This window comes from Nomascus leucogenys, chromosome 23, assembly GCF_006542625.1.
Source record: "Nomascus leucogenys isolate Asia chromosome 23, Asia_NLE_v1, whole genome shotgun sequence".
Classification (NCBI taxonomy): Eukaryota; Metazoa; Chordata; class Mammalia; order Primates; family Hylobatidae; genus Nomascus; species Nomascus leucogenys.
Genome location: NC_044403.1, coordinates 29,359,969 through 29,429,801, shown reverse-complemented (window position 1 = coordinate 29,429,801; position 69,833 = coordinate 29,359,969). Strand labels below are relative to the sequence as shown.

Here is a 69,833-nt window from a genome sequence, read left to right as displayed (position 1 = left end):
CCTCTTATCGCCGCAGAAGGCAACAGAACAGCAGGTGCAGAATGAGAGAGGCAGGGGAAGAATGAAGGGAAGCGGGGCAGTCCCAAGTTCCCTAACTCTGTGACCTTGGGCCAGGCGCTGCCCCTTTTTGGGCCTCAGAATTTCCTGTCAGTTCACTTGGGCCCTAGGATACCTCTAGGCAGAAAAATTTCTGGTCCTGCTGCCCCAACTGCAGACATCAAAACATGCTCTGAGATGGGGAGTCAGCGAAGACAGCACTCCAAGCTGGACCTGGCCCTAGCCCGGGCAGTCCTGGCATCAGCCCCACGTCACTAACGGAGAGATGCCATCGGCAAAGACTGAGAGGGAGCTAGTCAGATCCAGGCATCCCCAGCCTGACCATCCCATGCCCCATGCCCAGCCCACCCTAAAGAGGTCAACCTCAAGGAGCAGAGGACTGAGCCAGCAGGGGCGGGGTGGGTGGAAATTCACATGGATTGGCCAGCCCCCATGCCAGGGCAACAGATGTTCACTTTGGAGCCTGGATGGGGTTCGCTCCAGGTTGTGGGCGGGCGGCGCCTTCAGATGATCTCCCGGCTCGGGTTACTTGTTGGCTCTGGGCAGGGCCTTTCACTTTGGGGGCTGTCTGGCCTCCAGGATTCCTCCCACCTCTGCCTTTTCACGCCGCTGTCGCGTGCATGCCCAGCCAGCAGAGCTGGCCACCTTGCCCCTGAACGCTCTGAGCTCCCTGTGCCTGGGCCTGGCTCTCAGTGGGGCTGTCTCAGGCCAGGGCAGCGTCTCCCCTCTCCCTGGAAGCACCTTGCGTATCCTGATTGCAGCAGTACAGTTATCTGTGCCCTTGGAGGGATTGAGAGTCTGTAGGGTCTCACCACGGGCCTCTTTCAGAGGTCCCCTTCAGTCTGGTTAGGAACTGCAGTCCTGATTTTTTCTTTTTGGCATGATTCTTGTGGGCCTGTGGATGGCAAACTTTGGAATTTAAGTGGGCATAGAATTTCCGGCTACCGAGGTGCCCTTATGACCAAGTACCCCGTTCCTCCTACCTATATGGTAAATCCTGAGAAATGTGTGTAGTTTTCTCTTAAAAATATCTCCTCTCCTGATCTCTGGCTTTCTGTTATGGTTTTTTTTTTTTCCCCACAGTGAGGTATGTTTATTTTTAAGAAATGCTTCAATAACCAGAGGATATGAAAGCAAGTTTAATTTTTTTACCCCACTAAGAGATAAGAAAGAGGAGTCAGAGGGAGTGGTAATGGATACAGCAAGAAGGATTTGGGTGGGATCATCAGGGTGACTAGGGACCAAAAGCCCATCCCCTGCCCTGATGCTTTCTCTCTCCTGCCTTCTGCTCCTGCAATTGGTCCCGTGGAATCTTGAACTAAAAGAAAACTTGGAGGGCGTTAAAATTGGGTGGTTTTGAGGCCAGCTTTGCATCGGAATCACCTGGGAAGGTTGCAGAACTATAGACTTACAGTTCCCACCTCTAGCCGACTGAGTTTGTTGGTCAGGAGTGGAGACTGGGATGTTTGTTTAACAAGGTCCCCCAGTGATGCTGGCACATCCAGCCCTCCCTGTCCTTGGAGTGGGATTTGGTGCATGGGTCTAGTGCAGCCCTGGCTCTCCCTTCCTCAGACACAGGAAGCCCAGCTCCAGCCACTCTTGGGCACCTGCAGGTGTACGTTCCCTGCCTCCAGAGGCTGCTCACTCCATTTGGGGAAGTTTTAGCCATAGGACGTTTTCTTGCTGGGCCTGGATCTGTTTTTCAGAACCACACAGAAAGATTTTCCTTTCCCTGCTTGGGGTCTGGCCTTCTCACAGGAGGACAGCTATCCCACGTGTCCAGTCTTGTCACCTCTGTCTACACACTCTCTATTCCTTCTCAGGCTTTTTAGGTGCCTTTGGCTGATCACAGGTGTGGGGAGGAAAGCCACTCAGGAATGAGGACGGAGAACTTGAGACTTTGCTGGCTAGGTCAAGCCGATTTTTTCTCTCCAGGGCTACCTGTCATCTCATTCCTTTCTTCTCTTTTGGTAGCTTCAGCTTGAAGCTACCAAAGCTTGAATTCTCAAGCTTCCAGGATTATGTAAATCAGTAAGGCTACAAGCACGTAAAATTATTAAGTAGTATTTGATAAATACAAAAGAATACATGTAAGTTACAAAGTTGTAAGAAACACTGTGGAATCCACCCACCTAGCTGAATGTGGATTGTCACAACACATCACCTCTAGCCCTGCTCCATCCCTGTCCCATCCCCTGGCAGAGGGCACCCTTCTCCTGAGGGCATTTTTATTCAGCCTTTTGCCTTTTTTTATGTAATGTTGCCCCTCAGATGTTTCCCTAAACGACGCATTCTATAGTTGCATGTGCTTTTTGAGCTGTGTAAAATGGTATTGTGCTACAGATAGCTTTCTGTAGCTCTCATTGCTTCTACTAAAATATTGTGTTTCTAAGATTCATCCGTGTAATGTTTGTACTTGTAGTTCATTCATTTTCCCTGCTTTTTAATATTTCATCGTATGTTCATTGTTATCAGTTTTTTGCTGTCACGAGCAAAGCTGCTGTGAGCATCTTTGACCGTGTACATTTCTTTCATGCGCATGAATAATAGTTCCTCTACGGCATACACTGGTGAAATTGCTGCATCACGGGGCAAGGAGTTTTCCTCTTTTGAGAAATGCATCAGATCTCAAAGAAAAAGCCGTCCTGTTGGCAGGGGTTGTGGGCTACAGAAGTGTGTCTGTCCTAGCCTGAGTAGCAGCCAGGTCTCTGCAGGGAATATTTTCCCAAGCTGAGTAGCAAGAGCCAGGTTCCTTCCAGCACTCCCATCTTGGAGCCCCCACAGGCTGCAGAGAATAGCAGAGTTACTTTACACAGAGTGGGGATGAATGGAGCTTGTGTAAACGTGGGTGTGTAGGGCTGAGACGTCCTCGAAGATCTAATTTACTGCCCTGCTTTCCCATCCTGGAACCTCTGCCAAGTGCCTATAAAAAAGATGAAATATTTAGCCAAGATTGGGGAAGGAGGAATCAAGGCAGACTTTCACATTGGCCGTGGTGTTGAGAAGGTGGTTTGGGCAGTTTTCTTCTATACCATCCCAGATTTAAATCCTGGCCATCCTTTGATTGTCTGGTTGAAATTCCATGGTCTGAATGAAATCTTTTGGTCCCCACATGCAGGCATCTTACCTTCCTCTGAATTTCTCAGCTGCGCTTAACAGCTATGTTGTAGTTGAGACTGTGGCCTTGAGGGCAGGGTCTTTGTTTCTTACTCTTTTGTGACCCCCTCCCTCTGCTCCGCCCACCCTGCAGCACTGAGATAGTGGTAGGTACTTATTAAATGCAAGCATTAATTGACCAGCCTGCAAACTGGGTGACAGGCTACTTTATCATCTTTCCCATTCCTTACCTCCAAAAGTAACTTCCCAAGAGCTATATTTCTGGGAGGCTGAGACACCTGTTTTTGAAAAAGGCTTTTAAGTGCATTGTGCAGTGAGGGGCACATTCTAGGCCAGGCCTGCAGTCAGAGCAGAAGCGTGGAGTGGTCTGTGCTGCTCTCAGCACTCATTCCAGGATCAGCTGCTGATGGCAGGGCTTGGAAAGGGCTGAATCCTAGCAACTCTACAGGAAAGAAGAAAAGTATCATCTCAGTATCCCAGGTTTTCTCAGGCAGCAGAAGGCAGTAGTAAACAACCCAGAGGGTCCTGAGTTGTCGCCGTTTAGGAAAAAAATATAGGTAAGTGAGGCCGGGCGTGGTGGCTTACGCCTGTAATCCCAGCACTTTGGGGAGGTGGGTGGATCACGAGGTCAGGAGATCGAGACCATCCTGGCTAACACGGTGAAACCCTATCTCTACTAAAAAAAATAGAAAAAAAAAAAAAAAAAATTAGCCGGGCCATGGTGGCGGGCGCCTGTGGTCCAGCTCCTCGGGAGGCTGAGGCAGGAGAATGGCTTGAGCCCCACAGACGGAGCTTGCAGTGAGCTGAGCTTGTGCCACTGCACTCCAGCCTGGGCGACAGAGTGAGACTCCATCTCAAAAAAAAAAAAAAAAAATATATATATATATATATATATATATATATATATATATATGTAAGTGAATGAAGGAATGAGTGGAGTGAAGCAGCAATGAGTGACGAGAGCACAGACCAGCAGCGTGCTCTAGTGGCAAGAAGCCTGGCCGGGAGCCTGGAGCCACGGGGTTCACACGCTAGCATTTTCCTTACTTTTTGGGTGACATTGGAAAAACTGCCCAATGTCTTCTCAGCTTCCTTATCTGTAAAATGGGGCAAAAGTACATATGCCCCAGGGTGGTTGAGAAGATCAGAGGAGATCATGTTTGTGAAAGTTCCCACTTCCCTTGAGTCCTTGTCTAATGTCACCAGGGGCGGCGTGGATCGACAAGACTGCGTGTGGTGAATGCGCGTGTGATTCCCTCACGGAGTAGGTCTGAATTTCGAAGGTGTCGACTGCATCCTCTCTCCCACCCTCTGATGATGGCTGGTTATTTCAGATGGGGAAGGCGGTGCCTCTGTGAACTGGGCTTGTCCTGCAGCCAGAGTTTTGTGCTTTTCCTGTGAGCTGCACTGTGTGAGGGCTGATGGCTGGCTCCAGTCAATGGCACCTTCCCAGTTTGCCTGTGTGGGGGGATAGCAGGTGCCAATATGATTAGCTCTGGGGGCGCTTTGGCCTAGCTTGCCTGCAACAGCACTTAATTTGGGGGAGTCCAGCCAATCTTCTCAAATGAGGACTTGCTGAAGCCATGCCTCATGTTCCAGGATTCCCCAGGACCTGCTGCAGCTGGGGAGGCATGAGGGATCCTGATTCAGGGTTCCACAGCTCTGTCCCTGTGACTTGAGGCTGCAAACTTCCCCAGGGCTAGGGGCAGGCTGTGCTGTTGTCTCTGTTCCTTTAGCATCCTCTGCAAGCCTGTGGTGTTGGGAGAACAGTGCACCTGAAGTCAGAAGGCCTTGGTTTGACCCCCCTGCTCTGCCTCCTGAGCAGCAGCTCTGTGACTCGGAGCCGGTTGCTTAATGTCTCTGAGTGGAGAGGACAATAATATCTACCTTGAGGGATTGGTGCAATAATTTAATGTTAATTACCATTTATCCAGTACTTTCTGAGAGTGACAAACACTTGGTAAACACTTTACAGGCATGATTTCCACAGCAAACCTGAGAGGAAGGTGTTATGCCCTTTTAAAGATGAGGCAGCCGGAGCTCAGAGAGGGGTTAGGTAACTTGCCCTGGGCTGCACAGCTGGTAGGTTGCAGAGCCCGTTCACTTCAGCTGCCTGCCTCTGAGGCCTGTGCCCTTCGCTGCCACCAGGATGCTTCCTCCAGTAGATAAGATGATATGTAAAGAACGCCCAGCTTGCTGTAGGCCGGATCTGAGTCTTACCCAGCCCATGGAATTTGCTGAGAGACTGGGGCTTTCTGGGGGACTGGAAAAAATGGAGGCGGGGGTGTAGAGAAGAGACTAGTAAGCCTGGGTCTGTGCGTCCCAGCCGCTGTAGGGGAATCATCCGAGAGTCCAGGCTGTGGGGTATTTTTGGTAGCAGGCTCATGACTCTTCTCCAGGTTCAGCAGGAGGGAGAGGGCGGGTAGTGACGTACAGGGACATAGCTCATTCCGCAAGTTCATGAAAAGCTCTGCAGGCTCAGATCCTGTCATCACTGGGCACCCTCTGGGTTCCTAGTACCGTAGGGCACATTTGAGCAATGTCATACAGATGCGGCCCTGCGCTTAGGGAGCACCTGGTTGTCAGATAGAAACGGGCACAGGTGTGAAATGATTGTGAGCAGCAGCTAAGGCAGTGAGCAATGCGGTGTGAGGATTTGTGGGAGGGGCCATTGCTTTGAATGACTCATCAGGGAGGGCCTCCTGGAGTAGGTGGGGTGGCAGCTGAAGCATGGGTAGAATGTGGCCAGGAGAGAGGAGGGGCTGTGAGATACATCAAAAGAGAAGGCTCATCCCAAATTTGGGCCACGGGGTCATTGTATTATCCTGATCAATGTCATCCCCTTTGTCACATTTTTAAAGTCTCCTGTGTCAGCCGCTCTATAGGAAGCCCATCACACAGATATTCCTGGGCTTGCCTCCTGATGACTTACGATCAAAGACAGGCTGGTGCCCACCTACGTGAAATGTGACCTGCAAAGCATTCTGTGAGGCCGTTCTGGTCCCTGTATTTCCCACCCATTCTCCTTATACCAAGGCTACCTGCTGGCCACAGAACAGAGTGTCCCCTCTGGCTGGGAGAGACCTCAAGTTGGCTTTGCCACATTCCTTCCCTCCTCCCTCACCAAGGACACTCCAGTGGACAGCCAGAGCCTCTGCAGCCCTGTCCCACCCAAGGCAGGCTGCTGTGGAAGGGGCAGTGCTCTTAGCCCACTCTTCTTTCTCTGAGCTTGGCCTGCCCTCCTGGTTGGGCTGGAATTGAAAACCTGATTGATCTCCCCGGAACAAATGACAGTTTTATGATGTAGGGTTTCAGCTTTCTGCAAGTCTCCCCCTCCCCAGGCACAGAGAGGGCAGGGTCAGCTTGCCCCTTCCCTTCCGAAGCCAGAGGTGGTCATTAGCTCCCTCCAGCTGTCCCTGAGTCCACACAGCCAGCTGCTGCCTGCTGCGAAAGGGCATTGCCGCCACCATCTGCAGCTCATTTCCCTGGTAGGAATTTTGCAAACAACCTTTTTAATCATGTTTATGAACTCAGCGTACGTTTGCTGCAGGTTGAGTTTCCTGTGATGATGAAAAGCTTGGTTATAAAGCCAGCAGGTTGGGTTTCAAAATCCAGCCTCATTGTAGATCCTTCTCTACCTTCCTCTCCTCTTCCTTCCCTCCTTTTCCCTCCCCAGTCATCCTCAAGAGAAGGACTAGAATATTCCCTCATTTTCCCATGCTGTTTACAAAGCACTTCTATCTCTCTCGTAGAGAAGATGCATTATCCCCATTCTACAGGTAACAGTACCCAGGGTCAGAGAGACCATGTGATCTGCCCAAGGCTCATGGTTGACAGCCGCTGAGCCGAGCCTTGAACCCTGGTTCTGCATCTGTGTCCTCTGCTGTTCCCACTCTGCTGAGCAACTTTGACCTGGCTGGCATGACAGACGCCCTCTCTGTGTATTTCTCAGTCTTCTCCTGCCCCACCCTGGGGACATGTGGCCTGAGCACAGTCCGCAGCTGCCAGGGGCCAGCTTTGTGCTGAATTGTGGTTTGTGGCTTTTATTTATTCCCACGGTGCCCTTTGTGAATGTCATTGAGTTTATTAGGTCCGGCTCCTTGTCCTTTGCTAGCTAGAATACCAAACCCTAAGTGTGCTGTTACCCTGAAAACATTGCCGACCCTTCCGTGTCTCACGGGGACGGCCCTGGCCGAGAGTTGGGGCTTGTGGGTTTAGATTCCAAAGCCAGCTATCCTTTATTCCCTGTTCGAGGAGAAAGTCTCATGCCTTCATTTCTCCACTCAAAAAACGGGGTAAAGATTCTCTCTTTAAACCCCGGTCCCTACTGGGGCAGCAGGAAGGTGCACTGGGAAAGTCAGCAGAGGCCATCTGACAGCAGCAGCAGATGCACCGTTTAGTGCTTGGCGTCTGTTGAACTGGGGCCACCAAAGGCCTTTCGCCCATGGGCGTGCAGCAAGTGTAGGTGGGTGGTGGGGCCACCCTTTGCGTGTGTAACACCTTCATTCCCAAGCTGTTTCCTTGCTTCATGTTCTCTCTGGTTTCCCTGAGAACATGCAGGCCCTCCCCAAAGGAGGGTCGAGTGGCCGCCATCTCAGCCCAGGGAGAGGTAGGTGAGTTCCCGCTGGCATCCAGCGTGGCGTTAGACCTGAGGGTGCCCCGATTCATCCCCTGATCATGCCTTCTGTTTTCCAGGCCTGACTTCATCATCCTGGGAGGGAAGAGAGCGAGCGTACATTCTCCCTTGTGAAAAAGAGGGAGAGAGGCAAGGCATAGAGGGGTGCCTGGTGGGTAGTGAGTGGTGGGGCTCTGTTGTCACATCCTTGCTGGGAACGCTGGGCAGGAGTCTGCTTAGCTGGGACTTGGCCCCTCTCTGAGCCAGGCCTGCCCGTGAATGCTGCCTCCCTGACCCAAGCCTGTCATCTGAAAAGCACACACTGGCACACCCACATAGAGGGCAGCACCTTCTTTCCCCTCTTGGTCTTAACTTTTACCCTCATTAACATGATCATGATGGCGCCTGTATTCCCGTTTCTGCAAGCCCTCTGTGGGCGAGCAGTGTCTGCCAGGCAGCCGCCACCTTCCCCGCTCCACTGCCCGAGTTGGATCCCAGCAAACGGGGTCAGAGAGAAAGGAGCTCATTTTTTGCCTTTTAGAAGTAGAAAGTCTCTTTGCCAGGTCTGCTGAGCTTTCATTTGGTCTGAACTGGGTAGAGGTTACTTGCATAGGTCAGCGCAGACAGTGGCATTGCTGGGGCGGAAACCCAGGAGTCCTGGTTCCTGGTCTGCCCTCCTGGACTTACCCTTCTGGGAGGGTCATCGGAGCTTCCGACAGGCTCCTGATGGGGAGGGGTGGAAAAGGGATTCCTTGATGGAGAATAAGGGAGGAAAACAGCTGGGGATATGGAAATTTTGAAAGGGAATAAAGCCAAGAAAACACTGACTATATGGGGGGGACGTGGCATCGCCAGGACCAGAGGTACAGAGGAGAGGCTTGACAAAAAAGGGCCAGGTGTAATCAATGACCTTATTTAGTCCTCCTGTCCCTATTACTCCCTTTTTTTTCCTTTTAGCTTTTTATTGTGGAAAATTTTAAACATTCACAAAAATAGAGCACATAATGTAGAGAACCCTTGCGTAACCCTCACCCGGCCTCCACAACCTACCGTTCCTTTATTTCATCTACTTTCACCCCCTTTTTTCCTCCTGGAGTATCTTAAAGCAGATCCCAGACATCCTGTCATTTTACCCACAGCTACTTTTCCAACTCTTTGAGGGGTGTGTTTGGAGTCCAAAGGCCCCACTGCAGGCTATGGGGAGAGAGTCCGTTGTGTGGACGAGGTGGGAGATTGTGGGGCCAGGTCGGGGAGCAGCCCGGGAGCATCACGGATGGTCCTTGAGGCGTGCTCAGCCAAGGGGTCCAGCAGTAACTCTCGCTGATTGAGTGCTTGCGACGGGCGGGACATTGCTCTGGGCGCTTCACACACTTCAGGTACTCATTCCTCAGCACAGTTAAGAATAGTGGGCTCAGAAGGGTCTGGTAACGTGCTCGAGCTCACGCAGCTGGGCAGTGAGGAGGCCAGGATTTGAATCCAGGTCTCAGGACTCCAAAGCCCTGGTGTTGTCTGTTGCTACGCCACCTCTGGGGGTGTTAAGACACAGCTGGCACTTGAGGGCGTAGGTGTTTGAACCCAGGGCTGTCTGGCTTCAAATCTGTGATCCTTACACTATGCCAGCCTGTCTCCCCTGCACTGTGGCGTTAAATATGAGCATAATATTAACTCCCGTGATCTAATGTAGATTTTATATATGACAACAGTAGCACTGAGATGGCATGGACGTTGGAGAGTTGTGGCTTGCTGGCCGTTGCTGTAATTAGGTCTGTATAAAAAGAAATAGTAGCGATCAGTAAACATGACAGAATGGGGAATATCACTAGTAATCAAAGAAATCCAAATTATGCCAACAGTAGTATGCTATTTTCTTGCCTTTCACATGTGCATGGATTTTTAAGCCGATAATTGCTAATATGATGGAGCTTTCTACTACAGCACTGGTGGAGTGTAATGTGTTAAAACCTTAGAGGAAAATCACTTTGCAGAGGGTTCCAAGAGCCTTGAAAACAGGTTTATCCTCTGACCCGTAACTGCACCTCTAAGACTCCATTCTAAGAAAATAATCAGACATGCTGTCAAAGATTTTGTGTGTTAGGGTGCTCATTAAGTAAGAATTTATAATAAAGGACAATTAAAAGCAATTTAGGTGTCCTACATTAGGGAGAACGGCTAAATAAAGTATGATATGTGTGTGGATAAATGAGTTGGGGGAACGATTAAATGATGTGGGGAAAGTGTTCACACTGTGTTGTGGCGTTTACGTACTATGTATTATAGATGTATAATTACGTATTATAAACATACATACTATAAAGTTTGCCCTTTTTGGTGTACAGTTGAGTTTTGAAAAACACAGTCATAAGTCATATATGTGTCAATATAATTTTAGGTGAGGAAAAATGGTATATGGTATGTTCCTAAGTTTTAAAAACATGTGTGTCTACAAATACAACTTCATATGACCAGAAGGACATCAGTAAAGGGTGATGAAACTGAGTGTCCCTGGAGAAACAGCCTGCATAATTTTAAACAAGCACTTTCCTTCTTGGGCCCGTTTCTTCCCCGACATTCCGTGAGTGCCCTTATCCCAGTCATGGTCAGCGTGGTGGGTGTGGGCTCTGAGCCGTGACAGGCGCTGACCTTGGGTGGAGGCCCCGGCCTTGCCAGTGTGCCCAGCGGGGCTGGGGAGGCGGCTGGGCACGGCGAGTCTGGGCTCCGGTGTGTGTCACTCGGCTCAGTATAGAATGGAATGCTGCTCGCCGGGGCCGTGTCCTGGCCGAAGATCAGTGGAGGGCAAAGTCCTCTCCCCTGCCCCCTCCTCACCGTCTCTGCCATGCAGCTGCTTCGGAGTTGGGGCTCCAGCATGCAGGGGGCCACTGGCCCTAGAGACGGAGAATTCCGCCAGTTCCCCCAAAGACCTAGAATTCCTCCTTTTCCTCTGAGTGGGGTCAGCAAATCAGGGGAGAGAACATTCTTGCTCCCCACCCACCCTGCCACCTCTGATGTTCCTGAGGCCAGCATCAGGGGCCTCCCGGTTAGGGCTTCCTTGGACCCCTGGGGGTGACATTATTCTTAACTTTGTTCCCGGCAGGGAGAAGCCTGTGTGTGTAGTTGGTCCAAGCATCTAGAAGCTGCTCTTTCAAAGTCATGAGCTGGGTTGGGATGGGGTTGAGCTGCTTCAGGGCGAGGGGGCCCTTGCCAGCAGCCTGGGAGTGGCTCTGCCACCTGCCCTGCTCTAGGCTGGTGTGGGTGTGGCCCAGGCCCTGGACATGCCTTCTGCCCGATGCCTGGAGCCCTGGGATGCCACCCAGCCAGCCCCACCTCCCACCTCTAGCCAACAGCAAGCACAGCTCCATTCTGTAGATGAAGAGCCATAGCCTCGACATGTGACACGGCCAGTCCAGGCTCCCACAGTGAGTTCTGAACAGAGCCCAGAGTAGAAACTGGGTCCCCTGGTGGCCAGGTGTTCCTTTCCCCTTTGCCTGCTAGCTCCCCAAGGATGGGGACTGTCCCTGCCCTCCTCTGTGGAGCCCAGCTGACAGCTCAGGGCTGCGTGTGGAGGATGTAATGGACGAGCAAGGGGCTCCAGCAGTCACCGGGCTTGACTCAGGCCTCAGCTGGAGGGGCAGCTGCCACAGTGGGGAGCCCCAGCTCTGCCCTGAACGTATTGTGGAGCCTTGGGTGCATTGCCCCCTCTCGGGGCCTAGGCACCTGCTGATCTCTCAAGGACTCGTGTCCATTCTGGTTTCTTTCCTCCCACGATTTCGAGTCGTGCTGACTGCCAGGCATCGTGTTTCCCTCTGGTGGCTGCACCACACCTCACACGTGTTCCCTGCTGTGCAGAAGTGATATGTGGGCCTGTCATAGAGGGACCCTGTGACAGGGCATCCAGACGGGAGCTCTGTGGGAGAACTGGGTCTCCAGGTCTCCTAACCAGTCTCTGAATCAGCCTGAGAAAGTTGGGTGTGGATGGTACCTTTGGAGGGATGAAGGAGCAGGGAAGATGTCATCAATGGACCCTAAAATCCAATGTAGGAAACATAACCCAATAGAGTGATCCCTGCAAGCATCACAGGATTCCTGTGAGCTTTGGTTTCCTGTGAGCTTTTCTGCCGCCTTCCCTGTACCCGAGTTACTGTCCATGGTTGAGTTCCCCATCTCGTTGTCTGCTGGACTCACTCATCATCTTTCCGCCATCACCATCACAGCCACTGTGTGTGGAGTGTTTCTCGTGGGCCGGGCACGGAGCTGGGTGCTTTACCACCTCGTTGAATTCCTGCTGCAGCCCCAGGAGGCAGGGGCTCCTGTTGTACCTTATGTTTTGCACATAAGGCGGCTCAGAGAAGTTAAGTAATTTGTTCTGGTTTCACAGCAGTTTGTGGTGCACCAGCTCTGTCTGACTCAAGCCCCTCACTCTTCCCATAGGGCTGCACCGATCCCCTCATCCCCACAGGGCTGAGCCCTGAGCCCACAAGATAGGGCTGTTGGCTAAGCAGCTTAGGGCACAGCCAGGTCATGGCACAGGAAGCTTCAGTCATGGGGACCGGTGAGGTGGAGAAGCAGCCAGGCATCGGCCCCTCTGCTGTCACCCTCCGTGGCTTCCTCTTCAGGGAGGGTGACAGCGTGTAGGGGTTGACACCCATGGTCTGGTCTTGCCCAGGTTGGCTGAGGAGGGCCATGAAGGCCCCACTGATTTTCTGTCTCCTCTGATATGGGCTGTCAGGCAGGTGGAGAGCCCAGCCCAGCTGCTCTAGGCAGCAGGGGAGCGAGAGGTGACTGACCTCAAGGCCACCACCTGTGAGAAGACTTCTCTCCTGTCCTCTCTGCCTGGCCTCCTTGCAGTATATCGGAAGAATCGGAGCCACCAAAACAGTCAGAAGAGAGGGTGGTGGAGGCATTTGGCTGCATCTCCCAACCCCCAACACCCTTTGCTCACAGCACCCGGGCGTGATGGGCAGACCAGCCCATGGCACGGAGCCATCGTCAGCATGGATTCCGTATCTTATCTGTGCATTTTTGGTAACTGGTGGAGGTCTCTAATTCCTTGCACTGCAGAGTCTTTGCTGGGCAGATTTGGGCATTCTCCTGCCCAGTCCACCTTGCCTTCTGACTGTGGGGCAGAGAGCAAGGTGGGGTGGGCAAGAGAATGCCCAAATCTGCCCAGCAAAGATTCTTCAGTATCTCCCTCTGTATTAGGCTATTCTTGCATTGCTATAAAGAAATAACCTGAGACTGGGTGATTTATAAAGAAAAGAGGTTTAACTGGCTCATGATTCCGTAGGCTGTACAGGAAGCATGGTGCTGGCATCTGCTCGGCTTCTGCTGAGGCCTCAGAGAGCTTTCAGTCATGGTGGAAGATGAAGGGGAAACAGGCACTTCACATGACAAAAGCAGGGGCAGGTGAGATTGGGGTGGGGGAGTGCTACACACTTTCAAACAACCCAATCTTGTGAGAACTCACGATTGTGAGGACAGCATCAAGGGGATGGTGCTAAACCACTCATGAGAAATTCGTCCCCATGATCTAGTCACTTCCCCACTTCCAGCATTGAGGGTTACAATTCAGTAGGAATTGGTGGGGACCAATATCCAAACTCTGTCACCCTCTTCCCCACCTTTTCCCAGCTCCGGCTCTCCACCCCACTCTTTGAGAGCTCTGCAGCCTTCGCTGAGGTCAGGAGAACTTTGGCTGCCTTGGCAGAAGTCCTTGAACACTGTTTCCTTACTGAGGATGTGCCCTGTGCTGGGCAGGGAAAGAGGCAGATGGACATCTGGCAAAATTTCCCACTTGAGAAGTTTGGGATTCCGAGTCCATTCCCCTCTCAGTGCCAGGGAACAGTAGCCCAATTGTACCAAACCCGTGATCTCTGGGTCAGTGTGCCTACATCCCTCCTGACCATGACACTCCCATTCCTGGGCCTAATAATAGCCCCTTTTGGGGTAGGGCAGAGCAAAACTTGAGTTTGTGGCTGTTCAGATCCATCTGGTATCTTCCCCAGCTCCCCTCTCTGAATACCGCCCCACCATCCCGCCAGCCTGCCATCCAGGTGGCTCACAGGAACTGCCCTAGGACCGGGGGGAAGACATCTCTGCTTTGTAGCCTCACTTGCTTCCCGGGGCAGAGGGAACAAGACCAGGACTGTTCAGGGGACAGTGGCGTCCTGGGTGAAGTGGGGCAGGTTCCAGGATAGATTTTCTGCAGTGTGCTTTTGGCCACTGGGAGAATGGGTGGAAGGGAGGGTGCGCGTTTTTCAGGGCAGAGAAGAGGAGCAACGTACTGTGCACACATGGAAGGCACCCAGGGAACGTTCAGTGTGTCCAGCATCGTCGGGTTTATTAAGAAGGTGTCTTGGGAATGACTGTGAGCATGTCCTAGGCCTGGCCCTGAGCAGTTAAGGTTATAGCAGAAAGGTCTTGACAAAGGCCCATGAAACTTACTAAAGGCAGAGTCAGAGAGAGGAGCTGCGGTGACAGCTGCTTGTGGCTGATGAGCATTACTGGCCGGCCCCCCTACCCGCGTCTCCAAGTAGAGTGAGTGCCAGTCGCCAGATGGTTGGAGTGTAAGCCAGCTTGGGGCAGGAGATGGGACCTAAACACGTCTGGGGGTCCTTTCTGCCTTTGACTCTAAGTCTTCAGGACAGGAGGAACCACAGGAGTGCCAAGAGAGCGTCAGCCAGAAAGACTTGCCGGGTCTCACATCCTCTTCGGAGACAGACATGGGCGAGGGAAGAGACCTTCAGAGAAATGGAGTTTTCCAGTCTACAAAGCACCCGTGGGGGTACCCACTGAGTAGATGTGACCTTGCCTGTGAGCCAGTCTAACTTCATCTCCATTGTCATCTCCTTTTGACGTTGGCCATCTGGTTTTGAGAATAGGCTGGGCGGTTCAAATCTCGGTCAGCCTCCTCCATGCTGGTGTCTAGCCCAGCCTCCTCTCCATGGATCTGTTGGTGCCAGTTCGCTGCACAGGCTGTGCTTGTGGCTTCCCTGTCAACATTCCCCTGGGCTATTTGTTTCCCACTGCTGGGCTCCCAGACTCACTGTTGAGAGGAGGAGCTACCCCACCATCCTGACCCTTTGCCTGTCGCTTCTGTTGCTAGAACAGGGCAGCATGTACCTTCTGTGTGTGCATGCCAGTGGGGAAGCGCAGCAGGACATGGAGGGTGATGGATTAGAAGACTGCATCTTAATCAAATGACAGACTGACTGTCTGCTTGCCCCTTTCCCAGAGATGTGCTCAACCTCTCCGGATTAGAGCAACAGCCACTTCATTTTAATCAGGGAGCTAATGGCTCCCTGAATGCCTCTTTCCTGGCGATGTCTGTCCCCTGGGGATTTTGATGAGATTGCCCTCACATGACACTCATACTCCCTAGGTACTTTCCAGACTTCCTTCAAGGTGCAGTGGCCCCCCTAGGCACACTCCCTACTTATTTAGCTTTGAAATTGTCCTGCCTTTTCTGAACAGATCGGAGGTGTCATTCCTTGTGGGACAGACGTGGGATAGAGTTTGTGAGGGCTGCAGAGGACCACTGGGGTGTAACCCTTTCTTGGGGCTGCTGCTGTTTCTTTATGAAAATATGTGCTCTCCTAGTTTCCTTCTGCCTTCTTGCCCTGGACTTAATGTTCCCGAACGTTACGCTCCTGATCTCCTGCCCTTTCTTGCTCCTCTCTCTCTCCTTGACAAACCTGCCCAGCCTCTTGGTTTCAGCCATGGATTCTGATAATAACTTCTTACATTTATAAAGTGCCTTTGTAGTTTACAGAGCATTTTTACATCCATTACACTCATTCCTGCAGTGAGCCCGGGAGGTGGAATAGATCATATTTTTTTTTTGGAGGATAAAATTGAGGCACAGAATGATTAAAACCACAGTTTGGTTATGCCCCCTGCTCCCCAAAAGAATTTGACTCTGAGGTCATACAGTGTGTGGCTGAGCCCGGTAGACCCTCCCTCACCACGTTTCCAGCTACATCCGGTGTCTCCATAAACATCTTCCACTGGTCTTTCAAACTTGTTTCAACTTCTTGCTTCGAAAGTGCTCCTTGGTCCTCTGGTTCGGTAATGGATCCCACCACCTGCCCAGCTCCCAGGCTGGAAACCTCTGTCTGCCCCCTTCGCACTCATGCCGCCTCCCTGAGGCCCCTCCTGTCCATCCCACCTGTTCTTGTGCATTTTTACTGCCATGCCCCTAGGTCAGGCCTCACTTTGCCCAGTCACTACGTTGTTCCCTGATCTCCCTGTCCCTAGTTCCTCTTAGTTCATTTGATACAGGCCTGCTAGAGTCTGCTTCCCAGGGCCTTAGCCATGTTAACAGCCCTCTCTCTGCTTCTGCACAAGGCCTCACCACAGAAGCCGGTGGAATTCATGCTCCTCCCTCTTGTCACCTGGACCCTCCAGCTGCGACTCTTTCTCGATGACTCCAGGCACCCTGTGGGCGGTCAGACCTCACTGCTCTCTGTTCCAACCAGTCACGCATGGAGCCTCCCAGGAAGTGCTGCAATGTCACTTCCTGTCCCACTTCCTGTCCGCATGGCGCCTGCTTTCCTTCCTGCCCACCATTCTCTCCAGATCAATTACCCGTGCTCATTACCAGCCCACCCACTTTTCCTTAAAGTTTCTGTCTCAAACGTTGCTTCTTCCATGAAAACTTTGCTCTCTCCTCAAGGCAGAACCTCTGAATTCCTCTTGGCTTTGCCTCCCTCCTACATCCTTCGTGCGTTTCACTCGTACCTTGGTCGTCTGTGCCCACGCCCGACGTTCCTGAGGACCGAGCCCATGTCAGACTTGTCCACAAGGTCGGAATGGACTGTGGTTAGGGCTGCTTGCTGAGCACGTCCACATAGCAGGTGCTGTCTTAGGGCTTCACATATGTTTGGTTTCATCCCTCCAGGGCAGACAGCTTTACCTTTGTTTTATGAATGAGGAAACAGGCCCAGAGAGATTATGTAATTTATTCAAAGCCTCTGCGTGAGTGATGGAACCAGGATTTGAACTCTGGATGTCAGACTCCAGATCCTGCATGTTTTCCTCCTGCAATGCTGCATCTTGTTGATGAGTGGGGTTGATTGCCCCTTGTTCTCTCACCATGTACAAGGGCAGTACTGGCTTAAAGGATTTCATTTTAAATCCCTTAAAATTAAAGGATTTTATTTCAAAGAAATTAAACTTTCCTCAATTTCTTTGAAGAAATTAGGACTACCCATGCTGGGTCAGCAGCCCACCCAGCGGGCATGGATGGGGGGTGAGGTGGGATGTTTCCTCCAGGGCTGTCTTTGAAGGTCAGAAGTGTCCAGTGCCCCTGTTTCCTGTCATGGCCCTTGTGGCTCTCTCCCTGGTGAGTTTATCAAAGTTCTCTTGATCTTAGCCATGTTTTTATCCTGTGCCACCCTGCATGGTAATGAGCCCCTTGCCTTTGCCCATTGTGTAAAGCTCAGACGCCCTTTATTTGTCCTCAGATAATGCTTTCAAGCTTCAAGGGTTGCCTGGGGTTCTATTTCAGGATCTGTTAGGCAGGTCTGTTTTGGCCCTCTTCACTGTCCTTCATGATTTTGCAGACTCTGATCCAACCCCATCAGCTCATTTTTCCAGAATGTAGTTCATGCCTTTTTAGGGTTCACCCATCATGTCTCACTTTTTCACATGCTTCTTGGGTGTCTGGTGTATTTCATGTGTGAGAATGAGTCTCCCCAGATGAGTGGGATGCCCTGAGGGCAGGGCCATTATTCCCTTTCCTCTAGACCTGCCCACAGCTACACACACAGCAAGACCTTCTCATTGCACAGGTAGCCCAAGACGCCCTGTCCGTCTCCCACTCCCAGGCCCGGCCAGCCCATGCTGAGGCCAGCTTCTCAGCAGCCACAGATATCGCCCGTCCCAGGTTGGCTGGCTCAGGGTGCAGTGTCCATGACACCAGAACCCTTTCCTGGTCCTGTGACGGAGCGCCAGAGGTATGCAGAGCTCGGCTCTCGGGTGACTGTTGGCTGCCAGGCCCGGGAAGCAGCCCGGTGAATGGCCATGATGGGCACAGCAGCCTGCCCTGAAGAAGGGCCTCGGGCCCTGAGAGGGACTGAGGTTGGACCGGGGTGACAGGGTGGCATATGGGGATGGCGCTGGGCTCTGTTCCATGCACTCTCTCTTCTCCTTTCTACCTCCTCCCCCTTCTCCCTTTCTTCCTCATCTTTCTCTTCTTCCTCCTCCCCCTACCCCCGTGTTTTGGGAGTTACCTCAGTCAGAGGCATGACCTAGTACTACCCTCTCCCCAGGTTAGTGTCTGAAGGATTTCAGTTGGTGACTTTGTGGCACTGTGGGCTACTTAGAAATTGTGGACATTTTCAAGATCAAAGGCTGTCTTTGGAGATGGTTGGGGAGACTTGGTGGCATGTAGAGCCCCAGCAGAGACGTCCTCCATGACTAAGCATTCAGCGTGCACCCGCTGTGTGCCGCAGGCTGTCCACAGGCCCCAGCAGTGAGCTGCCCCGGTGATTGAATCCCCTCGCATTGGTGGCATCCTCCCTGGTGGAAGGGTGCTGGGGGTGTGGGGAGGAGGAGGGGTAAGGTCGAGGGCTTTGGGTGGCAGATCTCGATTAATGTTGGCCATGTCTGAGAGGGGAGAAAGAAGTTCTTTTTTCAAAAGTTAATTTCTGATGATAAAACTAGTATAGTCACTGGAGAGTACTGGAAATAATAGAGAGATATGAAAATAGCATAAATTAAAATCATTCACAATGCCATCATCCAGAGATAACCACTGTTCTGCTTTGGTGAATTTCTAGGGCTGTATGTGTGGGAAGAGGTTGTTTTGTTGCAAAGGACACCTTTAGTTTGAAGGGACAGAGGGACACACAGGACGGTGGGTTCCAGCACCTCTGGCTGCCTAGGCCTCCTGCCTCTGACCGTTGGCACCAGCTGTCAGCCCCTGGAGGAATGGGCAGCCTGTCGGCACCAGCTCGAGCTCAGAGCTGGGATGGGAGCGTTAAGCTGGAAAGGGGACCCTGCTCCCAGGGAGCCCCTAGTGTAGTGGAGAAATACAGAGCGAGAAGGGGCTGGGACCAACAGCTAACGTGACAGCCCCTGCCTGAAGCAGAGTCCTGGCAGGGGGCCACTGGGCTTCCACCCAGACTTCTCATGGTGGGGACCTCACGGTTAAGCCACCACATCGGCCACCTCTGGGTCCCTGCGTGAGTGAGGGTGAGGGGTCATTTTTTACCATGCAGCTTGTAGCACGCGGCCCCTGTTCTGCCCCGCTAGAGTCTCATGGGGCAGACTCCATGAACCATGGCGTCCCCTCACCCCGCACTTAAAACTCTGCATACCTCCATGTTCAGAGTTACCGTGTCCCTCAAGTTCTCTAAGACCAGACGCCTCTAGTTCCTACCCCGTTCCTGTGGGGAATACAGTTTCCACACTCCCTGGTGCTGGTGTGGCCAGGGAGAGGTGGAGCCTCTGGCCAGGCTTCGTGGAGCAGGTGAGACTGGAATGGCGTTTAGAGGGTATGGTGATGGCAGCGAGATGGGGAAGCCCATTCCAGGCCAGGGAATGGCACGCAGGAATGTTCATCCGTGGCAGGTGTGTGCACAGGCCTGTGTGAGCGGGTGCTGTCTCCGGGGCCAGGGAGAAATCCCAGCCCCTGGGCTCCCCCAGCCCCATGCCCTTATATAGCCGTCCCTGCACTCCCAGAGCTCCGGGGGTGGGGACGGAGCCCCCTCCTACTGTACACACGCGGGGAGCCTGCCGCTAGCTGGGCCTGGGCCGACTCTTGCAAGATCCTCTTGTCATCACAGCCGGAGTCAGCTGTTGGTTTGGGAAGCCTTCCCTGGTCCAGTGTTTCACGGTGCGCAGCCAGAAATATAAACCCTCCTGTTTGCCAACAGCATGGGATCTTGGCAGGCCTCCTCCGTGTGGCCTATTTTAAACTGAAGGGAGCAGAAAGAGGTGCCTCTCAGGCTGAGCAGAGGGCCCTTCCTTTGAGGGGCTGAGTGAGCGGGCTGCTGGGGGTGTGCCGCTTTCTCCCTTGAGGGCCAGTGGACACCTGTTAGGAGGAGGTGCAGAAGGTGGGAAATGGGGCTATTTCAGGGCAGCCTGGAAGAAGGTTTTCACGATTGCACGGCAGGCCCTAAACTCACATTTGGAGACCTGGTTGTCATGCCCTCCCACTGAACTGCTGCGTGGTGTGTCCGAGTGAGCCACTGCACCGCCCTGTTTACTCTCTCCCACCTGGGAAGCAGGGGCTCACGTGGATCTGACCCACCTCTCAAGTGCTCCTGTGTCCTCGGGGGTGGTGATCAACATGTTCTGGGACGTCTACAGAGCCTGTCATACTGCTTCACGTATTACAGTCTCTCTCTCCCACCAGCCCAAGCCTGCCCTAAGCAGGCCTGAGAACCTGAGAAAACCAAATAAAAAGACGATAGGGAAAATGCAGTAAAGATCATTAAATCGCTTAGGAGGCTGCCTGCCGGCTCAGTGAACAAAGTAATAACAATCACTCATGAAGGATGCAGTGGGGCCTGGTGCTTAAGATTTTGGATTCTGGCTTTGACCTGCCTAGCTGTCACCCTGGTAAGTTTCTTGACCTCTCTGGGCCTTGTTTTCATCTGTGAATGGGGGTGACAGTGGCACCCACCTCCTCATAGATCACGGTGAGGATGCAGTGAGATAGTTGGTGGAAGGTAGGGGTGTCCGCTGCAGGAAGTGTTTGCTGAGCTCGGCCAGTGCCGTGGGGTTTGCAGAACATCCTTGTAGACAGACAGTCCCTGCAGGGACGTGAAGCTCAGAGAGCACAGGCCAGCGATCAGCCCAGATCCACGCAGGTAGAAATGGCAATCTTCGTTAAAGGTCCACAGGGTGACAGGTGGGAATTGGGATCTGGCGACTGCCCCTGGACCCCTTTTATTGAGGGTGGGAGGCTGGTGGTGGTGGCGGCGACAGGGTATTCATTCTGGAGGGAATGTGGGAGGGGCAGTGTGTCCTGGGAATGTTTCTGGCTGCTGTGTGTGGGCCTGGTGGTGTGCCCTCCTGGCCAGGCATCAGCAGCACCTGTGGATGTTTGGAAGCCCCAAAACCCCAGGTGCATGGCTGTAGCCCTGCAGACTCTGGTGCAACGGGAGGTCCAGGGTGGAGCCTGGACATCCACAGTGTGAAAATGCTCAGGTGATTCTGACACCCAGCAGGGGAGTGGAGGGATAAAGATGATAGCATCAAATGGGGCTGGGAACAAGTCCTGGCCCTCTGCTGAGCCTTGGTTATCAACACCACCTCCTGTGACTAGTGTGAAGTTAAATGGAACGGTGCATCCGGAGCACCCAGCCCCGAGCCTGGAGTACAGGCCGGTTCTGTAAATGGTGCTGTCAGTAGTCATTCCTTCTGCAGCACAGGCCGGGCAGGGGCCCATGCCTCTGTGAGGCCCTGCCTTGTTTTATTGGGGTCCGGTGCTTACTACCTTCAGGACTGCAGCTTCTTTTGTGACCTTTTCAATGCTCAGACGCTCTCTTCCTTGCCCTTACCCCTGCCCCGTGCCCCACCTCCTCAATGCTGAGGGAGTCTCTTCATTCTAGAGGTAAGAAGCGAGGGAGAACTGCCCACAAGTCAACAAAAAATGGACGCGAGTGCCCAGCCTTGCCCCTTCCCCTGGGTCAGGCCTGTGGGCGCCTTCTACTCCCACCTTGTGCCCGATCCAGGTTTCCAGCTACACGCTCGACATTTCTTCACCAAAGTGACAGCTAAAATGGGTGACTCCTGGGTTCTGTCTTGTCCATTCTGATGATGATGATGATGATGACAGTATCCAGCCCTGTAGAACGTTCACCAGGCACCAGGCACTGCTTTAAGTGCTTTTTGTGTATTAACTTATTTTTGCTTTGTGGTGACCTTGAAGGGGATACTCTTAGTAAACCCGCTTAACATATATAGAAAGTGGTTTGCAGATGAACTGTGAGTCGCCAAGGCTCTGTTTATGAGTATGCCTTCCCCAGTCCTGTCCTTATAATATCGATTCCAAGTCAGTTTCCATTAGTGATCCATGAATGATGACCAGCATGCACCACGTATTTTCGTGTGGACATTTCTGTCTACGGTTTGTGACCACTGCATGGGGTGGATGCATCATGCACACGTGTGTGTTGACTGTTGAGTGACTTGTATTTGTCGGTTTCCAGGGGACAGGGGAGAGGCTGGAAGGAGGGCAGCAGCTGCCCTGTCGCCGAGAGATTGGCTTTGACGCCAACCTCCCCACCCTGTGAGCTTCCTGCTGCAGTCTTCAGCTCCCCTTTGTCCCCCAGAGCCTAAAATAGCAATGCACAATCAGGAGAGTCTTCAGCTCCCCTTTGTCCCCCAGAGCCCAAAATGGCAATGCACAATCAGGAGAGACAATGGGGAGCAAGGCACGCAGCTGGGCAGGAGGGCTGATGGGTGCAGGGACAGTCAACCTTGGGCCTTCCGGCCTGACTCTGTCTGTCCCGCCAGCTCTGGGCTTTTTATAGAGAGGCTGTGTTAGGCGAGCCCGGGTGAGCTGTGCGTGGACCTCATCTGACTGTGGCATGTGGACCCTTTGCAGAGGTGGCCTAAGGAGACATGGCCCCCAGGCTGACCTGGGTTTGAATCTCCTCGGCAGCTGACTGGCTCTGCCCATGGCCACGTCACGTAATGGGAGCAGCGATCAGGGCAACTGAAAAAGGAAACGGGCCGAGCCCAACCCAGCTCTATTATTAAACTTTTCTCTAGCGCTTTCTCCCCACCCAGCCCTTTGCCACCATATTCCTGAGATTGTCCCTGTGCCACCCCAAAGGCACATGGCGTTGTAAGCTGGTGTGGGGAGGACAGCACGGGGGCCTGTGTCAGTTCCATGGAAGCACCAATGGGGTTTCTTTCTTGTTTGGTGTCATAGGGTAATTGGTTTTTAGAAAGAACTGGGGTGTCTAGCTCAGTAACCCAGAAGTCACAGAAGCTTCTTCTTTTAGGTTACCCTTAGAATATGGTGAGTATCTTTCAAACAGACATGCTGTAGGCAAAGCCTTCGTGCAGACAAATAAATGAACCCACGAGGGTTTGGCTTCATTGGAAATCGTTAGAATTCTTATCCATACAGAGATGAGAGCATGATTTGGTAGAGATGTAGATCGTGTGGCAACAAGCTGGACATCCCTTTGTACCTCTGGTGTGGGAGGTCCCAGTAATCAGGGCGTATGCTTGTGAGTTTTCTTGAGTTGAAAGCAACCCTTCTCTTGCCTGCTATGTCTTTCAGGCAGGGCTGTTAGCTGGTCACCCGCCTCTTGCAGTAGGTGGAGGTACCTCCTGCACCCAGATCTAGGCCGGTCCCCCATTGCCATAAATACCCCACTCCCACCCCTTTGCTGCTTTGGCCTTTCTTCAGACTGTTGGGTTGTCAGGAGCCAGAGAGGTGATGAAAGAATGAGAAAGAGGGAGAGAGCTGTGGGGGCAGGGTCCCGAGGCCCAGTGGTGAGCTGGTGAGAGAGGCTGCAGGAGCCAAACCACGTCCGATAGCAGTCCTGGGGGCTGCGTAAGAAGCTGCCCTGGAAAGGCCGGGCCCCGCTGAGCGCAGCACTCAACTCATCAGAGATGACAGGACAGAGCCACTTAGGACCAGGGAAGGCACTTGCCGCAGGGGTCCGGCAGTCGCAGCCAGCACGATGGAGGCCCTGAGGCCGAGGCCACAGGCCTGGCGCCGGGCACCGCATTGGGATGGGAGGTGTCTGGTTCCCCCCAGAGGGCGAGTGGGTTATAAATAGCGGATGACGGGCTGCAGCGAGAGCTGCCTCTAGCGTAATCGTCGATTTTGGGAGGGGCCTGGCTAGGGCTGGGAGGGCTGGATGAGGTTAAATTCGGCCTTGTTGGCTGATTGGCATTTCTTGAGCTGGGTGCTAATCTCTTCAGGAGGTCAGATAAGCTCCCCAGCGGCGCCCCTGATCTTGACTTTGGTAGCCGGGTTAACTCTTTCGGGGGACTACAGAAAACCCCAAAGTCGTGACTATTTCGCATTGCCTACAAGACAGCAGGAGCCATCATGGAGCTGGACTTCAAGAGGGTCCATCCAAGAGTGGGTTGGCTCCTGAAATACATGGCAACTCTCCCATATGGCCATCTCGCTGACGAGTCCATTCCCTGGGGAGGACTGTCCTGGGATAGTCCTGTAGTAAAGGAAGAAATCAGCTTCTTCGCCCTGGGGAGTAGCTTAGATCCAGGGAGAACCTGGTTTAGTTGAATATCGAGGGTGACTTGGGTGGCAGGTACCAGGCAGTGACATTGAAGTTTGGGTTTTCTTCTCATCTTGTCACCCTTCTCACAGTCTGATGACTGAGGAGACTCTCCCCACCAAGTTTCCAGTGACTCTTGTGCCATTCTCCAGCCTTATAGGCGAGAGCAGAAAGCGCTGCTTTGTGGGTCTTGGGCTTTTGTACCTGAGTCTGCTGGTGGCATGACATCTCGCCAATTCTGCAGGGAGTAAGGGTAGGTTTCTAGTCCTGCTTTCTCCTAGGGGTCTCGGAGGAAGCATGTGGCAGTTCTCTGCTCTTTTTGCTTCATGCACCCTGGGGTTTCAACCTGGTTTTCTCTTCCAGGTCCTACCCCATTTCCTCCCAAGTGGAGGATGCTGCTCTACTTCCTGCTGGGATTTAGAGACCATTCTATGGGTTTCTTGGAACCTCTTCTTTCCAGGACTGTGAAATCTGGTTCCCATGGAGTGGCCCTGCCCGCAATGGGCCATCCTCTGCTTGATGGCTGCTGTCTCTGCAGCATCCAAGAACAACAGTGGCTGCTCGTCCCATTACAAACTCAACTGACTGAAACCTGCTGAGATACTGTGGGAATAAATTATCCCCAACAAGCTCTCTTGTGAAAAGCCAGGCCTGTCTCCTGCACCTCCCGCCCCCTCCTCGCTGGCATCTCAGCAGGGCTCCCAGAGGCAGCCTGCTGCCTGTCCTGTTCTCACACCCTTTCTACCTGCTATGTTGGTTTCTTTCTAACCACAGGTGTGATGGGTCAGGAGACTTTGGGTGGGTGGGGGGGGGGGGGGGGGGCTTTTGCAGCAGGTGCCCAGAGCTGGTGAGGGTCTGATTCATTCCTTCTATTTCTTCTTGTGTTCACCAGAGAAAGAGACCTCAGAGGAGGAGAATCTTAGGTGGTTCTGCAGGACAAGCAGGCCCTTCCCCCCAGGCAGAGGCGTGGCCTGAGCAAAGCCATGTTTGTGGGAATGACAAACTTCCCTCCCTGTTTTGTGGAGTAAGATGGTTCACCATGGGGCTCCCTGGGAGGTAAACCTGGGGTCAGCTCATGGAAGACTTGAGTGCAGGACAGAGGGTTTGGGCTCCGTTCATGGGCAGTGGGTGCCAGTGAAGCTTCTGAGCATGGACATGGCATGGTGAAAAGCAGTTGCAGAAGGAATGATTGAGGGGGTGGCAGAGGAGAGAGGTGCAGGGATGGCTTTGACAGTGTAGGGGTCTCAAGGGCTGGTCCGTCTGCAGGTGCAGCTTGCTCAGTCTCGGGCTGAATCCACAGGCTCTGGGGGTTCAAGAAGGGAGAGCCTTGGCGAGATTCATTTTGTCTCTGAGTCCTGTGGGTCTAAGACATGTCCTTTCCATCCAGGGATATATTCTGGGGCCCAGAATCACCCTGGCGTCCTCTCCTTTGAAATGGGGAAAGAGAGGGCAGGCCTAGATTACTGCGGGGAGGGAGACCTCCGTGAGTGTCTCCGGCCTGGGTAGTGTAGCTTGCTATCTTCTGGCAGCAATGAAGAGTGATGGTGGGAGCCTTGACTAACCCTGTTTTTAGCTGCTGCTTGGCATTTGCGACCACAACGTCAGGCAATCTTGTGGACACCATTTCTTATCTTCCCTCCTCCTCCTTCCACCAAGGCTGCAGGGAGCTTGGGGTAACTCTAGAACGCAAGCAGCGCTGAATAACATCATTCCTTGACCCACTCCCCTGCCCTCAAGTGCCTGCTCCCAAGATCTTCTCCCAAGCCATGAGAATGGTAGGTTGACCTGGGGCCAGACTTCCCTTGGTTACTTCCAGCAGAGATTTATTGAAATCTCAATGCGCAATGCAAATGTATTCATGGTCTCAGTGGATCAAGAGTGCCCAGAGGGCAGCCACACTACCTTGACCCCCACTGTCTCTTGTCCTTAAGGTGGGATCCTGAGATGAGATGGCTGATACCCCAGTGATGGTGCCTCTAGGCAGCCCAACACCTGTGGAGCTGGAGGATGGGCTGATTTAATTAGAAATAGAGCGTGGTCTGAGCCCCCAGCCAGCATCCAGAAAGAAGGAATCTTACATGAATGTCCACTCTGTACTGAGCATGGTGCTTATTTAGTCTATTAGTTTGCTGCTGTCATTTGCATTTTGTGTATGAGGAGTGAAGGCATAGAGACGTTAAGTCACTTTCCTGAGCTTGCAGAGCCAGGACAGGTATTTCACCTCACTGGAGTCCACTGGCTTCATAGCCCAAGTTCCTTCTTGCCCTTCCTTGACAGAGCTTTTCACGGCCTGCAGCATTTTCTCTTTGCTGTAACTCAGTGCCCTGCTACCGCTCCCAGGATCCTGGTGATGCTCTAGAAGTTGATTCATCATGTACTAAATGGTACTTCAGAGGAAAGTTCTCAAGGACAGATTTCCAAGCCCTGGTCTCCTCCCTCCCTCCGTCCCTCCCTCCGTCCCTCCTTCTACAGGTATTTACTGAGCCCTCGCCATGTGCCTGGCACAGCGCATCACCGTGGGCGTGCGTGAGGAGCAAGTCAGGATCTCTCCTGTCACAGAGCTCACGTTTAGCAGGGAAGACAGACAATGATAAATAAACACTTGAAGTAATGACAGACTGTCACAAGAAACAGAAAGGAAGCAAGGAAAACTTGAAGGATAAGCATAAGCCAGCCCTGTGACTACCTAAGGAAGATCATTCTGGAAAAAGGGAACACCAAAGGCAAAACAGAGTGATGGGCCTCGGACCCAGCAGAGGCCTGTGAGTGGGAACCCAGCACGGGGGTGACGAGGAAGGCAGAGGCCAGGTCTTGTAGGCCATGGGAAGGAATTTGTTCCACATGTGAGCAAAAACTATTGGAGAAATTTGAACAAGGACCATCCTGGCTGCTCTGTGGAGAATGGGTTTGGAAGAGCAAGAAGGGCTGCTGGGAAAACAGAAAATGATAGCAGTGTAGCAGTGGAGGTGGGGAGAGATGGGTGAACTGGAGATGGGAGTTGGAGGCAGAGCTGGCAGGCCTCACTGATGGATGAAAGAGTCACTTGGTTCTCTGTAGCTTGAGCAGGAAGATTTCTTCTGAGAACCTAGTACGCGTGAGATGCCTGTGAGGCATCCAGGCAGAGATAACGAGGGGGCACGTGGGTGCAGGAGTCTGGAGCTCACAGGCAGGGCTGCCCACCCTGCTCGACAGTAGTCAGATGGAGTGGGCCCTCAGGGCATTTTAACATCCTGTGCGGTGCTGGACGTAGTTTTTGGCATACTATGTGCTTAATAAGTGACTATGGAAAGAGAGCAAGATGATGGCGTGAATGAGTTACCCGGACAAAGCACACTGGTAGTCCCTGTTGTCACATGCCTTGGGGTGGGGATGCAGATTTGTTCCCAATGGATGTAACACCATTTCTGTGCCAGTGAAGAATGTGGATGTACTTGATGTTTGTAGGGATGGGGCTTGACCCTTATGGTTCTTGACAGCATAAGTGGAGACTTTTTCCCAGGGTACCAGCTGGGGCTACACAGAACAGGGTGAACCATCATAGTCCCATGCTGCTGGGAGTTGGCCTTCTGTGAAAACGTAGTTCAACTTGGAAAATATCTGTTGGGAGCCTACTCTACGTGAGGCACCGTAGGAGACGCAAAATGAGCAAGACCCAGGCCTGCGAATAGAGTTGGCTGGGGCGAGTGCAACAGAAGTGAATTATCTGCAGGGCAGATGCGTTAGGTGAGGGAAGTCAGGTGCTCCTGGAATACAGAGGTGGAGGGGCAGGGAGGACGGAGGCCATGGGCCCTTCATGGAAATGATAGGCACTGCTGAGTGGTGGAGGGTGGAAGGAAGGGCATGGCTGGTGGAGGACTCTCAGAGTAGAGGCATCAGCCCCAGAGACAGGCGGTGTGTTCCCAGAGGGATGAGGACCCTAGATTGCAGGCATACTTGCAAAAGAATGTGGATATGATGAGCCCCTAAAGGCCTTGAAGGAACGCCATGATCAGCCATATCCCTTGGGTTGTAGGCGCCCTCTCGGGTCTGGAAGGCGTGATGTGCTCTGGGCAGAGCGATTGGATTGTGGTGACAGAGAGGAGGTGGGGCAACCAACTGGAACGCCTACCCTGTGTTCTGGCCAAAGGGATGAGACTGGGAACCAGGTCGGGAGAGTGGAAAGGAAGAAGTGGCTGCAGGAGATTTGCGGGGATGTGGCCTAAGGATTAGCAAGTGGATGAAATGTGGAGGGTAATAGTGGTGACGGTGATAGTTAACTTGTTACTGACTCTGCGTTAGGCTGTGTTCTTGTTCTAAGAGCTTTAGAAGTTTTGTCCTATTTAATATTCACGACAGCCTAATGTGGTCAGTACCATATGCAGTTTTAGAGGAGATAGCATTATTACCCCCATTTTACAGATGAAGATTTGGAGTCACTGAGGTCAGCTCGCCCAGAGTTGTAGCTGGCAAGGGGTAGAGCTGGGATTCAGAACCTAGATGTTGGCTCCAGAGCCTGTGCTCTCAACCATGGGCCCCAGGTCCAAGCTGTGCCTCCCGGACGGAAGAATAGATGGAGAATTGCATCTCCAAAGTAGGGGACACAGGCGGAGAAGCACGTTCAAAAGACTAGGACAGACACTCTGCCTCAGAAGATGTGACTCAGAGCATGCGTGACACACAGAAAGTGGGCCTACTGCCTTCCAGTGCAAGCCTACTGCCTTTCGGGCATTTTGTGATTTGAGAAGCAATGTGGGCACCCTGTTCAGGAAACCTTGATTTTCACCCTCATGATGAACTGGGAAAAGAAGCCCTGAGGGGTTCCTGCACCTGGTGCAAGAGCAAGACCCTGACCCGTCCTGCATGTCCAGTGTCCACAGTGTCGTGTCCACAGACCGAGGACACTGGGCTTTGTGTGACTGTGAGGGCGCCTGACACAGCCTTGCCCTTCCCCCAGGGATGCTGTGGCCTGGGTGGCACTGGCTGAGCATCCCCATTTCAGGGCTTTGGTGACCTGCTTTTTGCAGAAGGGGCAGAATCTGCAGGATTTCATCGCTGGAGGTTTGCTTTTGCAACAGAGGTCAGAGTTTCCTGAACTGAAGCCAGACTCTAGCTCCCCAGAGCAGCTGGCGCCAGGAACCTTAAGGTTCTAGCTCCAAGTAAAATCTGGTTCTTTTCAAACAACCCCATCAAAAAGTGGGCGAAGGACATGAACAGACACTTCTCAAAAGAAGACATTTATGCAGCCAAAAAACATGAAAAAATGCTCATCATCACTGGCCATCAGAGAAATGCAAATCAAAACCACAATGAGATACCATCTCACACCAGTTAGAATGGCCATCATTAAAAAGTCAGGAAACAACAGGTGCTGGAGAGGATGTGGAGAAATAGGAACACTTTTACACTGTTGGTGGGACTGTAAACTAGTTCAACCATCGTGGAAGTCAGTGTGGCGATTCCTCAGGGATCTAGAACTAGAAATACCATTTGATCCAGCCATCCCATTACTGGGTATATACCCAAAGGATTATAAATCATGCTGCTATAAAGACACATGTACACATGTTTATAGCAGCACTATTCACAATAGCAAAGACTTGGAACCAGCCTAAATGTCCAACAACGATAGACTAGATTAAGAAATGTGGCACATCTACACCATGGAATACTATGCAGCCATAAAAAATGATGAGTTCATGTCCTTTGTAGGGACATGGATGAAACTGGAAACCATCATTCTCAGTAAACTATCGCAAGGACAAAAAACCAAACACCGCATGTTCTCACTCATAGGTGGGAATTGAACAGTGAGAACACATGGACACAGGAAGGGGAACATCACACTCCGGGGACTGTTGTGGGTTGAGGGGAGGGGGGAGGGACAGCATTAGGAGATATACTTAATGCTAAATGACGAGTTAATGGGTGCAGCACACCAACATGGCACATGGATACATATGTAACAAACCTGCACATTGTGCACATGTACCCTAAAACTTAAAGTATAATAATAATAAAATTTAAAAAGAAAAAAAAATCTAGTTCTTTTTCTCTTGAGTAATTTCTACTTCCAGAGATGCAAAGCTGCCAAGTGGACAGCAGTGGCACCGCTCCCTGCTTGTTTGAGGGTGTCTATTTTGTGGGTACCTGGAGGCAGCACCCTAAATCCCTCCACTTGTTATTTCTTGTGGCTCCCGTGCCAGCCTGTATCTCAAAAGTCAGTCTTTTGAGAGCTGAAGGGAACGCAGAGCCACAAAGTGCAAGCGTCTGCATTCAGCCGTGCCCTCCTCGGCTCTCTCTGGCTGCTGTTCTTTTTTTTTTTTTTTTTTTTTTTCTGTTGAATAAGCAAAAGCAAGAGCAAATATATTCCTTGGATCTCATATGAAACTGTGTAGTAATTGTTTCTTTTTGCTATTTTCAGTATGTTTCTGTTCTGTTCATTGAACTTTGTTCTCGGTGCCTCTTGCCAGTGCACTGTTTATCACATAGGTCATCCCTCCACCCTGCCGTTTGCCCTTTATGAAATGGCATCTTTCCCCCTCCAGGTCTTGGTGGTGAGAATGCTTATCCTTACCGTGTAGGGGTGGGAGGAGCGGAGGGAGGGCCTGCTGGGATCTGATTTAAGAGCCTCCCCCAGCCTATAATCGGTCAGAGGCCGCGCACAACTCTGCTCATTCCAGGTGAGTAAAGCGCCTGGACTCAGACGTAATTGATTCTGACTGATACCCAGGTTGGGGTGTAATTAGCAGTCTTGATTTAATGGCATTGTGGCCTGAGACTGCCATCTTCTCCCTTGTATTTAAATGCTCATTTCCCTCGGCAGGCAGGGAATTGGCATCAGACCTTGACGGTAGGACCCTGAGCAAGTCGCGTCTCTGAGCCTCGGTTTCCTGAACCAGGGCCTTTGATCATGATGTCATCTCACAAGGGGGTGAGTGGTCAATGGCAGCACTTCTCAGGCCCAGCTCACGTGACACTTGGACATCATTTCCTGCCACTCTTAGGGAGGCAGATGTGCTGGGTTCCAGCCTCCTGGCTCTGTGGGCAAGTCACTTAGCCGCGGAGGCCTCCGCCTGCTCACCTGTGAAATGGACTCATAGCAGTTGCCTTACCTGGCTCATACAGCCAGGGAGAGGACTAAGAAGAAGCACAATCCTAGGCTCTTAGGGCTGGAGAGGGCTTTGGAGATTATTAGTTTCCACCTTTTGTTTTATAGGTGGGAAAATCAAGGCTCAGCGGAGTGAGTGACACCCAGGATGACCTGGCCCGTCAGCAGCACATAGTGTGCTTCATCTAAAGGCTTACCTGTCTGTTAACTCATAAGCATATGCGGAGAGGCGCACCTCTCCATGCGTGGCGGTGGACAGACAGATGGCCCTTCTCCTGCCATATGCTCTGGCCTGTATGAGCGTCAGGGTCTGAAGGAGGTGGTGTAGCAACGCACCGGCCTGGGCAGGCGCTCCTGTTGCTGAGCTGAAAACTTCCTTTGCTTCAGCATTCCCACTTCCCTCCTTCGCTCGGGCTCCCACAATCCATATGTGGCTGTTTATGAACCAGGGCCTCTCTGTGCCCAGCGTTGTGCTCGACACTAGGGAATTGTGCAGAGAGGTCTGAAGGGAGCCATTGGTAGGCAGGACAGGCACCCGGCAAAGGTCAGTACTAACAAGGCAGGAGAATGTTCTGGGGCCGGTGACGGCCAGTCGAGCCACTGCAGAGTGTTGGGGGGTGAGGGAGGATTGTGAGCCTGGAGGAGGAGGTGGGGCTTCAGCTGGGCCTTGATGACTCTGGATTGGACCGGGAACAGTGCAAAGGGAAGAGGAAGGCTTTTTAGGTGGAGGGACATGCCGTGAGCAGGGTCTGGAGGTGGAGGTGTGGAAGGTGCATTTTGTGAACCGGGTTTACACTGAAGAGCAAGGAGGCTCTGTGAGAGGAGCATTTTATTTGTAGAGTTTTTATCGGGCAGGCAAGTGTCTGAGTGATTTAGCTCACCCAGCACAGCACTTGGGACCATTACTTTGGCTCAGAGCATTGCTGAGAGCCTGACTGTACCTGTCGCTGTGACACTTGGCTCACCCGCCTCGAGGATGTAATGGGGCCAGAGGGAGGCAGGTGACTTCCCAGTCCTCCCCCTGTCTGAGAGGCCTGGGTCGAATGGGGCACAGGGGACCCGGGGAGGGGGGTGGGGACCCAGTCTTGCTTTGGATTTGCCTCGGCCCCTTCTGGGTCACAGAACAGCTTCCCGCCCGCCAGCCCACCTCAGCCCGCCGCCTCTGGCGCTGGCTTTCCGCTTATCTTAATTTATTGATGGAAACTTGTTTTACGGTTCAGAGCACAGACGGCAGCAGCTCCCTGCCAAAAGAAAGCACGCCTGCAAATCGGGAAAGCAAGCCGCCTCCCGGAGATGGGTGGCTGGGGACCGGCAGGACGGCAGAGGGAGTAGAGCCCATCTGGGCAGACGCTGCTGCAGGCCTGGGTGGACAGGGCTCGGGGAGGCCCAGGAGCAGCCTCTGTGTGGCGGCTGGGGCCGGGGCAGTGGGGGCAGTGGCAGGACCTCCCTGCCTGTCTCCACCACAGGCTCCTGACTCACGGCTGGCCTCTGTAACCTGGGGAATGATGGCTGCGGGCCATAAATACTAATAATGGCTTTCATTTATAGTTGTGTACAAGGCGCCATGCTAGGAAGTTTTATTTTCACGAACCTCATTTAATTCTGACGACAACTCTATGTGGTAGGTACTGTTAATTCCCATTTAAAACATGAGCACCAGAGAAAAAGTCGTTTTCTGCAGTCCTGCTGGCTGATAAACGAGGGAACCTGGAACTTCAACCGGGTCTACCTGGACCCAAGGCCAGAGTCAGCCACGGCCGTCTCTAACCCACACACTCCAACTCTGGCCAGTGTCCTGTCTCACACTGCGGCCACCTCTCCAGCCTGGTGGTGTTGGTCCAGCTGGCCCGGCTATTCCCAGGGTAGGACCCTGTCTCATGATCTTGTGTGCGGTAGAAGCCAGCGCAGTGCTGGGCTCAGGGCAGATGTGTGCAAGGCACCTGCTGAGTAACTAACTGGCTGGAGGATCCCACGAGCAGGTTACTCTTTTCCAAAAAGCAGAAATCCTTTCAGGGGCTTCTGTGCTTTCCTCTGAAACTCCACATCCTTGTGGGTCAAATAAGGAAATCCTCAACATTCTTGCTCACTGCATCGGTCAGTTCCAGGCACCGCGTGGAAAAGGGTCCAACTCCGAGGGCTCCAGTGTTTTCATCTGTAAAATGGGCTCCACTCAAGATCGTCATCACCATTTGCAGAGACACGGGACATGAAGGCGCCCTCTGGATAACAAATGGCAAAGCGTTGTTATTATTTCCATGAGCTCCTGTTTTGTGGAGATACAGGTGCCAAAAGGTCCACTGAGCTGCAGATTTGGCTATTTTGTTCCTCCTTGCTTCCTCTTGGAGAGTGGTGTAGCCAACAATTTTCACAGCTCTGGTAGAATCAGCAAAGCAGGTAGTCGCCCTCGGCTGGACCAGCACCTCCACCCTAAGCATCTGTCCGCTGCTCTTGCCTGCTGTGGCCGTGCACCCCCTCTTTTCCCCACTCCACCACCCGGGCTGTGTGCCTGGCTCCCTCCCCTTCTTGGCATGCCTGTGTCACCTCCCCCAAATTTGTCGAACATGTTTAATAAAATGAAATCTTAGATTTTTCTCAGGTCTGTAGGAGGCAGGTAGAGGTTATAATCACAAGAGTCACATAGCAAATTGGGTTAAAATCCCAGCTCTGTCAACTCCATGTGTGAGCTTAGACAGGATACTCAATCTCCTTGATCCTTTGTAAAGTTACAGAAAATAATAGTAACTGCCCTGTATGGCATTTGTGGAAAGGGTGGGACACAGTTCCTGGCATGTGATACGGGCTCAGTTAATGCCAGCTTTCTCCTTGGCTTGGCTGCCTCCATCCCCACTGGTATTGTCACCAACACTGCTTTTTCATCCTGTCCTCCTCGGCTACAAGGAGCGCTCCAGGCCCAGAGGCTTGCGTCTGCACACTCTGTCACAGCTAGCCTTCCATTCTCAGAGTAGGGACGTGTCTGGGTGACGCTCTTTCTGGCTTTCATGGGAAAGAGCCAGGCAGATGACCCAGATCCCAGCAGCGGGAGGTGGTGGGTAAGAATGTGGTTTTTGGAGTCAGATGCCCTGGGTTTCTTCACTGAACCTCGCTATGCTTGTGTTCTCTCATCTGTAAAATGGGAGGACAAAGATGCCACTGGGCTGGGAGGATTAAATGAGGCAATAGAGGCAAAGCACTCAGACTAGCACTGGTGCACCATCGGCACTCGTCCACAGCCGGAGCATGGGGAGGAAGGGCAGAGAAGGCAGGCTGTGGGCGCTGGGAGCAGGTGCAGCTGTACCACAAAGAGCTCGGTGACCTGGGACACATTTGTCTGGGGAAACTGTGGACAGGCCAGCAGCTTTCGACGGAGTAACCTAAATTGCCGTGCACATGTTGCAAACAGGATGGGTCACAGCCTCCTGTGTGACCAGGAGAGCCTTGAAGTGGGCACAGTCTGGCATAGGGCAGGGAGGGATCTCAGCTTGTCACTTAAGGTGGTGCTGAGACCATCTCTGGCAGAGAGACCTGCACTGAGCCATCCCGTGTCCCCCATGAAGCATGTCAGAAATGCCAAAATGCTGGCGTGGGTGGACACGGCTCCCGGCTGGCAGTATAAATAATCAGGCTGTTGTGGGCACAGGATCCCAGGGAGAAGGTGCTCCACGTGTGGGCCCTGTCAAAGGGCTATAGCTAGAGAGTGTGTGGGTGGCTGTGTTGGGGCCAGAGATGGACCTGGTTGTCAGGCAGTCTTTCCTGATACCTATTTGTGTAATTATGGTGTTATTTGCTGAGCTAGAGCCGTGGAAGATCACCCTCATTACATTGTTGAAAGGGCCTCCGACCTGCCATGGGTGGAGCCGAGGCAGCTGTGCCGAATGAGAGGCACCCGGTCATGAAGTCTTCACTGTGCGACTTTTCTTCACCTCTGGGGGGCACCTCCTTTCCCAAAACAGAGAATGGTTCCCACCCCCTTCGCCATCCTGAAGAGTGAGTTACAGTCTCCTAGGTGATTGGAGCTCTTTGCCGGAAAGATGTAAATGGGCATTCAAGGTATCCTTGTCCTGTTCTCCCTGCATTTTCCAAGGAGTTTTAGTAATAACACCTTGTACAGCATTTATATTCTGAGGAACACGAAGTGCTCTGCAGGCAGAACCCTGTTCATCCCCACGGTGTCCCTGAGTGCTGGGGAGGTGCTCTTCTCTCCCTGGTTTATCAGAGAAACATCTCAGAAAGGTTAAGTGGCTTGCCAGAGCTGCACTGCACCTCCTGCTCCCATGGGCTCCAAGTCCTGAGGTCTGGGCTGCCCGTGGTTGTGCCTTCTCTGGGAAGCCCAGGTAGCTGCCAGTTACATTGCCATCCTTGAAGGCTGGTTTCTTAAGCCCATCCTGCCTCCCATAGCAGCCCTGGCTTCACAATTACTGTGTGCTTTGATGCTGTCAGAAATGCCTTTCTCCCCAGAAGCACAAAATAAAACAAACGCAGGAAGGAAAAAATACGCTGGTGGTTGGAAAATCCTTTCTCAGACCCCTCTGACAAGCTATTCTGAGTTCTTGGTGCCTTCCCTTCCGCTTTACAGTGACCTTGGGAGTTGAGACAGTGCCATGTGCCAGGGGCCCAGGCTGCTTCCTTGTGGTTCCTCCCTGGGCAGCCATGGCTCTGGGCATGCAGGTCATGAGAGCCACCTGACCATCCCCCACTCCTGCCCAACCTAGAGTGCCCACCCTGCACATCATGCAGTGTTACTGGGTGCGGGTGGCCTGAGGCTCCACGCTGCCTTCTGTCCAGTGCTGACAAGTTCCAGAGTTTGGGGAAAAGGCATGTCCAAGGGTCCTCCTCACCTGCTACTCTCCCAGCAAAGGGCAGTCCTTCCACCAGCTCAGAGAACCGAAGCCTCCAGTGGAGGCCATGACTGGTTTGTCAGCCTCCCTCTTGGGAGTTTCTTCCCCATGCCTGTTCCGTAGGTGCTGCAGCCTGCCCTCTGTGCGTTCCTGCAGCCTGCCCTCTGTGTGTTCCTGCGTAGGGATGGGAAACAGCTGTGCCCCCTTGCTCACTTGATCTGCCCAGGGTCTGTGGCAGAGGCTTACAGTCGAGGGGCCACATCCTTCCATGCCCAAAGTGAACAGGAGCTGCACGGGCTGGTAGGAGCTTGGGATCGCTGAGTCACGAGCGCTCCCTGTGTGGCCCTTTTTCCCCGCACCCACCCGCACCCCGTCTCGTGGCTGCACTGTGCATCCTCGGTCTGGGAAGAGCCCCTGGCCCCACTGCCCAGGCCCAGGATGGGCTTGATTGGGAAGAAGATGTGGTTCTGCCCCACGTGCACAGCCTGTTCTGGGAGGGCTGCGGCGGCAGTGGGAATCGCTGTTTCTGGACTGGTGAATGATCACGCCTCCTCTGCAAGGCTGTCAGGGGCTCTCTGTTATCTGCTGCTCTTTGACATCCCGGCCATACGTCATTTTGTGGTCCTTCTGAGGGCTGTTCCTCAGGCTTTGTTCCTTCTGACAGCTTCGGCCCTACACGTGGGCCCCCTAGGAGGTTCTGAATGTGCCTCTACCTTCTTTTCCAGTTCCCCATGGAGGAAGAAGGCCTGTGGGTCAGTTTGAGAAGTAGAAAGATGCTGGCGCCTGAGAAAGTGGACTTGGGGCCTGCTGTCAGGTGGCCTGGGGATGGGGTACAGATGGAGGTGTGGGAGGTGACTTGCATCGCCCTGTAGCCTTTCTCCCAGAAAGAGGCATGGCTTATAATGGGGTGTGTGGGGACAGCACGTGGTAGATGCCCCCATCCCTCCCCGTCTCTGGTCCTTGCTATCTGGGCACTGCCGTGCTGGGGACTGGGCCATCTCTCACCCATGCCTTCATCTTTGAAACCCGGAACAGACTCAGGTTCTCCCTGCTCCCAGGGCTGTACCAACCTAGAGTCTCACAGATGCCTTGGTTGGAGCGAGCCCCCAGGCAGGGCAGGTGCCCCGCATACTGAGGCCAGGCCAGGAAGCCCAAACAGATGGGCAGCACTTCAACAGGGCCAACTCTGCCCCCAGCCAGGGGCCAGAGGACACCAAGCCCTTTGTGCAACTGGGAGCCAGGACTGCTGGTGACCGGGCATTTATCCTACCACGCAGGGCCCTGACACCCCTGGAGGGGAGTAGCGGGGTGTCCCCAAAGTCTCGGGTAGAATCTCCTTCATCATGGACTCTTCCACCCCAATGTACACTTCGGGGTTTTAGATTGCAAGAGGTGTAGGTATTGTAACAGGACTCACTCTCAACTGCTAGGGGTTTTGGTCAATTGGGGAAGGGCTATAAAGTTGGCTGGAGAGTATTGACACTCTTGAAACACAGTTCAGGAGCTTTATAACCGCGGAGGCCTGCAGCGCCCAAACACAGTGCCCCTTAAGTTTGGCCGTGGGTAGACATTCTCTCTTAGAACTGTCTCACATGGAGAATAACCCCATTCTGGTATAATCAAAATGTAACTGGGTTGTAGATATGCAAATGAATGTTTATTTGGAGGAAAATTAGGCACAAAAATATGGTGTCATCTCCCTGACACCTATGTAAGTTGGTGAGATTAGGGGCTGCAAAGTGAAGGTGTGAAGGTGAATTGGAGGCTTTGAGAGAAAGTGTGGGGTCCAACAGTAATGACCAAGGAATCGTGCCATCTGGCTTGAAGTTATGCACAAGCTCAGTGTGAGACTAAACTGTGCTATGGCTGCCACTCAAGCCAATGGGGTCTTAGGCTGAATTACTAGAAGTATAGAGCTCAGAACGTGGGAGGGGAAGAGCTGGTCCTACCATAGCTGGAGCCTAACTTTCGGTTTGAGACAGGCCTGTTTTACTTGTTCTTAGTGGGCTTCTTGGGCAAAACTAGGGTTGATGCGTGTTAGCCAAAGGGAAGTAGATTGTTGCATTAATAAGAAAGAATTCTTGACTGATTAGAGGTATGCAAAAAAAAAAAAAAAAAAAAAGAATGGAGTGCATTGTGGGATGGTGAGCGTTCAGACCCTGGGAGACCCTGTGTGGCTGCATCCCACTCCATGGTTCCACTGAGCTGTGGTCCTCCTGCCTGCTGGGTGACTTTGGCAAAGATGTGTCTGTGACTTTGTCCCTTCATTTCTCTCCATGCAGAATTGGAGGCATCATCTCCTCTCTCGCCTCCCCTGCCCCTCCTGCCTCTTCTTTTATGGCTGTGAGAATGAATGAGCTTCGGGGGCCCTTGGAGGCAAGGGGTGTCTGAAATGCAAAGCAGCGGCTGCGCTCCTGGCACTGATGTATTGTCTCTGCTCCCCACGATGAAGTTCTTGGCAGGTCGGCTTCTTCCAGAGCCAGGCAGGTTCATTACTAGCCAGCATGTCAGGCTGTGAAATTAAAGCTGTTTTGGTTTTTTTCTTTTTTAAAAATTCTCCACATCCACTAATTTATTAAATGCCATTAAATGTTGGGCGTGGCCTTGGCTCATAGAAACATTAGGGAGCACTGAGTCCTAGCATTTGAAAATCTCCTGTAAGCAAAAAGTGGATGAGGGTGTCAGGGGGGCCAGGGGCCAGGTTGGGGGCTACCAGTGACATCCGATGCCAGGAGCCCAGGTGCCTTGTGGGGCTCTGCAGACACATGAGGCAGTGGGGATTAAAATAGGGCAGCAGAGGTGGGAGCAACCTGGAACCCCGAGGGCACTGGGGGTTCCAGGAGTGGGGAAGACGGGGTGAACAGGAGGCTGCTTTTTCAGGAGGGTTTGCATGTCTGGGTCTGGTCCTGTTCCCCGGCTGTGGCCTGCTCAGGCCCCCTGTCCATCCCCATCATTCATTCATTCATTTATTCATTCCTCCAGCAAATATTTATCTAGTAATCCAGGCATGTTCTGGGCCCTACAATGGAAGAAAAATGGATAAGACAGGAACCCGGGTCCTGGAAGTGCATGTGTGTTTTTTTGTTGTTGTTGTTTGTTTTTTGTTTTTCCAAAGTGCTGGGATTACAGGCATGAGCCACTGCACCTGGCCGTCTGTATGTTTTTAGTGAGGGTAGGCAGCAAGTCTACACAGAAGCCTGCGAGGTCCCAGATGTGCTGCTGTGGGCCCGGCACTGGCAGACAAGTCATCCCTGGGGAGGGGCCGCTCCCACCAGTGGGAGACCGATGGCACCCATGAGATATGGGCAGTGGCTGCCCCTGGGTTCTAAGCAGTATGGAAGCGGGTGGAGAAGCTCAGGACGGGGGAAGCCTGAAGGGGGAATTGTGCCCCTCACCGCCAGAGAAATAGGATGCCTGCATGAAACATACATAACGACACGTGGCAGAAGCCTGTATTTAAACCACAGTCAACATGGTTCAAACTGAAGACAAGGAAGACGCCGTGGGGATATTAGCTAACTACAAGCCTTAACAAATGAGCTGAGGCTGGAGTGTGGGCTCGCTGTATGGCCGTAGCCTGACTGGGCCTCAGTTTACCTGCTGCGCGTGTTGTGGATGGGTCCCTGGTGACAAAGGTCCTGATACAGCCTGATGACTTGAGGCTTTTCTGTGTGTTGGGGGCCTGCACCCTCTCCCTCCTCCGCAGTCAGGGCAGGGCCAGCCCTGCTCTAGGCTCTGCGGATTTAACCACAAAAACAACAGACCCAAATCCTGGCCCTCAAGGAGGCCATTGGCAAATGTAAGGATGGGACTCGTCTTCTCAAATTTGGATGTGGATTTGTGTGCAGCCCTGATTTGAAGTTATTTTGAAATGCCTTCGGTTGGGGAAGGGGCAGGGGAGGCTTGGTACTCAGGCTGGCCCGTGGACCTGCTCCTGCTCCGGGGAGGGCATCAATCAGGCCCGGACAACAGCAGGAGTGGCTGGTGACCTTCTGCGGGTTGGTGCTAGCATTGCCTGGGGCCCGATCCCCTGAGTCACCCTGCCGCACCCCAGATTGTCCCATTGTGGGCTAGATTATAGCTCAGTCATCTCAGCTGAGACAACCCCCTGGTTTTGGAAGGGAATTTTCCCGAATGCCACCAGCTAAGCTCTCCGGCCCTGAGCTTTGGCTGTGCCACCACAGAGAGGCCTTGCCTCCTTCCTGTGCTGTGTGCTGGGCTCCCTCCACCAGGGGCAGCTCCCCTGCCCTGCACCTCCCTCTCCTGCTCCTGCCACACCCTCTCCCTGCCCACTGCGCTGGCTTCAGAGGTCCGCTTCCTGACTTCCCGCCCTCCTGCCTGTGCAGGGCAGGCCTGGCTCGCCAAGACTTCATGACCAATCTGTCTCTGCCATCACCTCCTCTCTCCTGCCCTTGCTCCCTCCCCAGTCTCAGCCCTGGTTCTACCCGGCTCACCAGCTGGAATCTCCCCAGCACTTTGGGCACATCGCTGTCATTGGCTCTCCCTTCCCCACCGCTGGAGGGAACACATCAGATTCTTTCTCCAATGGCTGTTTTCAAGGCGTTGGCAGCCCAAGGGTGGGTGCCTGGTGTGGGGATAGGGTGGGGGGCGGGGTTTCTCAAACTTTGTTGACGATTGGGGGCCAGACAGTTCTTGACTGTGTGGGCTGTCCTGTGCGCTGCAGGTGCTTAGCAGTGTCCCTGGCCTCTACTCATCAGATGCCAGGAGCAGCCCCTCCAGTTGTGGCGACCAAAAATGTCCCCAGACATGCCACATGTTCCCTGGGGAGCAGAATTGCTCCTGATTGGGAACCACTGGGCTGAGGGCTGAGAGCACCATATCTCAGGCTCGGCTAAGACTGTGCCAGAGGGACCTGAGAAATGATCTCATCTAAATGCCACGTTTTAAAGGAAATAGGGCCTCTGAGAGCTGAAGAATCTTAAGGTCACACCAGGGAGCAGCATGATGAGAGAGGCATTTTATGAAAAGGAATCAGGCAGCTCTATTGCAGGCTGGGCTGGAAACCAGAGGCCAAGGGCAGGGAGGGCAGTGGGGGGCCATGATCTGGACATGGGACCTGTGGCGAAGGCCCGGTCTTGGTGCCTGTCCCCTGTCAGTCGGAGGTCCCCTGGGAGCAGGTGGTAGTGAAGGCTTCTGCACCAAATGCCAGAAACCAAGGTTTTATCCCATCCCAGCAGTGTGACTGGGGACTTCCTTGTCCCCCCGCTTAGCTTCCTGGAAAATCAAGGCGTGACCTTTGTGTTTTCTTCTTGCCGGGAGGCTCTGTTAGTGTTGGGCCATCGGAAGATGGGAGCAGAGGGCTCATCTCGGCAGGGGCCCCTTGAGGATGGGAGCATGGCAGTGGGGATGTGCGTGGCACCTGCTGTACTGCTCAGGCCTCCTCACCGGGCAGACGTGCACCATGTGTGGAGTTGTGCCCGGCGGGAGCTGTGATGGAGGCAGGCACAGGTTTGAGGGCTTGGAGAGGAAGGCTCCAGGTCCAGACTGCGTCCCCATAGGGTAGGCGGCAGATCTTTCCTGGGGGCCTGGAGCACTTTGGACAGGAAATGGGAAAGGAAGCAGATTTGGGGACAGGGCACCAGCTGTGTTCCCTGAGAGGTAGAAGGCTCCCCGGTGGGTCTGGCAAGACCAAATCAAAGGATGTGGAGTGTGAAGTCAGAGAAGCAGTTTGAAGAGAGGTGACCAGGTCCTGGAGTTTCTGACCTAAGAGGTTTTCCTAGACAGGCTCCTGGGCATCCCAGCACTTCCCCCAGGAGCGAAGTGGAGAGAGGGGCTCAGAAGGGTTCCCCTCCCTGCAGGTACACCCACAGTGGGAAACCGCTTCAGGAGAAAGCTGTACTTTGAGAACTTTTCCAGGCCCGAGGAGGATCCAGGCTCTGAGCTCTGGGGTCCTGCGTGTCTCCAGCTGCAGTGTGTGGGGGGCGCCCTGCAGCTCCCCTGCAGCGAGTACCTGCGGCAGCCGGGTTTCCGCTTACTCATTCCAGGGTCTGGCTTTTAGAGCCATAAATCTTCAGCATGAAGATCATAAATTCTCCATGGTATGATTAATGAAAGAAAAATTGAGACGGCAGCATAGAAACTGACCAGATTGAAGAAAAGTCAGTGACTGGATGAGTTTCAGCGGTCACTGGCGAACCCAGAGCTTCTGAACCGGCCTGGAGCGCCACCTAGTGGCCGTAGGCGGGACTAGCCCCGTTCCCCGGCGAAGCTTTGTGATAGCCCGGTTGGGCCATGCTGTGGGTCTAAGTGTGCCCATTCCTTGGGAGCCCTGACCTGGTTCCATGTGGGGCTGCGCCAGGGGACAGGAGGCGCAGGCCCACTCTCCACAGTGTGAAGGACCCAGGCAGCTGCTGGACGTACCTCATTCGGACCCCCCTCCAGCTCCTTGCACTGTCTTTGGGTTAGTAATATGTGGAGGTGTCTGTTCCTACCTTTTTCTTCATGCCCAGTGTGGACCACCTTTCTGGTTCCCCATTTATCAGAATCCTACTACTCATTCTTCAAAGCCCAGCGAGGCCTGTCAATGCCACCTTCAAAACATCTCAAATTGGACCATTTCTCACCGCTCCTCCGTATCCTCCTGGTATGAGTTGTCCCCAACTCCCGCCTAAGCACAGTAGCCTCCCAGTTGCTCTCCTGGCCTCCCTCGGGCCTTCCCACGGTCACTTCTCCAAACAGTAGCCGGAGTGATCTGCTGAAAACCTCAGTGAGATCATGGCACTCTCCAGCTCTGGGGCCTTCCCGTCACACTGAGGACACTCGCACGTTTCCTTCACCTGCGAGGTCCCAGCTGGCCTGGCCCCCGGCCACCCCGCCTGCTTTGTCTCCTACCACGTGTCACCTCACTCACTGCTGCAGCACGTGGCCAGCGTGCTCCTCCTTGGCTGGCCAGGCTCCTTCCCACTCCAGGGCTTTTGCACCTGCTGTTCCCTCTGTCTGGAACGTTCTTCCCCCAGATAGTTACGTTGCTCCCTCCCCTGTTTGTTTGGGTTTTTGCTTAAACACCACCTCTTCCAAGACACCTTCGCTGCCCACGCCCTCCCCAGTTATTTTCTGGCTCTTTACATAGCCTTATTTTTCTTCGTGGCACATGTCAGCAGCTGAAGTGATGTCGTTTGTTGCTTACATAAGGTCAGTGTCTCCTGTAAGAATCTACTCTTCGTGAAGGCAGGGTCTTTGCCAGTGACCCTTTGCCAGTGAGGTGTACCGCTGTCTCCTCCACCCTGTTCACAGGCTGGAGAACAGGGCCTGGCACTGAATACGCAGGTGTTCACTTGGGTTTGTGGAGGAATAAGCGAAGGAGACGCCCTTCCTCAGGGAAGCGTCTGTCCCCTCCCCTCACCTTCCCGTGGGCATCCCTACCCTGCCTAATCGCGGGTTGCCTTGTCTCAGCCCTGAGCCTCTGTTTCTTCCCAGGAGCCAGAGCAGCTTGAGAGCAGGGGCTGGGCTGATTCCTGGAGTCAGCATAGTCAGCACAGGCCCTGGCACAGAACAGCTGCCCGGGAAGTGCCTTTCCAGCAAGCAGTGCCCGGAGCTGGCCACCCACTTCACGTAGCTTATTCCATTCTAATTCTCACAACAGTCCAATAGGAAGGGGATACTCTGCATACGAGAGGTTTGCAAGCTCACACCACCAGGATAAGCTGGAGCCGGGAGTCCTGTTCGGGTCTGTGACTCCCAAGCCCTTACCCCCTGCACTTTCACCCAGCATAGAATGTTCTCGTCCTCCATCTGCCCCTAGTCCACCCACCCTTTAGGGACTGCCTCCTTCAACTGGCTTCCGTGACTGCGACAGTGATTGCCTCCTCTGAATGCCCGTAGCATTGACTGGGCACCAGTCCATCCCACCTGGGGGTGGTAGATGTTGCACTTTCATTGCTCCCATCCAGCCAGAACAGAGGCCCCTGGAAAACAGGTCTCTAAAGTGGTTGTAGCTTTTCTGGCATGGCACACTGCATGCTGTAGGCACTCAATAAATACTATTTGACTGATTAATTGGCTCCTCAGACTCAGCACACTTCCCCTGAGCTGGCGGAGGGAGTGGGGGAGTGCCAGCTATATCGAGCATAAAATAAGGCAGATGTGGAGATTTGCGGCCAGTGAAATGGAAGCTTCCCCAGGTGGAGCTGGTGGCGCCGGCAGCCCCAGGGGTGCTGTTGAGGAGAGTTGCTTTTCGGTTTTGGGGCCTATCATGCCAGACGCCAGCTTATTGGATGGGTGGTGAAGGCAGCCATGGACTCCCACGTCCCGCACACTGGCCAGGCCCCCAGCCAGCCGATGACTGCCTCCTTTCTCCATCTGTGGGAAATTGTTCTTCAGACTCCAGTGGACAAATGGCCCTTCGGGTCAGAGTGACAGGACACAGTCGCTGGAAGTTCTGGCTCCAAGAAACCCGATTCCGAGGGTCCCTTCCCGCCTCCAGAGATGAAGTCTTTCTTGCTCTCCCTGACCCCAGTTCTCCCCTCCCACCAGGCCTCCGTCTTGGACACTGGGGCCTCTATCACGCCGAGTAACCTAACTGCTCACATGTGCCCAGTACCTTCCATGTATTTGTTACGCACTTTTGCCTCTGTGTGGTTTAATCCATCCTCAGAATGACCTGGGAGGCTCGTGAAACTGGCACAGTCTCCATTGTCACATGGGGAGACTGAGGCACAGAGAGGCTAGGGGACCGTCTGGGTCACACAGCCGACATGCTTCGGGTCTGCGGCCATGCCCGACGGTAGCCCCGTTCTCACCTTGTCGGTTCTCACTTTGTCTGTGTCTCAGAGCAGGGGGTGGGGACCTGCAGTGTTCCCAGGTCCATGGACGGGAGTGAGAGCAGCGCCAGGCTAACGGGCTTTCCTTCCTCTCCAGCTCTGTGGCTGTGGGCTGCTTGGAGTGGGCATCTGGCTCTCCGTGTCCCAAGGCAACTTTGCCACCTTCTCCCCCAGCTTCCCTTCGTTGTCTGCAGCCAACCTGGTCATCGCCATAGGCACCATTGTCATGGTGACGGGCTTCCTCGGCTGCCTGGGGGCCATCAAGGAAAACAAGTGCCTCCTTCTCAGCGTAAGTTATGTCCGAATCCCCAGCCCCTCCAACTCCTCATCTCCTTGCACTTGGACCCCTGGGACAGGCAAGACCTGGAACATTAGCCACCTGGGTGTCCAACCCGAGCCCGGGGAAACTGCTTCTAGAATGTTCTAGGCTCCACCACACCCCTCCTCCTCATGATTGGTTATGCATACCCCTAGTTGTCCCTCCCACTCCCTGATTAGTCAGCTCCTTTATGTCCCTGTCCTAGCTATCTGGGTTTCCTTAGGAGGAGCTGGCCTCTCCCAGACCTGGGAAGCCCCACCTAGGCACCACCTGTCCCTGCCTTCCACACCCTCCTTGTCCTCAGCCCTGCCCATTACCACCTACCCATGCGTGGCCCTTTCCTTTCCAGTTTTTCGTCGTCCTGTTGGTCATCCTCCTAGCAGAGCTGATCTTACTCATCCTCTTCTTTGTTTACATGGACAAGGTAAGCCTTTCCAGATGGGAGGGGGCATATGGAATGTCGCTGCCCTTAGGGTTGGGCCAAGCAGGCCAGGGTCCCTTCCCTGGCCAGACGAAGAGTGTTGGCAAGCAGCACCTGTGCAGAAAGGAAGATGGAACCAAGGGTTGGGAAAGCTACCAAGGAAAGAGCAGACGGGAGGTTTTGATGGGGGCAACATAGGGCAGGCAAATTTGGAGGATGGGGGAGTTGACTTTATATAGTCCCAGGAAGTGGAATCCTCTGCATGACCAGAGATGGCAGTGAGCTGTCTCTGGCGCTAGTGAGCTCCCTCTCACTGGAAGGAATTAAGCTACTTGGAGAAGGGATTCACACCTCATCAGGTGGTTGGGCTGGGTGATTTGAGAGCAACCCATGAGAAACAAGGAGGAATTCTCTGGGTGACGCTGGCTGAGCAGGACTGACAGCACAGGGAAGCTCTGTTTCCTGCACTAGAGCCCTTGAGGACGGGCGCTGCTCTTGGGTTCAGGAGGATGGTGGGTGACCCCCATAACCTCGCCAGGCTGGGCAGTTCGCAGTCAAGAGCGAGGCTGGCCGGGATTTCAGTCTCTTGGGGTGTGGCAGGCCCTTTGGTACCGTGCACTCCAGAACTGTGTAAGCAGCAGTTCTTGAAGTAGCTGCCTGAGCCACGCTGAAAGTTAGACACATCGTTAGGATGAGAAAGAATAACTTGTTAGTTTTACACTTGTGAAAGGGAAGAAAGAACAATGTCAAGAGGTTTCTCTGTGCCAGCCCCGTTCTTGGCCCTTCGTGAAAATTGTTTCCCTTCATTCGTACAACAGCGCCATGAGTAGATACTGCTGTTCAGTATCAGGTAGAGCAGCGTGAGGGAGGTGCAAGGTCACATGACCTGTCTTCCTCCCTCTGGTTCCTAGGGTGTGTTCTGAGAGGGGCAGTCTGTGGGAAGCTATGTAGTAGGGGGCGGGGGTGGCAGAGTGGCCTGGGTGTGTGGCTGGTCCTGGGATGGGGGAGTGGAGGCACGTGGTGTGTTTTTTGCCTCTGAGTGTTACAGCCCTGGCCCTGAGTTTAGCTCTGCTGGGAGGTGGTGGGTGCACCAGGGCCTGCTGTATTCTGAAGCTGGGAGTGTGTGCCTGCCCCCCACCCCAGTGGACAGGGCCTTCCAGACCAGCTGCCTCCCCTGCCTTCCTCACTCCTCATCTGTCACCCACCATCCTGGGTGACCTGAGGTGGGCTGGAGAGACGAGCTGCGTCCCGGTCCCAACCGTCTCGCTGTGTCCCTCCGCCTGGCAGGTGAACGAGAATGCCAAGAAGGACCTGAAGGAAGGCCTGCTGCTGTACCACACCGAGAACAACGTGGGGCTGAAGAACGCCTGGAACATCATCCAGGCCGAGGTGTGGGCCGGGCTGCCCTGGCAGGGCCAGACAGGGAGGAGGGGTGGCGGCCGGCACTTCTAGCTGCCCCCCGCCGCCACAAGAGTGACCTGGCTGGGCACCTGTGCTTTCTGGATTTTAACCGGGAGTGGGGTGGTACCCACGGGGGCATTTGCCTGAACTGCCGAGTCAGATGTGATTCAGCAAGGTGCAGCCGGAGAGGGATGAGGACACAGGAGGGGCAGGCCTAAGAGAGCTGTGGCCGAGCTTTAGGATGAATGACTGAATTTATTTGAGCAACAGATTTGCCTCCATGACGGGGCTTGGCTTAGGTGAGGAGGCCCTGGCTCTAGGAGGAAAACAAGTCCGTAGTCCCAGATGCGCCCATTTTAAGCCCTGGGGAGGGGCCGGCAGGGGGTTGAGTGGCTGTCAGCTTGGGACGGTTTACAGAAAGAGCAGAGGTGCTGGTGGGCAAGCACAGGGCTGAGCCCAGGGGCCCAGCCGGAGGGGTGGGCTGCATTGCCCTCTCCCGCGCTGGTCTCCAGGAAGGAGCGCTCACTCATTTCCCCAGTGGGCCCGGCTGAAGCCCAAAGAAGGGACAAGAAGCAAGCCCTTTGTCTCCTCCCTTAACTCCAGGGTGGCCACTTTTGCGGGGACTTGGGTTGCCCTTGGCAGGGGAAGGTCCTGGGGAGGAAGGGGCGGGCCATGGCATGTCTGACTGCCCCTTCCATTCCTGCCTGCCAGATGCGATGCTGTGGCGTCACTGACTACACAGACTGGTACCCAGTGCTGGGGGAGAACACGGTTCCCGACCGCTGCTGCATGGAGAACTCCCAGGGCTGCGGGCGCAATGCCACCACGCCGTTGTGGAGAACGGTGAGGCTGGGGATGGACCGCTTGGGTCCAAGAGCCCGTGTGTGGATGCCCCGGCACGAGGAGCCCTACGGGGGAGGCTGGGCCCAAGACACTAAGAGGTTGGCTGAATGTGGGGTGGGGTGGGGGCTCACACAAATAAAGCCAAAAGCCGGGTGGAAAATGCGGAGGGGGCTGTACCCACAGTTGGGAGAGTCAGAGGGTGAGGGGTTGAATGGGGTCTGAGGCTCTGCAGCCGGCCTTGCAGGTGGGGCGGAGGCTGCGCCAAGGGAGGGGGACAGGGCTGAGGCCAGGGAGGACTGGGAGGTAAGAGCGAGGACGAAGTGGAAGGAGAGAGTGAGGTGGGGGCCGGGCTGCAGGGAGTGCATGCGTGGTCTGGGACCCTAACCTCGTGGGCCTCGCTCCCCAGGGCTGCTATGAAAAGGTGAAGATGTGGTTCCATGACAATAAGCACGTGCTGGGCACGATGGGGATGTGCATCCTCATCATGCAGGTAAGAGGGGCGTCCCCAGCAGCCTCGCCCACCCTGCTGGCCTCAGCCACAGAGGGAAGGAAGCACAGAGAAGTGAAAGCAGTGTTGGTACACGGTGGAGGGTCTGGAATCCATCACAGCTTTCAAGCTTGGCAGCTGTGCCTGCCGCCATTTCCACAGAGCTCTGATGTGACAGCACGCGTCTACTCAGCACTGAGAGGTGCTCAGGGCTGCCTGTGGCCAGGCCTAGGCTGGGATATTGAAGCTGGAGTCACCCCCCGTGGGTTCCCCCAGTTCTGCCCAAACCTTGAGCCCAGAGAGCCACGCGAGGCACACACGGTGTCCCCCGGTCACCGTCTGTACAGCCTGTGCACGTGGCACACTGTGGTGACCGTGAGACCACAGCGGGCTTCCTTCTGCCTCCTGCACTCCTCTGGGTCCCCAGCTCCTTTGAGGATTCAGGAGGGAAGGGACACAAACAAGTGATGACATGGTCCCGAGCACACATCACTGGAAAGACAGCCCTGCTGCTGCCAAGACGTTGCACCGTGTATTCTACAGGCAGACAAGAGAAGCTTGACAGGAGTCTTTTTTTTTCTTTTTTTAAGAGACAGGGTCTCACTTTGTTGCTCAGGCTGGAGTGCGGTGGTGCCGTCATAGCTCGCTGCAGCCACAAACTCCTGGGCTCCAGCAGTCGTCCCACTTCAGCCTCTCAAGCAGCTGGGACTACAGGCATACACACCACCATACCTGAATGATTTGAAACTTTTTTTAAAAAACAGATGGAGTCTCCCTCTATTGCCCAGGCCGATCTCAAGTCATCCTCCCACCTTGGCCTCCTAAAGTGCCACCGTGCCCGGCTGGCCTGAGTCCTGAATGATCCCTGACACCTCCCACTCCCCACCTTGGCTCCTGTGAGCCCCCAGGTAGAGCCAGGTCCTCCGTGCATTCCGTGCCTGCAGCACCCCTCTTAGGCACGCGTGTGCACCCTGCAGAGGTTTGATGGCTTCTGGTCTAACAGCCCCACGAGGCTGAGCCGGAGTTCACCTGTGTGTATCTCCAGGGTGACCTCTGTTCGCGGTTTTTCTTCATTCCATAAGCATTTTCCTGGCACAGCAATGGCCATGCCCGCTTGCTCCAGGTGCCCCGTGACATCCCAAGCCTCCCGGGGCGGAGGTCAGGTCCGGGCTGAGGTCGGGTCCGGGCTGAGGTCGGGTCCGGGCTGAGGTCGGGTCCGGGTGGAGGTCGGGTCCAGGCTGAGGTCAGGTCCAGGCTGCTGAGGCTCCTGCCTCAGGCCCCTCCCCGTGTCTTTCAGATCCTGGGCATGGCCTTCTCCATGACCCTCTTCCAGCACATCCACCGGACTGGTAAGAAGTACGACGCGTGAGCAGGCTGGCCAGGAGTGCCCACCCCACCCTGCTGCCCTGTGGAGGGAAGAGGATTGAGCTTTGTGTCGCCTGCCTGCACTCTCCAGATGTGACCCCTGCACCCACCCACCCCAGCCTACCCTACCCCACCTACCCTGCCTCAGCCTCGGACTTCTCAGTGGGTGGAGTGCCAGGGAGGAGGAGGCACACAGAGACCTGGGGCTCGGGGCCCCTGGATTCCTGCATCTGCATATGCGTATTTGCCAAAGACGACAGGGTGGGCTGGGGTGTGCTCAGGAGGAGCCCCCCGGCACTGATGGGCTTCTGCCCCTGCCCTTCCTCACACTGATACTTTGTCCCCACATGGGGTGGGGAGCAGAGTGCCCGCCCCGTGGAGATACCGCCCCAGCGGGGGCTGCTACATCCATGGCCACCATGGGGCACTTGGCGGGGCGGGGGGTCTGCCGGCCTCTGGGCAAGGCCCCTGGAGCATCTCGCCCAGGCTTTTTATACCTTACAATGTAACTTTTTTATTTTATTTTACTCTATGATTATTCAGGAATATTATCTCTCAGATAAGTTTAGGGTTAGATTTCTGATTTGTAACTTTTTACTGTGTTGATTTCTTTAATGGTTTGACTTTTTTTCCCTGAAAGTGAGGGATGGGTGGGAAGAGAGGACATCTGTCCAGTCTCAATCAGGACAGACCACCGTGCGACACCCAGGAGGCTCTCGGATGGGGCGTGCCTGCGCCCTCAGAACGTGTGGGAAGGAGGGGGCATGGACAGGACACGGGACCTTGCCAGGCCTGGTGTCCGAGGACGGGAGCCTGGGAGAGGCGGGTGGAGCATGAAGCAGGCTGGAGGTGCCCCTGCACGGGAGGTGGCATTTGCTAACCAATCGAGCTGGAAAGACCAGGGCAGGGGAACCCCACGGTGCTGGGGAAACGCTTTGCCAGGACTGTGGCAGAGCTAGAGGGGTCCTTAGACTTTTCACTGATGAGCAGTTGTTGGTTTTTTCTTTCTTCCTTCCTCCCGCTCTCTGCTGGCACGCGAGGCTTCCCCTTCCACCCCATGTGGGTATTCCCACAACAGGTTCTGCACACCCCAGTTATTTCACACACATTCCTGCTAGAAACTGTCAGACACATACCTCTCTAGTTTGGATGCTGCTCACTTTCTCCCGTGCTTCTGGAAGGGGAAGCAGTCTTTAGGTTTTGCTGTGCTGGGACAGTGGCAGGGGACCCACAGGGGTGAGGACCCACGGTCCTCCCCACCAGCTTTGCTCCGTTGTGGGTTGCCCTGCTGGGAAGGAGGGAATCACATCCACGTGAGTCCCAAGATCTTCGCCTCCTTCCCTGGGGTCATGGACATCAGCAGTGGGTTGGGTGGCGATCATACTGTCTGTGATCCCAAGGAGAAGAAATACAGAAAACCCAAGAGAGGTGAGACTGGCTCTTGTTACCGGGGCCACAGGAAGAAAGCAGCTGGAGTGACGCATGTGCAGAGCTGGGCATGGGGGAGAAACAGGCTGGGGAGTGAGGCCGGGAGGGGGATTCAGCTGCAGCAGGGCGCCCCCTCCAAACTGCAGCTGGTCTGGCTTACTGTTTTGCAGTTCAAAAAGGTCACGAATCCATGGGACTGAGCGTGGGGACCTTACCCACTAGCCAGCATCTGCTGCACTTGATCAGGTGGGGCCTTGGTGGGCGGCTGCCTTTCCTGTACAGTTTGTCTTGTCACCCTGGTTTCCCACTGGGGCCAGGTCTCTTCTCCAGCCTCCACCTGCCTATCTGCTGCAAGAGCTGAGACACGGCCACCCAGCACCAGTCACTCCTCTGTTCGCCTTAAGTAACACACAAATCGGGACCAGGAGGATAGAACTGTTGGCATTATCAGGATTCGTGTTTTGCGGGGGTGGGAGTGGAGAGTAGGGTGGTCTTGTGAGTTGGGCAGGGTAAAGACTGCTTCTCTGAGACAGGGGCAGTGGTGCTGATGGAACACGGGGGAGGCCCACATTTGAGCAAAGCTGCCCTGCCCTTGTCCCCTGGCCTGGCTTCCTGGTAAGGAGCTTTAGCCGCCTCCCCAGGAACTCCCAAAGTGCAGATTCCGGAGCAGACACCTCCCGGCGGGAGACATTCAGCACACAAGTGCTCCAGTTGCTCGGTGGTACCTGGGGCCGCGTTTTTGCTGTGGGTGGAGTGGGTGGGTTGGTTTATGCCTATCAATGCAATTTTTAATTTTTGTGAATATCAACAGCAAAAGCCTAGTGCATTGGGAGATGTGCAACCTCCCTGAGAATCTTTTCTGTTTCTGGAGTGCTTCAGGGGTGGCCTCTGGCCCCAGAGCCTTTGCCACAGTGCCCCCCCCCCCAGCCCCCACCCCATCCGTCTGTTTGCAGAGCCTCATCTACAGGTCCCCACGCTGCCTTCTTTCCTCACTCTGTGCTTGCTGTTTTGTTATTTGGCTGAGTATACATTGGGCGGAAGTCTCTGTGCACAGAGTGGGTGTTTCTCCAAGCCCCTTCCACTCGGAGGGCCGCACCCAGCGATGCCAGTGAAGGTGGCACAGCCTCTCTTCAGTTTCTCCTGACTCTGATCTCACTGGGGCAGAATTCCCCTGAGAGAATTCCCTCACTCACGGCTCCCTTTGCCAGAGTTAGTTCAATCAGGTCTGATGTGAGCAGTTTACATGCTTGTCTCAGAAAGGCCCTCAGGGTTTGTAGAGGACCGCAGAGGGGCATCCGCTGCAGACTCAGCCTTTCTCTGCAGCCATCCTGCAGTGGTGGTGAGTGGGCACACGCTGAGAACTGCCCTTGGGTGGTGGAAGCAGGTGTCACGGTGCGCGTCTCCCCCTGCACCCCTCCCTCAGCTTGAGCCATGTCACCCCCTCTCCCTCCAGCATGGGCCTGCATCTCAGGCTCTCTGGAAGGCGGCCCTGCCCCAGACCCTCTCGCAGGTGTCCTGGTTTGACTTGGAACTAGGTGGCCATCCTTCCAGGCTTTGGTGGCCCAAGAGCACTCCGGGTGGATGGAAGTGGCTGTCCCCTCCTCTCCAGCCCCTGCCCACCCACTGGTGGAGGTGCTAACTAGCAGGGACGTGGCATAGGATGGGAGCGGGGTGCGAGGTGCTTGGGGTCCATTCTTTGTCCCTCAGCTTCTCAGAGTCCGGCCAGCCCTTGTGTTCCCGTGCCCCCCACTTTCCTCCTCCCCACTGCAGTGAGGCAATAGTCCGGGGTGGGGCCTGGCCTCCCTGCCCTGATGCAGCACTCAGGAGGCCTGGGGGGCTTCCTGGCCCCTCCTTGCCCACCTGCCCGCCCCCGGGCAGCAGGGGAGGGAGAGCAGGGCGAGCACGCTTGTTGGTTTCAGATGCACTTTCTGCTTGCGATGCCGTATCTGTGCGTTCCTTCATCCTGCTCCTGGCTTTATGGAACACCATGTTTTTAGCATGTTTTTAAATAAAAACTGATAAAGTGTCAAAAGCACGGCAGGCTGTCTCTCAGTGGTGTGTTTTGTTCACTCAGCCAAAACTGTGACTTAGGTCGTGGTTGGTGTGAGAGACCCAGAGGGACCACATACCACTCCTACCCTTCATCCAAGACACACCCCCAGGGGGACCTCATCTCTCTTTTGGGGCCCAGGTTACAGATCTGCTGGCGCGGGGAGGGTCCCTGTCCTCCCTGGGTGCCTGAGGAATCCTAACATCCCCCCTTGAAACAGGCTGGATCAGGGGTCAGTCCCAGTGCCCGAGCCCTCTGCCTGAGAGGCTGAAGTCCTGTCTCCGTACCAATCGCCCATCACACATGGCCAGTCCTGTGGCCGGGCCCGTAAGTGTATCATGGGAGGCGTATGGAATAAGTCACTAGCAGCTTCCAGTAGGGTAGGGGTCTTCCTGTAGGGGTGGGGGCTGTCAGTTTCAGAAACAGTCTTCTTCCCAATCCCTGTGATGTTCCTGGGGTTCATTTGACCTCGATGTCTCCTAGGACTGAGGGACCGCACAGTGTGACTTGGCCCTTTCAGGGTGACTGGGACAACCTCAACGAAGGAACAAAATCAGGATGAGGATGGTCAGCAAGGAAGACCCTTAAAACCACGAGCAGGAAGAGCTGCTGGCTGGGACGCTGACGTTGCCGCCTTCCTGCGGTCGAAGTCTCCCGTGGCCTTGGTTGGGGTCCTGGTATGTGGGGTTTCCTTGGCTGTCAAGGCGACAAGTTGCAGAGGAGAAGCTCAGAACTCCCCTTGCTGGTCCTCACTGTGCTCACGTCTCCGGGGTGGAGGCAGGCGTGAGGGTGAGTGTGCATGGAGGTCTGACAGCAGTTGGAGGTTTGGAGGTGAGCATCTTGAAACCCCTCTGTCTATGGAGCTCCATCTCCCTCTCAAGGGAGTGGCCAGGTCCACACAGAATTATCCCAAAGCATCAACCTCCGGGGCCCCTCCTGCAGCCGCTGTGTCCCAGAAGCCTCCAGAGACGGTGCCTTGAGTCTGAGCCACCCTCTGTCTAAGGTCCAGCTGGAGTGGTGTCCCTGAGAACCTCCCTAGGGTATTTACTGAGGGAGACTTTGTGGCTGTAGGGTCAGGATTGGTCATGGCTGAGGAGCAGGTGGTCCCTCATGGTCTGCGGAGGACAAACCAACTCACAGGGATTTGGGCGGGCGCCTCCCTATCTCTGCCCATTCTTACTCTCGCTCCTGCCCCCAGGCCTGTTGAGATGTCCTCTGGGTCACTGTGCTGTGTTTTGGGGCTTCCGGGCAATGGAACACACTGGCTGTTCTCTTAACCCTCGGCTCTGGCTGCCCTGGCTGTGCGGGAGAGGAGCATCTTCTTTTTCTGGGGACTTCTAGTGACGAGGCTAGCGCCTCTGGGCTGGGTCTGGGCTCCTTGGTCTAGGGAGTGGCTGAGATGACCCTGGGGGGGGGTCCCTCCTTTGCGCCCCCATTCTTGTGTATTGTGATGGAACTGCCTCCGCATTGGTGCTCAGCAAAGGGCAAGTGAGAAAGGGTGGCTTCTGAGCCCCGCCAGCTTTCCATGGGGCCAACACTGGCGCTGGCACAGACAAATGTCTGTTTGCTCAAAGACTTACTGAATACTCACTTGTGCCAGGCACCTAGAACACAGTTGTGGGTGACACAGACCCAGTCCCTGCACTTACAGAGCCGACCATTTAGTGGGGACCCCAGAGGGGTGCATGTGATTGCACGTAAGTGGTGGCAGCAACGTTCACAGGGCACTGGGAAGCCCTGTGGGACAGTCACTGGCTGAACCTGGGGAAGTGAGGTCTCCAGAGCAGGTGATGTCAAAGCTAAGAGCTGAAGGTGGAGGTGTTCCCCTGGCAAAGAGAGGCAGGAGATGTGTCCTGTGCATGCTTGTGGTCCACAGAGCTGGAGCACAAAGGGTGAAGGTGAAGGTCTGGAGATGGTGGTGACCACCAGATTACAACCTTGAGAACCAGGCCAAGGAGCTTGAAGTTCAGGCTGAGAACAGTGGGAGCTGTGGAAAGGCTTTAAGCCCAGGTGTGACAGGCTGAGATGTAGCCTTTAGAAAGCTGCCTGTGGCTGCAATGTGGAGAGGTGTCAGGGACAGGGGGGCCACCAGGGGACCAGGCACAGGTGCTGCAGTGATTTAGGTGAGAGACGATGGAGCCTCAGGGAAGGGCAGTGGGATGGAGACGAAGCCGGAAGATGTGAGAGATGCACAGGAGAATCTGTGAGCCTTGGTGGTTAATTAGATTTATGCAAAGAGAAGGAGCATTCTTGCCACCCGCCCAGCATGACACCCTCAACCCAGACAGGTAGATGACTAATTGTTTGCATCAAGTGGATGGATGAATATATTTTCTGGGCTTGGTGCTTCTGTGCAGGAGATGACAGAGATCAACATGGTGCCATTAAATCTCTCTCTCTGTTTGTATTGAGCTGCACAGCTTGCAAAATGCTTCCATAAATGTGATCTAGGTTCCTCCTGACCAAAACGGTCTTATCGGCTGTCACTGTGCTTAAACTTTCACCATCAGAGATGCACCAAGGTGTGCATGGAAAGAGCACTGACGGGGGTGCCAGAGGACCCGGGTTAAATTCCCAGTTTGCATTTGGTGTCCCTGTGAGCCTTGGAGCTTGTCTTGGTTTTGTTATTTGCAAACGAGGATAATGCCTATTTTATAGACTTGTTGTGGGGATTAAATAGAGACATGTATGTAGAGGCATCCAGCTTGATCCTGGACCAGTGGACCAGGATAGGTGCTTGGCAAGAAATTGGTTGAACTTGGGTCGCCACATGAAAGGCAGGACCCCAAGGAAGAGCAGCTTTCGGCCCAAGGACACAGGAGAGCGGTCTGGGAAGGGGCGTTGGTGCATGAAGGGAGAGTGAGCTGCCTGCAGGAGCTCAGGGGACAAGCTTCCCCATGCCTCTGTTTTGCTCTGGGCTGGCTCGGCAGCAACACTCAATATTCCACAGAAGCAAGAAGGAAGCCAGATTAGATAAATGTCGTTTTGGACACAAAAATATTGACATTGCGATGGTCGCTTCTTAAAGCCATCAGCAAAGCTTAGTAGGCTATGGATTTAGCCATCTCATTTTTGCTGAGTTTAATGACAGCAGCGAGATAGACTGTTGTCTCCTAAAGCTAACAAAAAGAATAACAGCACTTCACAGGGCACGCTGGAGCCAAGCCCTCCTGATTGAAGCTGACACCCTGGAACCTCTCCTTTGCAGCTCAGAGACGACCAGGTAGCTTAGAGCCAGCTGGGGCAGAGCTGGGCACTGCCTCGTTTTCCTTGGCCCTATGCGCAGAGGAGAAGGGTGAACTGGGACACGAAGGCCACACAGTGGCCTGTGGCCGGGTCTTGCGGTTAGCACCTGTTGCCCAGAGATTTTTCTTCTGGTTACTGAGTTCTGGAACAGCCTAGAGCAGTGTCCACAGCAAGGCCAGGCTAGCCTTGGTGGTCGAGGCAAACTGCAGCCCACGTGCTCTGATTTAATGACCTCAGGAAGCTCTCATTGTCCTTTGCCTCCCTAATCCCACCTCAACTCCTCCACTCAATTTCTGGAATCAGAATACAGATGGCCCCTAATTTATAATGGTTCAGTTTATGATTTTTTGACTTTATGGTGGTGTGAAAGTCATAGGTATTCAGTAAAAATGCTTACCGCTTTCTTTCGAGTACCCATACAACCATTCTGTTTTTCATTTTCAGTACAGCATTCAATAAACAACATGAGATACTCAACACTTTGCTGTAAAGTGGGTTTGTGTTAGGATGATTTTGCCCACTGTGGGCTAATGCAAGTGTTCTGAGCACATTTCAGTTAGGCTAGGTTAGGCTGTGATGTTCAGTAGGTGAGGGTGCTTTTTTTGTTTTTTTTGTTGTTGTTTTGTTGTTGTTTTTGAGATGGAGTCTCGTTCTGTCACCCAGGCTGGAGTGCAGTGGCGCGATCTGGGCTCACTGCAAGCTCCACCTCCCGGGTTCACGCCATTCTCCTGCCTCAGCCTCCCGAGTAGCTGGGACTACAGGCGCCCGCCACCATACCCGGCTAATTTTTTGTATTTTTAGTAGAGACGGGGTTTCACCGTGTTGGCCAGGATGGTCTTGATCTCCTGATCTCGTGATCTACCCGCCTCAGCCTCCCAAAGTGCTGGGATTACAGGCGTGAGCCACCACGCCTGGCCATTAGGGGTATTAAATGCATTTTTGACCTATGGTATTTTCAACTTATGATGAGTTTATTGGGACGTGACCTTTTCATAAGTCAGGGAGTGTCTACATAGTCTCAATATATTTCTTTTCTCTGGCAAGGGACCCTAGTTCCTGAAAGGACTCAGTCTTCTTATTTACCAGTTGGCCCATCTAAGAGAGTGTGCTGGGTTTGATCTCTGGCCTCCAACTCAGGGTTCTCTAAAGGAGGATTAGAGATTCCTGAGCTATTCTCAATATTTTAAAAGTCCCAGGGAAGTTGTTCCTCACCCCCATCATGGGAACATAAACCCCTTGGGTCTGGCTGGCTGTGTTATGCCCTTAGTGCAGTGGCATGGTTTGCACCTTGCTAATGGAAAGGGCTGGGTTCCCGCTTCCCTCTTTCCCTCCTCTCCCCTGGCTCGATGAAAAGGCTCCCACCGGATGCTCTGCAGGTCCTCTCCTTCCTGCTCAGGTCACTGCCAGATAGGGTTTGACCAGAGACAGAAGCAGGAGGAAAAAGAAGTAGGGGCTTCTTGTGTGTTTGCTTTTTTTTTTTTAATACAATCTCACTTTGTCACCCAGGCTGGAGTCCAGTGGCACGATCTTGGCTCACTGCAACCTCTGCCTCCTGGGTTCAAGCAATTCTCGTGCCTTAGACTCTGGAGTAGCTGGGATTACAGGCACCCGCCATCATGCTAGGCTAATTTTTGGTATTTTTAGTAGAGATGGGGTTTCACCATGTTGGCCAGGCTGGTCTCGAACTCCTGACCTCAAGTGATCTGCCCGCCTCGGCCTCCCAAAGTGCTGGGATTACAGGCATGAGCCACCACACCCGGCCTCATGTGTTTGCTTTTAAGAAGAAAATGGCTGTTGGCCCCTGTGCCCTTGCCTCCCCACCAGCAGCCTCACTCTTTTCAGTTGTGGAGAGAGAGTGAGAATCAGGGTCCCCAGCTTGAGGCACCCTGAGGCAGCAGTGACAGCCCAGTCAGGGCTGACATGAGGCATCAGTACCTGCTGGGAAGTAGTGGCAGCTGACAGGCCAGCCGGCAGCCACCAAGGCACAGCTTCAGCAACAGTTTCTCGCTGCCTGCCCAGATGACAAGGCCCTTGGCTGCCAGGGCTGTGGGGACAGCAGTCACCAACCACTGACAATGCTGTGCTGCAGGGAGGGTCCTGGAGTGGTACTTCTTCCTCCTCGGTACACACACACACACACCACACACACACACACCACACACACTCAGTGATGGTGGAGGTCAGTAGATGTCCAGGTCCAATGGGACAGATGACCGTGAGCATGCACTGGGCTGGCTTCCTTCCCCTGTTCAACATCCAGACAGTCAGAGGCTGCTGCTGTGACCGTTCAGTGAACAACTAAACATTGGCCAAGGAGGTCCTGAAGACACAGGAGAGCAGGGCAGGGCAGGGCTGGAGCTCTCGTGCAAAGCGGGTCCCCGCTGGACCTCAGGTGGATCCACCTGCTCACACAGCATGTGGCCAGGCCGCGTTGGGTTCACATCACACCAGGTGTGTGGTTCCATTCTCAGCTGCCTCCCAGGCCACCCCCACCCCTCTGTCTGGGGATCCCCTGAGTCCAGCTTACCCGGGTACTCTTCAGGCTCCCCACCCCACCTCAAGAAAGTTTTCTAGACAGAAGAGTGAATGAGAGAGAATGAGTGTTCCATGTCATAGAAGGGAAAGTGTATTTCTTTTTAGCTCTGCACTGGGCAGCCTGATGGCCTCAGCAAAGATTCTTCTTTTTGCATTGAGATGTGTCTAACTCTGGATCTGGGGATGAGGAAAAACCAGCTGGTCCAAGGTGGAAAAACCCTGTCATTGTGGAGTGAGGTGGTCTGGGGGTCCAGGTGGCAGTAGGAGTGTGTGTCTCAGCCAGGGGGAGCCCCGTTGCTTGTGACCTCTCCCCACAGTCTGCCTCTCCTGCAGCCAGGCAGAGGGCCATGCACGAAGTGGGGAAAGGCTCACTGCAGATTCCTTAACAGGCTGGTCGTGCATCCTGCTAAACGGTGTGAAGATATTGACTGACCAGAGGCAGAAAGCTTTACGAGGTAAGCACACGTGTTTGAGCCTGGCTCTCGCTGACAGCCAGGAGGCTAATGACACTTGTGAGTAGAAGAGGTCAATTCAAACAAATCATGACCAGAGCTGACAGAAGGGTAAGCAGGATGCTATGCAATGTGGCCAGCGGGTTTACTCACGGGGAAGCCACAGCTCACATGGTGGCTTCAGGATGTCACCATACATTTGGTGAACTGCTGATGGCAGGGGTTTCCTCGCAGTGGAGGGAAAAAAATCAACAGAGGTAGTCTAGATAGAATTCCTTTATTATCATGACCGTGCCCCTAGCACGTGAAGCTGGGCTTACACTGAGATCAGCTGTGGAGAGGGGTGTGTTTACAACGAGAGCAGTTTCTCTATATGCAGTAGGTTAAGGCATCGCCTCTGTTTCTGGAATACTGTGATGACCCACATCCATGGGCCAGCTGGTTCCAGGAGCCCATCTGGCCTTGCTGACACTGGGCTGCCTGAAGGATTAGCCGCACTTGCACAGGGCGGGCTGGGGAAGGGGAGTCCCAGGTTTATAAGCAGGAGGAGGCAAGGCCCATGGGAGGCAGGGAGCCTGGGCTGGGCTGTGTGCTGAAGCAGGAAAAGGGAGGCAGGGCACAGCGGCTCATGCCTGTAACCCCAGCACTTTGGGAGGCTGGGGCAGGAGGATCATTTGAGCCCAGGAATTGGAGACCAGGCTGGGCAACATAGGGAGACCCTGTTTCTACAAAAAACTTTAAAAAAGTAGGAAAAAGGAGCAACAAGGATGTTGTTGTGCCTCTCCCAGGGCACATAGGAGGTGGTGGGAAAGCAGCTTGGGGAGTGTAACCTGTCTCCTTCCAGGGAGGGACCCAGCCACTGGGTCTCCTGGCCAAGGCCACAGACCATCCAAGAGCCGTCCAGGGCAGGGCAGGGCAGGGCAGGGCGGGGCAGGGCGGCCGCTGCACAGATGCGCAGTGCAAAGGCTTTCCTGGTCGGCTGTGAGTGACCATAGCGGCATGCTTCACCCCGACCCCACCCACGATGGAGGTAGGGGGACAGTTGCAGCTAGGCAGCCTGAGGGACTTTTGAACCCTGAGGGTCGTGGCAGTGTCCCTGGGGAGTGGTCTAAAGCAGTGGTTCTTAAAGTGTGGTTCCAGGGCCAGCAGCAGCCCCTGGGGACTTGTTAGAAATGCAAGTTATTTGCTCTGCTTCTCCTGATTAGAAACTGTGGTGGTGCGGGCAGCAATCTGGAAAAGCATCCCCCACCCAGGTCATGCTGACGCCCACTCGAGTTTGATTGCTACTGGTTTAGATGCTTGGTCACGACATTCTCAGCAGATGTAAGCACCACCCAGTGGTGGTACCAAAGACTGGTTGTCTCCGCAGCCAGTCAAACCCCCTTTCCTTCCTCAGGCTCAGAGTGGCCAGTACACGGAGAATGTTTTCAAGGCAGGTCCTAGGGTGGGTGGTGGTGATGGTAATTGTTCCACCTCACTGCCCCTGCGTGAAAACCTTGAAGAGGGGCCCAGCGTGGCAGACTCTGAGACCAAAGCTGGCTACAGGGCTGGAGGGTCCTGGGCACATTGTATTGACATACCATGGCCCCCCTGCCCCCAGGGCCACACTGGGCCCTTCTGGCTCTCAGGGCCTTTGGCCGTGCACAAGGTGAACTTCCCAGAACAGAAAGTAGTGTCCACTCCAGAGCCCCGGCGGCAGCAGGTGCTTCGTGTAGCATGGAGAAAGAAGGCAGAGAGGGGCGTCGCCTGAGGGGAGGTGGTCAACACACCCCCAGGTGTCCCATCCCTGCCCAGGCTGGCTCTGGCAGGGGGCATGACCTGAGGTTTTCTCCAACCCCCAGTGATCCCCACATGGGCATGAGATTCCACACCCTGTGTGAAGGCTCCGAGGGCTCAGGGCCAGTCCCTGCTCTCACTGTGGGGTCAGCATTGGCACCTGAGACGATGGGCCGGGCTGTTGCCAGGCGTGCTTGCTGCCTGAGCCCCTGCACCAGGGGGGCCCGGCCGTCAGCCTGAAATAAGCCAGGCTTCTGCACCACGCACATGTGCAGGGCAGCTGGCGCCTGGCCCAGATGCCGTTCAACCTGGCAGAGGGTGCCGAAGCTGCTGCAATGGGATGGTGCCCCGAGGGACACTTTGTTTCTGAACAAGTGCCTGAGCACTTGTTACAGAGATGGAGAACTATGGGACGTGGAGGATAGGGGGTCCCAGCTCAGCTTTGCTTCTTTGCCCCTGGCTGGGGTGGCAAGACAACAGCCATTATTGCTGACCAGCAAGCCTCTTAACCCTGCTGAGCCTCAATTTCCTCACCTATAAGATGGGGGTAATACCTTTTTATTGGAGTAACTGCAAGCGAATGTACTGATGGCAAGTAACACATTCTAAGTGCACAGCAGGCCCTCAGTAAGTACAAGGCATTCCCCGGACACCCCGCAGATGGCCCTGCCTGGAGGGCTCCTGGGGTTGAGGCTAGACTGTTGGGGAGTGTGGAGGGAGAAAGAGAACAGGCACGCACACTTCATCCCCTCCCCCAAGGCCAGGTTTCATCCCTGTCCACTCGCTGCCTCCCAACACTGGTCATCCGGGGGACACAGGGACGTACCCTTCTCTCTTGGTGTCTGCCCCTTAGGGAACGGTGGCATGGTGTGTGCAGGGTGAGGACGTGCTGGCCTGAGCTGTGTGGGATCCCAGTCCCTGTTGCTTCTCTGCCCGGGTCCTGGTGGGCAGGAGCCTTTTGCCTACACAGGACTGGTGATTACTTTCCACCGGCGTGTCCTCTCTCTCCAAGGAACTCGAGACTGCTGGCCTCCAAGCAGGGACCCGGGAGTACCTGCCCTGGGCATCCATCTCCACCCTGGGCAGCAGGAGGGCTACACCCAGCCGGGGCTGCGTCCTGGGCTCCGGACTCCAGCCATTGTGCATTCCTAGGCAGAACCTGCCCTGTCTTGGGCCTCTGTTTCCTCCTACCCTGTCTCATCTCCCAGGCTGCTGGCCTGGACCCGGAGGTCGTATTTCCAAGAAGCTCTGGGCTGTCCTACCACTTTCTGCAGCTTGGACCAGCCAATCTCCCCAGTGGGAATCTGGGCTGGACAACTCCCAGGGCAGGAATCACAGCTAATCCTGCCCCCAGTCAGGCTGGCCCAACCCAACACATGGGGCTAGGGCCGACGGGGCAGGCTGTCCTGGGCCTGCCCTCAGTGGCAAAGCTGCTGCCGCCTTTGTCTCCCATCCTGCCAGGGCAGACAGCCCTCCTACCCACTGCTGCCTTTCTCAGTGCCCCACTGGGAAGGACAAGACCCTGGCCCAGCACACTCCGTCTTTCTCAGCCCTCAGTCTGTAGGTCTTGTCGGTTGATAGGCAGCACTTCAGAGCTCTTGGGAGTCACCATCAGTTTCCGATGATCTGCACGAAGCCCAGCTTGGAGGGCAGCAAGGATAATCACGTCATACTGTTTCTCTTGGCCGTGGAGCAGTCATTTCTGGGGAAGCTGGTCTTCCTTTTAATGAGTTCACATTGGCCACCCCAGGCCCTTCTAGGCAGAGGAGATAAACCAGCCCAGCCTCCTAGTAGCCCCTGGAGAATCCCCACAGTAGAGGCGGCAATCTGCCCCGAGAGGCTGGCTTTCTCTCTGTCCATGTGAGCACTTCCCACTCTGAGGCTACAGTTTCTGGACAGTTTAGGGCTGTGTTTGTGACTGCAGTGAGGGGCCTTCAGGTCACTCCTGTGTATGGGAGCAAGCACACCCCTCCTCAGGCCCAGCCCAGGTCAGCAAGGACTGTGCTCAGCAGGCTGGGAGCTGGAACACGTGGAGAGACCAGGTGTGACCTCTCCCAGCCTCGGCCTTCGCATCACAAGGTGCTGTGCTTCAGGGGGGAAGAGGGCCCAACTCTGGGGAGAAGTGCAGGACCTGGAAGGTATGGAGGCCAGGCGTGGGGTTCCTGTGTTATGCTCAAGGTGCCCACTTGTAGTAGCCACTTGGGGGGTCCCTATGGTTGTCGCACAAGTTGATACCTATCCTTCATGAGACTGCCGGCATGAATACTCTGTATTTCCTAGGCTTAGTATTTGGGAAAGTTCTTCCTGAAAACTCCCTGCCTAATTCAAGAGAGATGCAAGAGAGGACCAAAGGAAGGGACTCTATCCAGCCTGGGACGGGTGGAAAAGGGAAGCAGAGCGAGACTCTCTGCAAGCAGCACAGTGGTGGCCCCACGGTTGGGGAGAGGGGGCCCCAGGAAAAGTGAGGTTCGGGCAGATCCCCTGTATTCACAGCTGCCCCTTCTCAGCCCTCCAGCTCTGCAGGGCCTGTGATTTAGTCCACCCTGGGATGACTTTTACACCCATCAACATTAAGAGCTGAAGATATTTTTAAAACCAGGCATTCCTCCGCTGGGTGAAGTGGTTCACATCTGTAACCCCAGATGTGAGGTTACATCCCAGATAGGAGGCCAGGGTGGGAGGATTGCTTGAGCCCAGGAGTTTGAGGCCAGCCTGGGCAACATAGGGAGACCCCATCTCTACAAAAAGTTAAAAAAAAAATTAGCCAGGTGTGGTGGTGCCTGCCTATCATCCCAGCTGGTCAGCAGGCTGAGCTGAGAGGATCGCTTGAGCCCGGGAGGTCAAGGCTGCAGTGAGCCATGTTCACACCACTACCCTCCAGCCTGGATGACAGAGCAAGACCCTGCCTCAAAAACAAAAGCCCACTGGCATTCCTGAGAATCAGGCCCCAGACCAGGAGATCCCCGAGGGGCATATTACTAGAGGCTGGGGCTTGGGGCCAGGGTCTCCCAGAGGGATTTCTCCTGGGAAAGCCACTAGGCAGGGTGCAGGGCTCTGCTTCTGGTGCAGCATATGCTAGCATGGCCAGTATACCCCACATCCCTGCCCTGGTAGCTCCACCCAGCCTGTGGCTGCCCTGCCTCTGGCCTCCCCACTTCCAGGCCCTGCAGGAAGGAGTGAGGCCAGCAGGCCACAGCTTTCCAGGTGAGGCAGTGTGGGGAGTGGGCAGGTCGAAGGGCTAGCTAGGTCGTCTAGGTGAAGAGCCACCCCTACCTGTCCCACCCCATGCATTTCCCAGAGGGGACAGCAAGGCGAGGGCTTCTGAGCACCGGTGGGGATCCTGCCCCGAATGCAGGCGTCCCAGGGGACCCGAGTTTTCAGCCTTGTCCCAGGATCGGGAGAGCTGGGAGGGAGCAGTGAGCCCAACTATCACCCTCCTGTGGTCCCCGGCACCCCCGTGCCTCGTGCGGGTCCTTCTCCTGCCCAGGCTCTGGCTATGAGGGCTCAGAAATGGAGGGGAGGGGGCTGAGGGTCCCCTCCTAGGTGGGGAGCTGTGGTCTAAGGCACTTGGTGCGTTTGAAGGGGCTGGACACAGAGGAGGGGGCATCTGTGGCCCTAGTGGAGCTGGTGCTAATGCTGCAGGCCTGGCAGGTGGATGTGGCACCTGTCCTTCTGAAGGGCATTTGGAAGGGGACGCAGTTGACCATGAGTAAAAATGTCGCTGGAGCCTCGGTGCAAGCAGCAGATGAAAACCATCCTGCAGATCTGCCAGGTGGAGAGGGCAGCGGAGCAAAGAGAGATCAGAACTCCCTGAGGCTGTCGGCCCTCAGGGCCCTGGAGCAGAGCTGCTCATGCCCAGGGCACACGTGAGTCCCCTGGGGCCTGGAGAAAGGGCAGCTTCCTGCTTAGGTAGGGGTGGGGCCTGCGGTTCCACACTTCTAACAAGCTCCCAGGAGATGCCCGTGAAAGTGGGGGAACCGCACTCGGAGAACTACTGTCCAAGAGTAGGGCGTTGCGCACTTTAATGGACATAAACCACCCGGGGACCCCCTTATTACAAGTTTGCAGGCCTGGGTGGGGGCCTAAGGGTCTTCGTTCCTAACAAGTAGTAAGCTCCCCATCGATGCTGTGGGTCTGTGGTCCTAGGGCTTCTCCAGAAATGGCCTAGTTTAATGAGATCCCGAGTGGGTATTTCTGCTCCCTCATCAGAGCTGTCTGAAGCAGCCTTTTTCTCTGGGAAACTGCCTGTATTTTGCTGCCCTCAGACTCCAGAACAAAACTTAGGCCCGTTATGGATGCTCTGACATGTGCAAGAGCCATGGGGGAAACGGAGACTCTGGGAGGAGCCCCTAGAGCTGTCACCAGCTCTGACAATGAGCGCAGAACGCAGCGCCAAGCCCAGCTGCAGGAGTCCTGCCTGCCAGCCCCTCTGTCGGCAACCAGGGGCTGAACAGGAAGGGGTTGGAGCATTCTGCCCAAAGCACGCGCAGGCTTGGGAAGGTCACTGTCTGCCCCGTCTCACTTCCCATTTCTAAAACACAGAGGACCTTTATTCTCCCACCTTGCTCTTCATGGGCACCCCCCCACCTTCTTCTTCCTCTCCCTCTCCTCCCTCCTATTCAAGGATGCACTGGGATAATGTCATCATGATCCCGATCATGATGATGACCTGTTGTTAGGTCTCCACTGTCTGCAGGAGAGGGGCACTGGGCTAGAGCAGCCCCGTGACTGTCCCGTGCCACCTGGGATGACGGTAGATTCCCCTAAGTATAGAAACAACACCCCGACTTTCCCCAATGTTTCCAGCAGCTGTTGCTGCCCTGACCTTGCGAATGTGGATGTAGAGGGCAGGCTGGTGGAGGTGCCTGTGGGCCGTACCCACTTGTCTCTCGGCAAGGCTAGCGAAGAAGGTAGCTTCTTCCCCTCCTCTCTCCTCTCCATCCCTCCCAACCTGGGGGGGCAGCTGGGAGTGTGATCACTGCCTTCAGCTTGGAGACTTGGTGCTGAGGGTGGTGTTAACCCACCTCGGGGCCTCAGGATCACAGCTGAAATATGGCTTAGGAGGTTATTTCATGTCCCACTAGCTTAAGCACGTGGGTGTCACAGTCCTTCCACCCCTGCAGGTATCATGCAGTGCGCCCTCATCCCCTGTCCCCACCTCATGGGTTGATGATTTTCCTGTGCACTTTCTGGATCTTTCTGATCCATTCAAAGGAGGAGGCCAGAAGGGAGCTGTTAGGCCAGCACAGATTTGTGCTGTAAGCAAAATTCACGTTTCCTACAGTGTACATCTCATGCTGGGGGAGGACAGGAGGAGCTAGGCTCCCAGCAGACACACTTCTGCATGAGATGTGTGTTCCCTGGGTGCTCCCAGGAGAGGTCCAATAAGGGTGGAGGTGTATGGGCCAGACTCATCAATGTGGGTCCACATGCACACACACACACGTGCACATCCCCACCTGGAATCATGCGGAGGGGTACAGGATGCTCTCATCAATGTGTGTGCACACACGCGCACACGCCAACCCTGAATCGTGCGGAGAGCACAGGATACTGACCCACCGGATCCCTGTGTAAGCACCAGCAACTCCCTCTTGACGGAAGACGCGAAGAAACCAGCACGGAATGGCTCCAGACAGCCAGCAGGGGGCGAGCAGAGACAAGACAGGACGAGTTCCCTGCAGGTGCCGGAGAAGGCCGACCGGGTCGGGCCGGGCCCTGGGGCCCAGCTGCATGGTGTCTGGTGCTTTTTTTCCGCAGCTGCCTGGGTGTGGCACTCGACCACACGTGGGACATTTTTAACAGGGAAGCCGTCATGCCTTCAGCTTCTTACGAGGTTTCTGAGTCAGCACCTGGCTGTCATCAGAGAACACGAAGGAAGGACCAGGAAGGTTCCAGGAAGTCATTCCAAAGCGATTGCTTGGTTTCCCTTTTCACGACCTGCAAATCCCGACACTCCTGGATGGTGCAGGGCATCAATCTCAAGGTAATTGGTCACAGAGGTGAGAACCTTACTGAAAAATCAGAATGTTAACCCTGGAAGGTTCCTGAAAGATGAGCTAGACGGTTTTGAAACTGTATTGGAAACCCCAAGCGTAGCTCAAGGCTACTGGTTTTCGAGTTACCAGGCTGGGTATGTCGGGGAGGTAGGTGCCTGGTGTCTGCCTGCTGGCGACGATGACTACGAGCCCTTTCTCAAGACTTCGGCCCACCTGGGACTTGGGCAATGTAGGGCCCAGGATTGGCCGCCAGAGGGCGCTCTAACCTGAGACTTGGCGGCTGCAGGGCTGGCTCAGTGGCCGCAGGGGAGAAAACAGGGCAGGGGGTTGAGCGCCACCAGGAGCCATTCCACAGTGACCATGGAGGAACAGAGACTGCACGGTGGGGGTTGTGACTGGGGGGAAAGCGTCCACTGCCCAACGGCCTGGTCTCCTCGGCATCAGACTTACACAGCAGCTCCATCCACCTTGACCTTAGGCTCAGGGCATCTGCAGACCTACTGCCGCCCTCGGCCTCGCTGCCCTCATCTGGCAGCTTCTATGGGCTCTCGGGGCCGGAGAGGTCAGGAAGAAATAGACAGAGTGGCCCAGGCTTGGTCGGAGTCCATACAGAGCAGGTCCCCTCTGCACGGGGAGTCACAGGTTTCTGGAAACCTCAGCTGAGCCTGGTGCAGCGGCATAGAGCAGCCCTGCCCCAGTTCCCAGTGGTGACTCCTCTGGGGTTCAGCACATGGGACAGAAGACCTGTCCTGGGGAGGTGCAAAAGAGCGGCAATGCTAACGCCACCTGGGCTCCCTGGCCCTGCAGCTGAGTGAGGATGAAGGGGAGCAGGCTAGTCTGGCCAGCCTGGAGCTTTTTGAGAGAAAATGTGCCCTTGCAGAGAGAATACAAATGACGGTGTCATGTGTTGAGCACCTGCTACCTGCTCAGCAATGAGCCAGAGACTTCCATGGGTGTTGCTAATTCCCAGCACCAGCTACTAGATGAAGTCCCATCAGCCCCATTTCACAAACCAGTGGCTGAGGCTCAGGGATGAAATAAATGGCCCTAGGTCACACAACTTGCAGGTGGCAGAACCAAGGTGAGTGTCCCTCCAAAGGCTAGAGACCCTCCTCCCAGCGTGTCAGGCTGTAGCTGGACCCTCCAGGCCACAGACCATGTGGGTAGCTGGCATCATCGTCTGAAAGGACCCTATGCTGGAAGGCTCTCCAAGCCAGCCAAGGCCACCATCCCCTGCTTCTCTTTCCCACAGACCTCTGAGTCGGGGTAGTAGGGAGTTTGCCAAAGCGAAGGGCCAATATCAGGAGATCAGGGTGCCAATTCAGGGGGTGAGACCCTGGGCAAGTTGCCTCTCTGGGTCTCAACTTTCTGATCTGTAAAGTGAGGAGAACGCTACTCCTTGTCTGGCCTGGGTCTCAGGTTGTTGTGTAGACCCAGTGAGAGGAAGTATCAGAAATCCTCTGAAGTCTGCAGACAACTGGATAAAGGCTAATGGAGGCTGCTTTGTGCCAGGTGCTGTAAGCGGGTCACAGGCATCACCTCGTTCTTATTTAGACCTTAGGAGGTTGAAGAAATTATCCACATTTTGCAGATGAAGGGTTGAGGGATAGGGAAGTAGCTCGAGGTCACACAGGAGCAAAGCCGGGACTGGACTCGGGTCTTCTGAGGCCTAAGCACTACTCTTCCTCTTCCCTAGATGGTGCTCATAGCTCTGGACGGGGAAGGGCTGGGCAGGACAGCAGAACTGCTGGTCCCCTTCTAGAAGGACAGCCTACACTTGCGGGGGCTCTCACCTCTGAGGATTCCCTCCTGGCTCCCTTCCCTTGGACCCTTGACTACAGCAGCCTGAGAGAGTGACCTTGACTTCCTGGGTGGCAGCTGGGGGACTGGGTGGAAGGGGAGAGATGGGAGCCAAGGGCATTGCTCTTCCTCAGGGAGAGAGCTGGATGTACATAGGGGAATGTGCGTGCACACACAAACACGCACAGACACACACGCACACACATACAGTTGTTCTGGATTCCAAAATCCACTGATGCTCACGTCCCTGATATAAAAGGGTGCAGTATTTGCATATAACCTCCGCACATCCTCCCACATTCTTTAAATCATCTCTAGATTACTCGTAATACCTAATACAATCCACATGCTATGTAAATAGTTGTCACGCCGTATTGTTTAGGGGGCAATGACAAGGATGTTCAGTGCAGACACAACCATCCTTTTTTTTAGTATTTTTGTTCCATGGTTGGTTGAATCCAAGGATACAGAACCCATGGATATGGAGGGCTGACGGTACACACACACACACACACCGACAGACACAGACACATACACACAGGAATGAATGCAGATATGTACACACACACATACACACACATGCACAAGCACCCTCAACACACTGCATACCACCCCACCCACATAGACCAGGGAGCATGTGGACCCCCACACAGCACGGCAGGCTTGCACACTCACCCCCACATGCACACACTCTAGACGCATGCCCGTACCTGAGCCCGCATCCACACCCCTCCCAGGCCCCTGTTCCTGACAAGTTCATGTTGTTCCTCAGGCATCTTCCTTCATGTTCTCTGGGGGAGAGACTGACTGTAGGAATCAGCCTTGGTTGCAAAGGGAAGGTGAGAGAAGAGAGCAGGGCACGGACATGCCAGCCCAGTTACTGGAGATCTCTGCCTCTGGAGACGGGTTCAGAGCCCTTCCACATATCTATCTTCCTTCTAATCTCCCAACTGCAACTCACCTCCAGGCAGGCCACCCCAATGCCCACCGCCCCCACGAGTAGCAGGTA

At 54.4% G+C, this 69,833-nt stretch overlaps 1 protein-coding gene across 1 annotated transcript; it reads left to right on the top strand.

Moving 5' to 3' along the window:
• The first annotated feature begins 12,325 nt into the window (after positions 1–12,325).
• On the top strand, positions 12,326–50,128 carry LOC115832867 (tetraspanin-9-like). The gene is made up of 10 exons (XM_030804340.1): positions 12,326–12,414; positions 15,018–15,107; positions 15,759–15,850; positions 20,196–20,350; positions 44,800–44,991; positions 45,371–45,445; positions 46,730–46,831; positions 47,555–47,686; positions 48,093–48,176; positions 49,471–50,128. Exons 1-10 carry the CDS (start codon positions 12,326–12,328, stop codon positions 49,540–49,542), a joined length of 1,083 nt encoding a protein of 360 aa, XP_030660200.1. The 3' UTR covers positions 49,543–50,128.
• Positions 50,129–69,833: the final 19,705 nt, after the last annotated feature.

What these genes read in the sequence shown, in the direction of transcription:
- LOC115832867 (XM_030804340.1), top strand. Translation starts at nt 12,326, where the DNA reads ATGGGGACCGGTGAGGTGGAGAAGCAGCCAGGCATCGGCCCCTCTGCT. An exon ending in CTCCTTGGTCCTCTGGTTCG is followed by an intron (nt 15,851 to 20,195) that starts GTAATGGATCCC and finishes CCAAATAAAAAG; the next exon opens with ACGATAGGGAAAATGCAGTA. An exon ending in TCTTTGTTTACATGGACAAG is followed by an intron (nt 45,446 to 46,729) that starts GTAAGCCTTTCC and finishes TCCGCCTGGCAG; the next exon opens with GTGAACGAGAATGCCAAGAA.